Source organism: Impatiens glandulifera, chromosome 3 (assembly GCF_907164915.1).
Source record: "Impatiens glandulifera chromosome 3, dImpGla2.1, whole genome shotgun sequence".
NCBI lineage: Eukaryota > Viridiplantae > Streptophyta > Magnoliopsida > Ericales > Balsaminaceae > Impatiens > Impatiens glandulifera.
Window position 1 is genome coordinate 14,587,803 of NC_061864.1, and position 70,438 is coordinate 14,658,240.

A 70,438-nucleotide genomic window follows, 5' to 3' on the forward strand; every position below is an offset into this window, starting at 1 on the left:
CTACTTCTACTTCGGAATGAAAATATTGTTTCCACTCAAACTCATACCACATTTTTAAATCAACAAGATTCAACCATTAATAGGATTATAATTCCCGACGCCACAAGTAATGCAATTAAAAGTGAGAAGAGGGAGCTAAAAATTGAAGAAAGTGTAAAGGCGGCTAAAATTGTTGCCGATTGTGATGCTTTGTTGCCTATCTGAATGATGGCTAAAATTCGTGAGATTGAAAGATCCAATCCCATATTCGTGAGATTGTTGACGATTGTGATGTTTATGTTGCCTATGTTTTGATATAATTAGAGTAAATTGTGATGCTTATGATGCCTATGTTTTGATATAATTAGAGTAAATCCACCCCCAAATTGATAGAATAATATGTTTTGATATAATTAGAATAAATTCACTCCAAATTAATAGAATAGTAGTTAGATAGTCTAATTAATAGTCTTAGATATTATAAAATCTAATATATATATATAATAAATAATAATAATTATTATTATTATAGATAATTTTGTTTACAATTAATTAATGTTTCTTTTATTTTTAAAAATTAGTTAAAAAAAAGCCAACCCAAATGTTAATGTAATGGAGTTGGTGATTTTTGATATAATATGAATATATTTTAGTTAGATAATTATTAGTATTATAATTGATTAAATGTAATTATTGTTATTATTTTTTATAATTGATTAAATGTGATTATTGTTATTATGAAGTTTAAGTAATAAAGTATTTATTATATAAATATAGAGAAATGATTGGAAGAGAGAATTTGAGGGAGAGAATGATGTGGCGCAAGTTGATTAGCCAAAAAAAATAACAAAAATACACATCATTCACTTTCTCAAATTTCTTCCCTTATCACTCCTCATAAATATAAGATATGTTATCATATAATTAAATATATTTTTTAAAGAATAAATAAATAAAATAAAATTATATTATATTTTAAATAATAGTAAGTAATTAAAATATGAGGTATTGATGTACATTGACATTTTCTGATAAATTATTTTCAATTAAACAATAAGTTTTTTTAATAAAATAAAACAATCTGTTAAAAATGATAATATATATATATATATATATATATGTTAGAAATAAAATAAAACAGTTGAAAATTTTGTTAATACAAAGGAAGGACGTAGTAATTATATATTAAAAAAATATCATTGAAATATAAGAATAAATATATGTTTTATTATTTAGTTGTAAATAATGAATTAATTTCAATTAAATTGCAACTAGAATATAGGCAATTAGGTTTAAGAACAAATTAAAGTTGGATAGGTAAATTTTAATTAAATAATTAATTAAACTATAGCGCTCTCAAAATAAAAATAAAAAATAAAAAATTTTAGCTATCCAAACTAAATACTAATAATTACAGTGAATAAATTATATATATTTAACTAGTTAATTAGTATGATTATTATTATTATTCTTTCCTTTTTTTTAAAAAAAAAAAAGTCTATTATATTTTACATCTAGTTACTGATCATTTATTTGGAGGCATTATTCAGTATGAACTTTGAATCAAATTTTTTTATTATTTTATTTCCTTAATCTTCTTTCTTGTTCTTTTAAATACTTAATTTGGCTGTGTTTTATTTATTTATTTATTAGCTTCATTTAATCTGACCTTGTTTCTTTATTATTATTATTGGTATGATATATTCCACTTCATAAATAAAAGGGTATGTTAAGCAAAAGAAAAACAAGATCGGGCTAGTTTGATTCCAGTTTATTTATGGCTTATTCGTGAATTGGTCTTTTGAAAGAAGAAAACAAAAAAAAGGAGTTATTTATTTTTTTGGCTGGGTTGTTTTATTTATTGATAAGCACTTGTGCCTTTAATATATTTTGGTTATTTGAATAATCTTCAAATAAATCATTATTATTTTATTTATCTATTTATTAATTTTATTAATTAAAATATTAATTAATTTAATAAATATATATTTATAATATTAACTTCTTTTAAATATTTTAACTATATAACTTATTTCTTTTATAAATTGAATTTGAACAAATTATTTAAACAATTCAAAAAAACAAAGCCTTAATAAACGTGGTCCTCGTTTTACTTGGTTTGACTTTGTTCATCTGTGGACCTAATTAAGAGATACCTAAGTAGGAGATGCTTCATTTCTTTTGAGATTGTTCGGGTTATTGGATCAACATAAAAATAGAAAAAATTACGACGATGATGGATGATTTTGAAAAGATAATAATTATTTTTAGTAAAAATATTTAAATGATATAACTATGTATAAATTAAATAAATAATAATAATTTAAAATATATGATATTTTAATATTTTGATTATTAAATTGTGTGAGTTAATAGATGAGAAATAATTAAAATGATGTTTGATTTTTGTTTAAGTTATTAAAATAATCCAAATTGAAAAAAACATTTTTTTAGAACGAAACATAAAATTGAATTGAATGTTATATATAATAATATAGTCTAAAGTTATTATAACATAGACATTACATTATATTTAAAAAAATTAATATAATATTATAATAATGATATTATTTATAATATTAGAATATTAAAATATTGTAATAATATTTTTACAAATATTTTATTTTATATTATAACGTCCCTCCTTAAATTTAAAATGGAGAGTACTTGATCAATTTTAAGTTGAAGACGAGATTGTAAAATGTTAATGTTATGTTCTTTAAGTTTGTTAAACTCGTGAACGTTGTAATTCATCTGATTACATTATGATAATGTGTTCACTGATAAACCATGTAATAATGTAGAATTCTATGAGTATTTAATGTTAGGTGAACCAACAACTAAAAAAGAACTTTGAAGTTATATGTGAGTGATGAGATTCATTCAACAACATGATGATAGTGTTTTAACTAATTAATAAACTAGCGAAAAAGGTATAATCTTATGGATATATAATGTTGGGGTGAAACAACAACTAAAAAAATTCTAATGTTACTCGTGAAATTTGAGATCCATCTAACAATAGGATGAAAGTGTGTTTATTAAATAACAAACAAAAAAATCACGTATGATTGAATTAAGACTAATAAAATATGGGCATAAACTGTTTCGGGTAAAACAATAACAAAAAAAACTCTAAATATATGATTGTTGAAGAAAATAAAAACATCAACATAAATATTTAAAAAGAAAAAATATTATTAAAAGTATAAGAATAAATTATTAGAGCCCTAACCATTAATGGAGACACCCGAATATTGTGATTTTGGATGCTCATAAACGAAAACGTGGTTCTAATATCATGTTAAAATAGAGAGAAATATTATAATGGAGGTTATATAATGTCTAATATAGATTCTCACACAAAGTGAGGAATACGATGCTGGAGTGTCTTTCCTATAGAGCAGGATGGTTTTCTTGTCTTTGTTTATCACTATAATATTATACCCATTGGTTACAAGAGAAGTCATTTAATATAAATATAATCTAAGTAATGTATTTACAATTTTTAAATATGTCAACAAAAGAATTTTTTATTAATTATATTACCTACCTCAAAAATGATTTAATATAATACAAACTAATAGGAAGTAATTGGATTAAAAATATATTATATGAATGAAGTAAGACAATAATGGCATGCTTTAATAATTGAACCTTATGGCCCCCACAAATGACTAACACCAGCACATACCAATCCCTAATGAGATAATATTATTGTGAGTTTTTTTTAAATTAATTTGTTTTTTTTTAAAGTGTCATAAAAATAAAGTAAACACATTATGAAATGAAACACCTTTTACATGGTGTTGTCTCCATCCATTTGCTTTTCATTTGAAATCACTTTTACAAACACTTAAAATTTTAGCTTTTTTTTTCTTTGTAATTTTTAAAATATAAACCTACATTGAAACAAACATGGAAATCAATACATCTTACTAAAACAACAACAACAAAAAAAACTCAAATGATTTCCATCTCTTTGGATCCAAAACAGGGACCTTCTATCAGGCCTTTGAGTTATTTAGAACTTCAAACCCAACCCATAATTATCACAACTAACTAATTATATAATTTTTAAAGTCTTAATTTAAAGTTGAATTTGTTATTTATAATATATATACTTACCTATTATTTATTTATGAGAAATAATAATTTGTTCATTTTGATCCATATATATGTTTCATATAATGACACCTAGTTAACTATGAATAAAATGACTTGATTAGTATGTATTTTTTTATTTAAGGCGTCATAAATCAGAGGTGATTTTCGATTTCTTAAAAACCAATTTTATCACTCAAATTATTTAATGAGTTTTATTTATGTGTGGTCAGGCTGGATCTACATTTTATTAGCTCAACTCAATTTTTATTTTTACCTTAAAAATGTGACATAATTCATTAATATTCTATTTTTTTATAAATAAATTCACTATTTTTCTAATTATCAAAAATAGGTAAAAACATGCACTAATTTACCGTTCAATTTATAAACTTCTAAAAAAAAATATTAAAGTTCACCAATTTTTATTTTTATTTTAAATTTACCTAAACTTTAGTCTTTGTATGGTGGTTATCTGTTGATGGTGAGATGACATTGTCTTTTAAGTCCACCAATCACATATATATATATATATATTTTTTTAATATATGCTGCTATAATTTTGAAATAATATTTGGATGAAATTGTTGTTGTGATATTATTGCCTTATTGGATCCTTATCTGTAATGTAAAAATATTAGATTGCAGTAACATTGTAAATTATGGTTGAAATATTATTTTAGTTGTCAAAATTTGTAGTGCGTTACTAAAACATTATATTTTTGGAAAATTTGAAGAAATAATCCTAAAAATTCCTTTAAATGCGCTAGTGACCGACGTATAAATTTAATTGCGCAGATGATCACTTAAAAATATTCTAACGAAATTACACCATCGCGTAACGCGAAGAGCAGAATCGTCTCGTGACGTGTAAAAAGTCCAGAATATCCGGGCAAAATTGTCTCGCGAAGGGTAAATCGTCTCGCGACGACACCAATGAAGTAATACAATTAAAGACTAACGATAATGTTTTTCTATCGCGATACGATGTTGCTCTTTACGTTATGTGACGAGGTCATTTCGTCATAATATTTTGAAGCGCATTTAAAGACGTTTTCAGTGTCGTTTCATCAAATTTCCCATATTTTTTAAGTCAAATAATCTTAAATGAATTCAGAAAATAACAAAATTTGAAGTGAATTCTATAAAATAAATAAAATAATAATAATTAATGCTCGAAACCTCTAGAAATGAACTAAGTCTTAAACGTTGGCAAGATTCATATATAAAAGGAAAAGGAGGAAGGGTCGATTACTCCCAAAACCCTTTTGATCGTCACTTTCGTTCTTCAACAATGGTATTGGAGGTGTGTGTTAAGGCTGCTGTCGGTGCTCCTGAAGTACTTGGAGACTGTAATTTCCTCCTCCTCTCATAAATTTGAGATTTAAACTTAAAATGGGTTGATGTTGATTGTGTTTTTCCTTGAGATTTCAGGTCCTTTTAGCCAGAGGGTACTTCTCACCTTGGAAGAGAAGAAAGTTCCCTATAAGATTCATCTCATCGATGTCGCAGAGAAACCTCAATGGTAGAAACGACCGATCGAATTCCATTTCATTTTGTTTTTTTTTAAGTATCTGAAATTGGAAAACAAAATGTAGGTTTCTGGAGACTAACCCAGAAGGGAAAGTGCCGGTGATCAAAATTGATGATCAGTGGATTCCTGATTCTGATGTTATCGTTGGAATTGTGGAGGAAAAACACCCTGATCCTCCTCTAGCTCATCATCCAGAGGTTTCCACTGTGTATGTATCTCTCTTTTATCTTTAAAAAACTTGTTTTAGAAAAGATTCAGATGAGGAATGTTGTTTGAGTTACATTCTGACAGCAGAAAAACCCTTGATTTTGGTTTTCATTTGTGTGAGAGCAGAAAACCCTGTCTGGTTTCAACAAGTTACATTCTCTTGCTTATAAAATTCATACCCTTGATTTTGGTTTTCATTTGTGTGAATGTTGAGTGTTGAAGATATCTTGGGCAATCTATGCAAGTCCCTCAAACATTAGGTCATAGTTTTGGGCATGTTTGCTTATCTTCTTTAACATTACCTTTGAAAGCTCGAAACTGCCCATTATCTTTGAGTGGAAACATCTTACTTAATTGGGTGATTGATGATAGATGAGAATTATCTTCTTTAACAATACTGCAGATTATGTTGATTTGTCTTTTTTCTACATATGTAATCAATAGTGGTTCCAAGATATTCCCTGCTTTTGTGAGCTTCTTAAAGAGTAAGGATTCTAATGATGGGACAGAGCAAACTTTGCTAAATGAGCTGAAGACTTTGGATGAACATCTGAAAGCTAAGGTTAATACTTTATATTAGTATGCTCTTCTTCTTTAGTAGCAAATGTTTTGGATTCATATTCGTGATTGTAATCAACAGGGACCATATGTTAATGGAGAAAACATTTGTGCTGTCGATTTGAGTCTGGCGCCCAAACTTTACCATCTCCAGGTTGCTCTCGGTCATTTCAAGGGTTGGAAAATCCCCGAAGAGTTTACTCATCTCAACAATTACATTAAGGTAAAAAACTTTGTTATACATTCTTGTTGGTTAAACTTTTTCCTTAAATTTCATCTTCTTCCATTTTTGCAGTTGCTCTTCTCTAGGGAGTCCTTCGAGAAGACTAAGCCTATTGCTGAAGAACACGTGATTGCTGGATGGGCGCCAAAGGTTAACCCTTCTACATAATTTCCCCGGTTTAAGCAAGTATTTGAATAATGATTTGAACCTTTTAAGGAGCTGTTGCAAATTCAACTCTATTAATTAGTATATGCATGAGACAAATTGCATGAGTTTGAGAAATTATTGGTATTTGCTCATAAGTGAGTTTCCTTGTGTTTCAACAATAAAAGAAAAAAAAAACATTTACACTATAAATGGGCTTGAGCGTGCTCGGGTTTATGAGAATATTCATAATCGAGATGAACGAATGCACGCTCAATTTCAGGGAGGTGTTCTAGCTTCTCCTGCAATGTCTCCCCAATATCATGGGCTTCTTGCAAGGGCATGTCTCCTGGCAAGACAATGTCTACTTCCACAAAGTAGTGAGACCCAAATGTGTAGGCTCGAACCGTGTCTATGTGCCTTATCGCCTTATGGTGGTTCCAGCATAGATATGTTAGTTTCTGAAGGAATTCTGGTGCAGCTGATTTTCCCACCAGTGAATTCACATTCTCCAGTACAGTTAGTGACCATGTCCTGATAGTGTATAAGGCCAGCTGCATATGTATAATGTGTTAAAAATGAGAACCACAACTTTTTTGAATCTAACAAGTTGAAGGCCTTAGTGCGCTTACAATGATAGCCCCAACTGGGTCCATCCAACCACTAATGTAGTTGGCAAGTAGGACAGCAACAAGGCCAATTGTGTTTGTGATTACATCAAAAAAGTGATCCTGTGCATATGCTTTCACAATCTCATCTTTAAAACTACGACAGTAAATAACAAGAACCAGTTTAACCAAAGTCACCGAGAGCATTATACCAACAACCCATTGTTCTTGCTCCTTTGTCAATTTGAAGTTGCTATCCTGATAAACATTCATTCTATTTATATAATAACAGTTATATATGAATATTGGCTAAGCGTAAAGCGCGCACGAATGATCTGATTTTCTTACATTAGACACAAGCGTCCTCAATGATTCCAATATGATCTGTAATCCTAGAGTTGCCATGACAGAAGCAAACACAAGAATACCCTGCAAAATAATTTTCTGATAATAAAACTTGCACATTTCAACACCACCAACAACAAAATAGTAACTAACCAATGGCTGCATACGCTTCTTCCCAATGGGATATTGATAAGGATTCGGCGTTTGCATGGAAAAGGCAGTAAACCAAAGGATAAATCCTGATAAAAGATCTAGAAGTGAGTCCAAAGTCGACGCAACTATGGCTAAAGAACCACTCCGGATGGATGCATAAACTTTAGCAGCAAAAAGAATCATGTTTGCAACATTAGATATTTGAATAGCCAGTGCCTCACTTCTAGCCAATTTTTCCTTCTCTTCCTACAACAAAGTAAAAACCTCCAAATCATATTCAATTCTAACCCAATCAACATTGTGTCTATTTCTCAATTCATTTACAAACCTTCGACATTCCTGGAACGAAACCTCGCTCTGCTAAAGCATCCATCTCGTTAAAGCCCTCGAGCATTTCTACTTGCTGCTGATAATACTCAGCAACATTATCTTCCGGTCCTTATATCCAATTGAGTAGAAAGAAGACTATCAAAATCTAAAGAAGAAGTAATTAAACTGAAAACTGAATCCTTATATCCAACTATTTCTTATCAAAACCATTATCAGTTCAATTAACTATCTTAAGAAACATTAAATTCTTAATAACCTTGCAAACTTATCTCTGCTCTACCACACATCTTCAACAGGATTCGCAAAAATAAACTGTCTATGTTTTCACTGCTTATAGGTTAAAAAGCTTGGAGAGATCGATCATATGATAAATCAGCGTTGTATTCAAGCATAATTATAAACAATAAATGAATTGGACGGAGCTGGTAAATTGGAATCTAAAGAATAGTATATAATAATCATCCACCAAAGACAGAATATGAGGAATAAACAAAATAAGTGATGATCATGTCAGCAGAGAATATTGATTAGCAAATGAAGAAGAGATCATTTGAAGAGCGATGGATAATTAGTGAAATAACCTAAAACTCCGAGACAGTCATGGAGACGGCGCGGAGGCTTCTGTTTGTGTTCAGAGAACTGGAAGCCATCAAAGTTAAGTCTCCATGAAAGATCGCCATTGTTGGAATCCGACAAGAGAAACTGCTCCTCGGAGCTTTCACGATCGCCATCTTTTCCGGCGGCTTCCACCATTGTTGCTTGCTTCTAGTCGTCGGAGAAAAGATGTTAAACAATAAAAGCAGGGGAGGATGGATGAGTAATTTATGAAACCTTGTTTGGTTTGAAGAAATCACTTTTACTTTTTTTTATTGAAGATAATATATTTAAAATTTGATATAAAGAAGAATCATTACATATTGAAATAACAAATATGTAAAATATAAATTGAATTCAAATAGGACTCTAACGGCGGCTGTTTGTTTGTGGTGGCCGGTGGGGGCAAAGTTGGTATTTTAAAACGCCCGAAATAACCGGAATTGAAAGGTGTACGTGTCCGAATCTGACGGTTGGATTTTCATGTCGAGTCACCATCGTTTCTACTCCGACCCTATTTTTATGTGCGTTATTATTTAATATTAATTTATATAAACTATTGTTGTATCAAAATAAATAAAAAGTGCTATTATTTATTAATATTTTTTACTTGGAGTGGAAATTTTACTTATAAGAGTTAAAGATTCATAATGACGTTAAATTTAAGTCAATACCAACTCTAATTTATCTTTTTTTTTGACAGCACACTGAAGATGATCTTGTTATAACAGAATTCAAAAGATGGCATAACTAATAAAAAAATATATATTTAATGTAGTTTACTAAGATAAAACTTGATTATGTTTAGAAGACATAATATTATTAAGTATATAGAGTTATGAGACGAGTTTATATAATATCTGGTCCTCCAAAACACTACAGAAATTAAGATTAGAAACGATATTTTTAAGACAAATACTCCAACTTTCTAAAATGTCCGACTATACATTAAATAGGTCAATATCGTGACATTACGCATGGGTGATCTGGTCAATATATTTGGTTGAATGACATTTATGTTTATTATTTTTCATGATAGATTATGTCTCCAATATCTTAATTACTGTTTCTAATTGATTATTTTTGGGCTATATGATGAAATCAAACTAGCCTCTAATATGTTAGTCAAAAGATCCCCTAGCTATTGATTTTTTCTACCTATAGCCATCACGCATCTTTCTCTTATCAGCAAGCAAGCCCTTTTATAATTTATTTATTCTATTAAACATTATTATTTTGCTTAATGTTTCTTTATTTAATAAAAAATGTCAAGTGAGCAACTCATGTCTCTTTTACTCCTATCTTAAATTGCACATTGCACATTGTATTTAATTGAATTAGAAAAAAAATATATATGTGTGGCTGCTGGGATTCGAGCCCAGGTCTCCACGGCCACAACGTGGAATTCTTACCACTAAACTACAGCCACATTTGATTGAAAACGAAATCATAATTATTATGTTACATATTTAGATATAAGACTGAATTTAATTAGTATTAGAAAACAATTATTCGTTTGCAATTATTAGAATTTCATTTTTTAAATCTTTTTTTTTTATATCAATTCTATGAGATATGCGTTATATTTTTTCTTATATTGTTTGCATTTGATATTGAAATTAATCCTTGTTATATGTATATGACCATACCTTCCTATTTTTTTTTAAAGAAAAAGATTGATAGCTTATAAAATACACAACAATAATCTATAATGACAATTATAGAGAAAAATATATAAAAGTGATCAATAATTAAAATACTCAAAATTTTACTGAGATTCATCAAATAATATCTACTTCCTTATCATTTTATATATATAATGATCATAATGAGATGAGTTTATTCACAACCACAGTCAAAGATGACAAATGAAAACAAAACAATTCCATTGCATTATTAAATGTTTGTAGGGTATAAATAAACTAACTAAATCAATCAATCATGATAACATTAACCGATATTGCTCAAACAAAAAAATATCAAACCGAACCGGTCAAATCAAATTCATTACGATTTTTCTTTTATCAACAATTTCAACGGTTCAGTTTATCAGTTCAACGTCATTGAAAGTGCTCAAACCGACCAAATGATTTATAAGTAATATTTAAATAAAATAGAATAAAAATCGAATATTAAACTGACAATAATAAGTAATGTATAATAATTAAGGGCGTGTTCTCTTTGGGTTTTAAAAAATCTCAATCAAAATCAATTTTCAAATAATCTCTTCTCAACAATCATATCACTCATTTCATTAACTAAAATACAATTTATTTTAAATTATTATTTTTTATTTTATTCATATATATATCAATACCTTTTAAGTCTTTTTACCAAAAATAATCATCACCAATTATTATTTGTTTTTTTTCCTCTAAGTTTTTTATAAACCTGAATCCGAACAAGACCTAAGTTATAATGCACGTATAAACTAATAATATGAGAAAATAAAATGAACTTAAAAATTTGTTAATACATTATACAAAATATAAACTATTACTATTAATAAACTAATTTAATTTTATAATTGTTGATTCAGTATTAGTGTGATATATAGTAAAAAAAAATAATTTAATGTATTTGTATTTTAAAAATTATGTTACCGAATCTTATTAATAATATTTGTATTTGTTCATATATATGAAAATATGTATAGATTGTTATTAATATATATTTAATCTATTTTAATAAATTTGTACCGATTAAACCAATCAACCCAGTTTTCTAATCGTTCAAACTGAACCGATAAAACTGACGGTTTGAAATTTAGTAAAACAACGTCAACGATTTGAACGTGTATTTCGGTCGATAATCATGTTCACTTTGAAATCCATATTTTGGTTGTTAGATTTAGGGTAATACCGTTTATCCAATTCTAAATAAAAATGGTTTAAATAGCTCTTTAATTTTAAATTGTGGTTCAAACTTCAAACCCACCTTGTATGTTATTTCTTTTAAAATTTTCTTCTAAACATAAAAAAAAAAAAATGTTATATATATTTATATCAATCAAGTATCTATTTCAACTTTTCAAATTAAATTTATTATTTTATTTGTAAATATAATATCAAAATTTTTTCTTTTTTAATATTATTTCACGTATAATACTTCGCTCTATTTAATATTTAACTCCTTTTAAAATATTTAAAAGGGACTATAGTGTTAAATTCTTATTAATATATATATAATTCCAATTAAACTTCTCACATGTAACTTTCAAATTTGAACTCGTATATACCACAATCTTTAATATATATATATATATATATAATTTTTAATTGTTAGTAATAATTTTATTTATTTATATTTATATATAAATATATAAAAGAAAATTAAAGTACAAATTAATATTGATTTACTAGTCACCCACCTTTGACAAAGAGATTAGTATGAGAGTGTGCGATTCAGTAACTTCTCATTAAGAATTATATTATATACATATAAGAGATTATTTTAAATATCCCAAAACCTAAATGTATTTTTATCCAAATAATTAGATTTTTCTTTGGAAAGAAGGACGTAGCATGATTCCCACAATCTATAATGAATTATGTTCTTTTGGAATTCTAAGAAAGTATTGTTCACACCAAAGTTTGCTAAGACCTAATTATGTTGAAACAAACCAACTTACTTGTGATGAATTGTTTACGCTAATTTTTTAAGTAAGTTTGTTGGTGAAATTTTAACTTGTGTTATTATTATTATTTCTCAAATAATTTCGAATGTAGTTGATCATTACAATTTAAACACTCTTTTTTATATTATTTTTATTGATATGTTTATGTGATTCTCATTTATATTATATTGTATAATTTAAAAATAAAATAAACCAAGATCATTATATTCAACGTCATCTTAAATATTTATAATAAAATAAAAAATATTCTTTTGAAATAACTCTATTCATAAACAATTAATAAACTTTACTTATACATTATTAATCAAACTAGAAAAATTCTCGTGCGAACCACACGAATAAAAATATAAATAAAAAATAACATGTATTCAATGTTTAAAATTCTTAATAAATCACGAATAATATATTAAAATAAAAAATAAAACACTATCATTCCACATTTTATTCATTTCGGTAAAACAATTTATCTTCTCACATATCTCATCACATATTTTTTCCGAATAAACCTCTCCTTTTACATTTTCACTTTGGTCAATCAAATATTTGATTCATATTCTTAACATTTAGCATCGTGACCTCACACTTTGTTCAATAAAATATTTGATTCATATTTATACTTGTTTTTGTTATGTTGTAAGTTCAAAACATATTTAATAGCATTTTTAATTTTATTTTTAATCATTTTAAGTTTATGGGCGGGTCAATCCACAATCCAACTCAGGTATCCATTTACTCTCGAATATATATCTAAATTAACTACAACTTTCAACTCGGCAATTCTGACACTTTTAAAATTAAGCATCATTATATATATATATATATATATATATATATATATATATATATTAGTTAAAAAGTTAAACTTATATGGTTAAAATGTCTCGCGTTAATTAAAGTTAATGTTGAATTTAAAATACAAACTTGTATTAGTCTAGTTGGTTAAAGAGTTATACTTATTTTCTTATATTACAAATTCAAAACATACCTATAACATTTTTAATTGTTTTAAATTTATGAAACTTTTAAAATTAAGCATTATTATATATAATCAAATATAATTTCATTAATATCAATAATAAATTTATTAATTTATTAATTTAAATATTAAAGTATTTTATATTCTTTTAAAAAAAATATTTTATCATGATTTTTTTTTTAATAAAACAAAAACTTGAAAATTTACATCTAATTAAAAAAACTATCAGCATCCTCCGGTAAAAAACAAGCTGGAGATGGACACAAAGATCGAGTTGAGAGGAGGAAAGTGTCTCTTCTGCAACAAACGAAAGTGGAAGGAAGGAGGGGACTCATTTGTCACTTTCTCCTCAATTACACCTATATATTTATTATCAATGGAAATCCAAGAACAAGAACAAAGAAGAAAAAGAAGAACAGTTAACATAATATATCAATGGCGTTTCCTGAGCTTCGAATGAGACTATTGGTAGACAAGGAGACAGACAAGGTTGTATTTGCCGAAGCAGGAAAGGAAGAAATTGATTTCCTCTTCAGCATTCTCTCCCTCCCTCTCGGAACCGTCACCAGGCTCCTCTCCGAGGAACAGGGTATGGTCGGTTGCCTGGGAAATATCTACACTAGCATTCAAAATCTCGACCAAAGCTACTTACAACCCGACCAGGATAAAGATTGTCTCTTGAACCCCACCTTCGTTCCTCTCGTACCACTTCTCTTGCCTTTGGATCACCATGAAACATCTCATCCAACCCCAACCGCAAAACAGTTGTACAAATGTTCTAACCACACCTACGCCGCCGACACCTCTCAGGCTCACTGCCCTGCTTGCAAGTGCCGCTTGTCTGTTCCTTTGACTTACGTTCAATGGGATGTGACCTCATCATCGGTGATGTCGGCGGCGGGAAGTGACGGAGGAGGTGGCGGTGGAGGAGGGTTTGTGAAAGGGGTGGTTACTTATATGGTTATGGATGATTTGATGGTGAGTCCGATGTCAACCATTTCTAGTATTGTTTTGTTGAACAAGTTCAATATTAAGGATGTTAGCTCACTTGAGGAAAGGCTTGTTCATTTGGGCGTGGACGAGGTAATCAAATTTTGAAATTATGTTATATTTATACTCATTCTTGGATTGATCAATTTATATGGAAATGGGTTGGTGGACTTGTTTGCAGGGTTTGAAGATATTGAAAGCATCAATGGAGTGTAAGAAGGTGCTTACAACTGTGTTTGTTAAAGGCATGATGAGGGATCCACCGGCTGCACCACCATCAGCACCAACACCAGCACCAGCAGCAACTGTTGGTAATTATTAATAGAAACCCTAGCTAGCTAGGAGAAGAGGAAGGAGAAGAAGATGAAGATGGTGTATCTCAACTTTGGTTAAATTATTATCTGTCTTTAGTTTATTAGTTTTTTCACATTTGATTCTTGTATGGGTTATGGCTTACCTAATTTCCCATGTGACAATCTCTCGTATTCAATAATTATGTCTTTAGACACTTTCACTACATTTTAAGGTAATATGTTTTATGCTTCATTTACAATCTCCATTTTATCTTTTTTTACTTGGGTTATCAATATTATTTAGAAAGAACAATCTCAACCATTACATAAACCAATAGAATACTATAACAACTCCACCATGTCAATAATATGTGAATTAAATACTTTATTTAGGACCAAGTAATTTAAGGTCTTATTTACACTTTCTCACTTAAATAAAATAAATTGTATTAAAAAATGTATTGATAAATACACATGCATAGTCTCTTTTAGAGAAAAGAGCTTACAATTTTATTTCTTTGACCAAGACAGATGAAGCATTCTCCTTTCTATTTTTTATTAGAATCATAGGCCGGATGTGACTTAAAGTGTATATTTTTTTAAATACATAATTTTCAAATGTCTTTATTCTTAAATATATATTATTAATTTATTAAGATAATTTAAGTAACTAAGTTAAAGTGACTATTTTTATGTTGGGTTAATGTTCTAAATTATAAAGGTTGGAGATTATTTAAAATAAAGTATTTTGTAAATTCCTTAGATTATCTAAGATTTTAGTCTTTATTTATAGTATCTTTCTCTTAACCTAGTCACACAAGAAGAGGTACCTTAACTTTTATATTGTTAGACATGTTTAAATGGTTAGATGTGTTTGCGGATAATGTGTTTAACCCGCGAAAATTAATCGCTTTTCAAAGAAAAACAGACCGTGCCATACCGGACCGCGTTGGGCAATCAAAAGTATTGAGTTCAGTCAGTCGAGTGATTATGCTTGATGCGTCCCAAAACGACGACCGCGTTGGGCAATCAAACGATCCATAGTTATGAGCGCCATAAATAGTGGGGCCACCTGGTTCTCCTTCCTTCCTTCGTCACTCATTCCAGACTACTACGTACTGACACACACACACAATTGCTTTGCTTTGCTTTGCTTTGATCAGTGATATTTACATGATTTCCCTTTAGGAGGAAGAAGAAGAGGAAGGGGAGGTTTCTTCTATCATCATCATCATCTACAGAGGAAATTGGCATGAGATTTCCCAAATCAACCATAGACGACGACGACGAAGAAAACACATGGTGAAAATAACTCCAAGCCTCCTCTTCCCTGTTCTCTCATTCTCCATCATATCACTATTCTTCTTCCTCATCCCTTCTTCATCGCCCAACTCCCTACGCCGCCGTCGCCATCACTTCTCTCTTCCTTCATCCACGCTACCCGCTAATCTCTACCCTCCTCCTCCACGGATCGCATATTTTATCTACGGCTCCGTTAAGGAAGGTCCTCGAATTTTCCGCCTTCTTCAAGCCTCCTATCACCCCAGAAACTTCTACCTATTGCACCTCGATAATCACGCTTCCAAGGAGGAGAGAGAATGGCTCGCTCGAATGGTGGGTTCTATTGGGGTTTTCGTTGAGGCCGAAAATGTGTTTGTTATGGGGAGAGGAAATCCGGTTAGAGAAGAAGGGTCGACACCTTTGGCTCTCTTGCTTCAGGCCGCTGCGATTTTACTCAAGACTTGCACAGATTGGGATTGGTTTGTCAATCTTCATGCCTCTGATTATCCACTCATTACTCAAGATGGTAACATTGCTTCCCATCTCCCTCAATTGATTACTTTTCACATCTGATCTGCTTATTCAAATGATTGCTGCTATTGATGATCCATTATTATTAGTTAATTTTGTGCTTTAATCTCTCAACAATGCCTTCTTTGTACATTCTTCTGGGTTCTGAAAGCGGAAATGGGTTCTTCACCTCGTGAATAAACTCTTAATTCATAACTAAACTCTATTGACAATGAAACCTGCCTCAATTGGAAGTAGACACTTTATTGAAAATGATCTGGTTTTGGGTGGGACTTTAGTAGTTAGGAGACCTTGTATGTTTTGGTTCTTTTAAGGAACTTTTCAGACAATAGATCTGTAGGCTGCTTAGTTTAGATGAAAGATACTACAGTCATTTTCAATATGATAAAAGTTGGACCATGTTTTGGTTATGGTCCTGCTTCTTCTTGTTTGTGACTCCTAATACAAGTGCTAATTAGGGCTTAGGTAATTAGTGGGTTTAAGTAGTGGTATTTTCAGTATTTTTGAACATAATGTACTCTTATACACAGAGACATCCTAACTTAGGATTACTTGCACATTGGAAACAAGCTCTATGCAACAAAAGTTTGCTAAGTTGAAGAAGAACAAGTTCTATGTTTGGAGGTAAAGGTTTTGAAAGGCTTTTTTGCTTTTCGGACAGTTGTCAGGTCTTACAGGAAGTAGACAGGAATGTTAGTTTTGGGTCTCATCGATTTCATTCGATCGCCTGAGGATGTAGATGATGGATGTTCGTGTTGGGTTTCTTCAGTTTTATTCAACATAAGTTCTTAAGAAAGTAGACGAAGAATGTTCGTCCTGAGTCTCATCGGTTTCAGTAGATTGCTGAATTTGAGGAATTAGACTATGGATGTTCGTGATGGGTATATTGTTTTATTCGACATCTGGCTTAAGGAATGTCTTGGGTTTCCTCGGTTTCAGTCCACAAATGGGGCTCGAGGGTAAATGATATATGTTTGTCTTGAGTCTCCTTGGTTTCAGAAGACACTCGGTTTGCACAACAAAGAAGTGTGAAGTATGCTGTGCTGTGTTATAAACTCTATGATTTAATCTCCTAAAGGAACACAAGTGAGGTGATGATATGACCAAGTTATCTCTAAAGGGCGTAAATGATAGTGTAGGTATGCCCAATTTATCTATCCTAAAGGGCGAAGGTAAATATATGACCAATTTATCTCCTAAACGGCTCTAGCGAAGGTGGTTGTGTGACTTAGTTTATCTTCTAAGGTGCGTGATATTTGCCAACGTAGAGATTGTTTACCGTGGCTCTTAAACACAAGGCTAGTTAGTTTTTATTTAATTAGTGTAACCTAGGGTATTGTTTTTTGTAAATCTATATATCAGAATCTCGGAAGAGATTTTTTTGTCTGAACTTTTTAAATATTTTGTTCATTCCTTCATCAAATTCTTGATTCTATCATATTAGTTTTTATTTTATTTTATTTAAGAAGCTAGAACAACCCCACAATCGTGACTCCCAACTTTAACCTAAGTTGTTCTTAATGAGAATTGAACGTTTCAGATTAAGATTAGTGTTATGTATGTTTGTGATTGCTGGACACTTTGATAAACTATAGTCATGGCTTCTAGCTTATGATTTGTATGTTTTCTGAAATTCTTTTATAGGATTTATCTTGTTGTTATTAACACATTGACTCTTGATCTAAATCAGACTTTCTTCACATAATGTCTTCTGTGCCAAGGAATTTGAATTTCATTGAGCACACAAGCAACATTAGCTCCTCTGAGTGAGTTTTTCCTGAACCACCACTTATCCATGTTAGCCCTTATTCCACCTATTTATTTCTGTGCTTTATTCTGTTTTCAGTCAGCAAAGAATACTCGAAGTTATTGTTGATCCTGACATCTATCTCGCCAAAGGCCGAATGTTTGTGGGCAACAAGAAACGTGACCCACCGACAGCATACAAAATTTTCACTGGTACAATATTCAACCCTTGTTTGATCTTGTCTCACCTGTTTGGTGTGAACATTTAAACAGATCATGGAATTGATGACAATATACTGAGTTAGTTAAGATTAATCTCAAATAACAACTTATCTTTTCATTGTAATATCAGGTTCCCCTCATATGATCCTTAGTCGACAGCTTATAGAGTTCTCGATCCTGGGTTGGGACAACCTACCAAGAAAACTCCTATTGTTCTTCACAAACATTCAACACCCTGGCCGAGATTATTTTCAGACACTATCATGCAACTCCAAGGAATTCTTCAGAACTGTTGTGAACTCTAACCTTCAGTTTGAAGAATTAGGCGAACCTCAGTCAGTATCGCTATCGGATTTGGACAAGATGCTTCTGAGCGGAGCTGCATTCGCTAGGAAATTCAGTGCAAATGAACACGTTCTTGATGCGATAGATTCGCGGGTTCTCAGGAGGAGACATCGATCGGTATCACCAGGAGGGTGGTGTGTGGGGAAGCCAGGTTGGTTGGGTGGAGATCCTTGTGAGGTTTGGGGGGACATGAATATTTTGAGACCGGGGTTGGGATCAAAAGCGTTTGAGAGACTTCTTCTTGGAACTTTAAAGCTAGATAGATGTGTTCATCAATCAGCCTTGTCCTAGTATGCCTAAGGTTTTTTTAGGATTTGTCTGGACTTTTGAGTGGTTTAATTTACCCAATTTATGGTTTCTTTATTGCCAAAGATATATAATATATACATATATGGTAGTTGTTCCTATTTGTATATAAGGTTCTTCAATTTTTCATCACAATTATTTTAAGTGAATATCTAAATTCTGAAGTCAGGATCATTTTTTAATATATTAAGAATAGGTTTTGCTAACAAAATACACTAAATTATTGATTTTTTAAGAAAAAATATTTTATTTTTTGTGACTGATTTTTTTTTTGGAATGGAGTGGTTTTTAAATCAGAATGTCTCAAAACCTAACTAAATATCAAATCCGAATAATGCTTATCTTCACTATATTCAAAGGGACTTGCAATTCACCTTTGTGTACTAAAATGTTACAAATGTTCAAAAGTTGGAACTCATTATAGAGTAAACTTAGGTTTATACAAATTGTTAGCAAAATAATTTTCACCACAACTTAGATAATTAAATTAATTAAATGTAAAACCATATCTAGGTATAGGTATATTTTTAAGACCCTAGTTTCAGCTTCTCCTGCAATTAATTCTCGCGGGTTAAAAATATAGCAGGCAAACAGTGTCGGTCCCGAGAATTGAAAAAACATGAAAAAAAAATTGACTACTCTAATTTTATTTTAAAATTAAGAAAAGCTTAGGTGAGATTTCAACATTTAATCAAATAAAAAGTTTTATTTTTTATTTTAAATTATTATGCTATACATTTTTATGTTATAATAATTAATAATTTAATTAAGTATCTTCAATTTTTTATTAAATGGATAGTTCTAACCCTTGAACTTGTTGGGCTTATCTCAGAGCCGACTTTACATGCAAACACATTTAACCAATTTAAACAAACTGGCGCTTGAAAGACTCAAGCCGCTCAACTCAAGACCTTGTTCAGCAAAAGAAAGACAACAAAAACATAGCCTCAAAACAACTTTTTTTTAGGTGAAAATGTGAAGAAATACTCACCAAATAGTCATTGGATATAATAATAATAAAAAAAAAAAACAAATTGTAATGGAAAAAACACAATATGGGATCATAATATAGCTGTTTAGAGTTTTAAGGAGAAATACTTTTTTTTTTTTTTAGAGATAATTGACTATTAATTATAGTAAAAAAATATATATTAAAGAATAACATATTTGGTCCTTTTGTTTTCTAAATGGAGCGAAATTGCAGATTTTAAGAAGATAGAGGTCCTTTTCACAATTAGCCAAAGTTTATATTCTACCACCATTTCCTTTAAAACCCTAGCCTGCAAACTGGTATCTGATCTCCATCTTCCTTCCTTGAGGTTTTTCAATACGAGGTCAGCTGCCGTTTTCATCCTTCATCGTCTTCTTCACATATCCATAATCGTCTGTTTCTCTCTTTTTAACGATTTCCCTTGAACTGGTTCCATTTCAGGTCGGATTCGTTACCAGAACTCATCAATGGCTCCTAAAGGTAATCTTTAATGCTAAAATGGGTTAAACAGTATTATTTACCATTAACAGTATTTGAATTCCCATTTCCCATTGTATTATCTTACAGGTGACAGTACGAAAAAGTCTGATTCAAAGGCTCAGGCTTTGAAGACTGCTAAGGCTGTGAAATCTGGTTCTTCTACCTTCAAGAAGAAGGCTAAGAAGATCAGAACAACTGTCACCTTCCACAGACCAAGAACATTGAAGAAGGAGAGAAACCCAAAGTATCCTCGTATTAGTGCACCTTCAAGAAACAAGCTAGACCAGTATCAAATTCTGAAATATCCATTAACTACTGAGTCTGCAATGAAGAAGATTGAGGACAATAATACTTTGGTTTTCATTGTCGATATTCGTGCCGACAAGAAGAAGATTAAGGATGCTGTAAAAAAGATGTATGACATCCAGGCAAAGAAAGTCAACACATTGATCAGGTGAAACTCTTTACCATCCTTCTTATAGCTGATGGATGTGTTTTCAATTGAACTGTCAAAGCTGATCTTTTTTATGTTCTATATTTTGCAGGCCTGATGGAACCAAGAAGGCTTATGTCCGCTTGACTCCTGATTATGATGCTTTGGATGTTGCAAACAAGATTGGTGTTATCTAAACCCATCATGCCTTGCTATAGTTTTCTCTCTTCGGAATTTTTTTGTTTTGTTTTATTTTTGGTTTTGACCAGATTGGTGTTATCTAAATTAGTTCACAACAGAAATTTCATTTTTTCATGTTTAATATCAAGTCATTTTTTTCCTGGATGGACAAACCCTTGCTTATTAGACAACTTATACATGAATCAGTCTGTCTTATGTATCATCACAAGGCATTTGAACTTTGCTGTTGCACTGACATTGAAATTCAATGAAATTGAAGGCAAAGATTGGTTTATGTCTAGCTGCATAGAACTGAGAGAAGTTTGGTGAATTCAACTTTCTTTAAGTTCCTATAGATAGATGTTAATTGAAATTGATATCAATTAGACCCTTGAGTCAGGTTTAGGGTTTAGTAGAATTAAGTCAAATTTTGAAATTTGAATTTAGAATGTTCTTAACTAAAGAACTATTTGCTAAAGGTTGAATATTGGATTATACATGAAAAAATAGGATTCTTTGTACATTGAATGATAGAATTCTTGAGTAAAACTGGTATTTTGTCATTCTCAAATGAAAACTGTCAATTTTTTGTTTGGTATAAGATTTTCTAGATAATATGTTAAGTAAAATAAATTAATAGTTTAAGTGAAAAGGGGTCAAGTTAGGCTTGAGATCCATTCATTAAAAAATTAAGGTAAAAATGCAACAGCTCTACAAGTTCTTGCCATTGATGATAAATATATATACAAAACATAACAACTGCTCATTCTCCAGGAAGATGACAATATATCGCACTTTTGATTCTGGACATGTATAATGGAGCTCCAAATAACTTTGTTTTGCGAGTAGAAGATCTAAATGTCGAGCACCTTGAAGGAGTTTGCCACCACTTTGAGTGTGTTCCTTACCTTTTTCCACCGTCTTTCATTCGCTCCAACAATAAGTGTGTAGTATCGTCCTGTTGAAAATTTCACATGTTTCTGAATGATTGAATATCTTAAAACTATTAGTTTAGAATACAATAACATGGTTTTTATATCTCTCACCATTTGCAATGGCTATTGTAGCAAATGCAGCTCGTGAAAAGTTTCGAGACGTGAGAGCATACTCAAAGGTATAGTAGTTTTTACCATCAACCGTTCTCTGCAATATGAAGTTAGTTGAGAAGTTAACTTTGCAAGACACAAATATAATTCCATACAAGTTAAAACACACCTCTTGCATATCAAATATGGTTGGTTTTTGAGTTGGAGCAGAGTATACATGTTTCAGCAAATGCTGGACAACCTTGATTTCATTTCAGACGGGTCAATCAGAGGAAACAAACACAGTTAGACAAGTTTAGATTTGATTACCTCTTGAATTGAACCCATGTCGTGGATGTCGGTTTTGGTGGTGGGGACGAAGCTGAGCCTGACGTTCTGGAGTTGCAAATATCGGTCCTTGAATGCTGAATCATGCCCTCTGAACTCAAAATTCTGCGTGGAGGAGAATTTTCGTCAGGGTTAGTATATCTTCTTTATTTCTTTCTTTCTTTCGTAAAAAGAAACAAAGTGTTTGTGGCCTCACCCTCCAATCTGAAGGGTAAAAATATGAATACCCATCTTCTGCATCAACAAAAACTTCGTAGTTCTTAGGTATTTCTGCATTTCAACATAAATCATTAGACTCAAGATAGGTGATTTTGATGGGAAGGAGAAAGGAGGTTTAATTATTATTAGACTGACTGACTACCTTGGGCGAGCAGGGGATTATTTAAAGGAGGGAAGCTTAAGAAGGTAGGAGCCAATAATCCTCCTAACAGAAGCGACCTTCTGTTACTAGTCTTCCTAACAACAGAGCATGTAATGAAATTTGGGGGTGAAAACAGCCGACGAGTAGTTGTAGTGGAAGTGGTGGTTGAAAGGGGAAGACCCAACTGATATATGATAAACAGAAAAGATAGGAGTTAAGATTGAGACCATTTTCAAAAAATGATATCTTACTTACCCTGTTAGATGATGACTTTGCGGAAAGTAAGGTCATTGGAGGAGGAGGAGGGGATGCCATTGTTATTTCAGAAGAAGAAGAAGAAGCTTTTGTTGAATAATTTGTTTATTAATTAAACCATCCATCTTCTTTAGAGCTTTTGGCTCATGTTGTTTCTATATCTTCTTACAATCGCATAAAATGGATAAGCAAAACAAACTAACAGAGTATCACGTGACCCGCACGCTTAACTTGCATCACTCAAAATTCACTTCTGAACTTTTTATGTTTTCATTTTTTTTCATCAATTACTATTTGTTTGTAATAAAGGTGTGAGCAAATGGCCACTCATAAATTATATATGATCAGCTAAGTTTGATTGAGCTTATTTAATGCTAATGCACTCAAACTTATTTATTTTTTATATTTATAATAAAATTTAATAATTAATATTATATATTTTAATTAGTTTAATTTTAAATATTAATAAATTAAATTATTTAAATTATATGAATATATTAATTTTTATATTTTTCTATTAATATATAATTTTAAATATATATATATATATATATTTAGTATGAATATGATATATAAAAAATATATTTTGTATGAGTATATTCTTTCTTATTTAAGAATTATATATAGCTAGCTACATTTGCTAAGTTTAGTCTCATTTCTGTCCATTTAACTTTTTGATATATATATGAAAACGGATTTATGTAGGGACTTGGGTGTGCGGAAATTCACCCTGAAATAATTTTTTTTTACAGTTAAAATATGACATTACACCTTAATATTTTAAAAAAATTCAATAGAATTTACTATTTCGTTTATTTAATTATTAAAAAAATAATAAAATTACCTTAATTTACTCGTTTTTTATTTTAGCCCACCCTAATTTTTTTTTAAGTCACACCATCATCGAATCATAAGTCCGTCTCTCTATATTTAAATTTATGTTTTATTATTACCATAATAATTTTATATATATAAAAATTAAAAAAAAAAGTTGAAACAAATATGAGAATAAATAAAAAAATATTTAAAATAGATGAAATATATAAGAAAATTTGAATAAAATAATTTTAAAAAATAAAAGAGAAAAACGCTGAGATTATAAGTTTAAATGTTAGAGAGAAAGGTAGAAAAAAATTTGTGTTTAAATGCAAAATGTGTTTAATTATAATTTTTGCACTAACTTATTAGTTATTACGTAAAATTAAGATAGCAAATTATTATGCAAACCCTAAACGCAAAGTTTAAACGCTGCAATAAACTAGCCCTAAAATTTTAAAGGTGTAATGTTTCATATACATTTAACAAAGTTTGAAATATATCTATATATTGTTGAAATTATTTCAAATATTTGGGTACATATATTATTTAGTTAATTGTATATATTAGTTGTTATCATATAAAGATTAAAGCCCAATTAAAGTGATCTATTAAAGTATAAAGATTATGGGCTTATTTAGATATTTATAATAAATATAGGGATATATTTGTGTAGAAGTAGAAATACCATTTATTATTTTGTTGATGTGCCAAATAATAAATGAGTATATTAGGGCTAGGTCCCCAACTCATATAGATAGCCTACCTAATTTGTTTCTCTCGTCAGACAAAAACGTTTATGTTCATCTCTTAAGACACTTAAGAAGGGCTATCGTTATAGGGTTGGAAGACTTAAACCAACATTCTGATCCAAGTCCAGATACATAACAAGAAGATTCAAGATTAAAGAAGATCCAAGATTAATAAGAAGAGAATAACAAAGAACGACTTAAGGAAACGTTCTTCAATCCAGATTCAGGTACGTTTCCGCAATTTAGGTTTATCTCAATTTATCGATATAGAGTATAAAGATTATAGACTTAAGGGGATTAAAGATCTAGATTAAAGATTCTAACATATACATATCTTATTTTAAATGGTTCTTTATACATTTATTTTTGTTTGAAATTGCTTTTTAAACATTTTTTTGTTTGAATTTATACCCTAAAAGGCATAAATATATAAATAATTTTAAATATTATAAAATCGTTAATTTGTGTTGAAAATATGCACAAATTCCTCTTATATATTATATCCATTTTTATTTTTCTAAATTATATTATAAACAAAATTTTCACCTCCATTTTTAATAACTTTAATTACATTCTCAAACGACGACGCATATGATCGATTTGGTGTAAATTAAGGCGACAATGAGATTGTTACTCATTCGTCTTCTCCATATTTAAATATGGTGTATTTTTATTGTGTTACAAAATCATCTCTTAAAAAAGAATATTAACGTTGTGAAATATAAAATATAATATACATAATTATTCCCTAATAAAAATGAATGTAATTTGAAGACAAATGAGTTTATTAGCCAAAATGAGAAATACAAACCTTACAAGACAAGATGATGATTTTAAAAAGAAAATCAAATTTTAATCATAGATTAAGAACTGTTTATACTTGGAGATAAAAAAAAACATATATTTTAAATATAGTTAAATGAATAATATTAAAATTTGGCTAATTAATTTTCATCTTTTTACCATTATTAATGGGTTAACTTATTTAAACATATATTTATTTATTAATATTTATTTTTAATACATTATTTTCTATCTCATTTCAATACTTGATCATATTTTTATTTACTTATGGAGATGAGTATATAATAGTTTTTTCTTATTTTTATAATATAAATAAAATCTTTTTCATTTAAAATTATTCATATTTAAATAAATTTTTACTTTTAAATATTATTTTATTCAATATTATAAATTATTTTAAAAAATAAATTATTTTTTTTTCAATAAAGCAAACATATATATATATATAATTAGACGGTATCGCTATAAAGTATCAATGACAAGGAATCAAAAATAAAATTTAAATTCATATGATCTAAATTTTCTTGACAAACCATTTTTACTATCAAATTTGTTACTTTATTTGCTTCCTGCAATATAAATTGAATGTTGCTTCATACACAACTTTTAAGTAATCGATTAACTTTGACACAATATTGCTTAATAATTCAAAATACTTTTTATTTCCTAATAGACATTACACCACATTTTCACCATCTAATTCAATTATGAAATTATTTCAATTTTGTAATTTTGCCTCTATAACTACCCATTTAATCACAAGTATTTTTAAGAATAGGTATCCCCTTACTCCCATTTGTAAAAAAACAAACAAACTCAAAACTTAAAATTATATATATTTAGAAATTGGTTCAAACTTTTCTATACAACCTTAATATATATATATATATATATATATATATATATATATATATATATATATATATATATATATATATATTTTAAAAAAATTATATAAATAATATATTTTTTAATTATATAATTTCACACCCATAAACATGACTGACCAGGATTCGGAGGTGGTGGACTTGAAAAAAGTTATGGTAAACTTAAATAATTAACGAGAAAATTTTAAATAAAACAAATAAATAAATGTAAATTTATCATTTTTTAATAATTAAATAAATAAAATAATAAATTATATTAAAAAAATTTAAAAATTAGTAAGTAATGTTACATTTTTACCGTAAAAAAATATATTTATTTATGTAAGAAAGCCCCCTCGAATCCTTTATATATCCCTACCCTTATACACTAAATCAATATATTAATATAATAATTGTACTGATTATTAAATTTTGTAAAATTTTATAAATTATATATAATTGAAAAAAAAAACTCATTTAAATAAATATAAATATATATATAACTAACTAAACCTTAATATTTTAAATATATTATTTATTAATAGTTAAACCTTAATATTTTAAATTATTTTGGTTTTTATTTCTAAAGATAATGTGCCATTGATTTATTAATTCAAAATATTTTATTAATTTTATAATGTAAACATGAATCACTTTTTCTTTTTGTTAAAAAATTAAATTTTATTTGTAATTTTTTAATTGACAGGGGTAAAAGAGTCTATTGCGATCATGAGCACGAGTTTGCTGCAAGGGTTAGGGATTTAGAAAGGGAAACGGGTAGTTTCTGATGGAGGTCCTCAACGGCATCGTTTAAGAGTCAGCCGTCTCTGCAAAGGGTTTTGGGGGTTTAACCTGCTTCCGCCGCCGCCGTCGCATATTCACAATCCACCTCTCTCTCTCACTGATATTCAATAGTGGAAGAAGAGCTCCAATGGTGCTATCCAACAAAAAGCAGAAGCAGAAGCTCAGAATCGCAAGGGCCGAATTACTCGCAGCATCGGGTAATGTTCATCCTGCTGCCCAACCATCTACAGAATCTGCAGCAGCTCTAAAGAAGAGTTTTTCCAAGCGAGAGAAGCGCAGAATCACCCGACCTTTGGAAGCTCCCGACGCCGTCAATTCTAAGGCCGCCGTTGATGCCGAAGAAGTGAACTTTAAATTAGATGAGCAGACTGGTTTGAAGGAGAAGGTAAAGAGTAAGAAGAGAAAGAGAGCTGAGGGATCGGAGAATAACAACAACCCAGAAGCGGAGAATAATTCTAAATCGAATAAGAAAAAGAAGAAAAAGAAGAAGAAGAAGAAAAGCAAAAAGAATACGGATTTGAACCAAACGGCTGAAGCTGTGGTGGTGGTGAAGGAAGGAGATGTTAACATGATGGAGGCTAGCATTGAACAACAAACAGAGAAAAGGTATGTTTGTTTATCTCTTGAGGAAGTAATCAATTGCCTTTTAATTCATGAAAATTACAGGAAAATTTGATGTAGGTGTTAATAATCTTTTCATGGCATGATTTCTCAATTCAGCTGCATTTCAATTTTGTTCAAAATATTGCTTCGATGAAATTTATGTTCCTGCCTCTTTCCAACTGTAAATGGAGTTTCAAATTGTGACCAAACCCTTTCCATTTTGAGGGTTGATGATTTTGAATCTTGTTTGTCATCGATTCTGTTGCTCAGTAATGTTGTAACATGATTTCTCTCCATTTGGGTGCCCAGTTATTGTGGAATCTCATTTTGGATTAGCTAATAATAGTGTTCCTGGATGAATAGTGCTTATTTTACCTTTAACAAGATGGTCAGATATGTTAGGTTTTGATGAACTATGATTGGTTTTTGGTATTTAGTAGTTTAGGTTTGTCCTGGAAAATGTTTGATGTGGTTTCAAATGAAGCATTTTTTAAACTAACCAGACACTAAGATGACTGTATGTGTTTTTGATTGGTTTTCAATCTTACAGAGAAGAAATCATTGAGGTTTCTACAAAGGTTTACGCAGGCGGGATTCCATATTACTCGACTGAGGATGATATTCGGAGTTTTTTTGAAAGTTGTGGCACCATAACTGAATTAGACTGCATGGTGTTTCCTGAAAGTGGCAAGTTCAGAGGAATTGCCATTCTCACTTTCAAGGTTAGACTTGCCTTCTGCATCTGGTCTAGTTGGAATTTGTTCATTTCGATTTTGTGTTAGTTTTATATTGAAAAACAATTTGTTTTTGCAGACTGAAGCAGCAGCAAAACGAGCATTAGCCCTAGATGGATCTGACATGTAAGTAAACTCTTTTTTTCTTTTCTTTTTTATTCTAGGTCAAACTAATCTGAAGTTTCATATTTTATTTTATTATTATGTTACAGGGGAGGATTATTTCTGAAGATCTCACCCTTCAAGTCTACTAATAAAGTGAAGAAAACATTTGATTCCGCCCCCAAAGCTGTGGAAGGCTACAATAGGATCTATGCGGGGAACCTTTCATGGGAAATAACTGAGGACGACCTAAAGAAGCACTTCTCAGACTGCAATATAACTTCCATTCGTTTTGGTGAAGACAAAGAAACAAAGGAATTCAAAGGCTATGCCCATATAGATTTTTCCGACAGTCAGTCTCTTAGTAATGCCTTGAAACTCGATCAAACTCTGGTTTGTGGGCGGCCTGTTAAAATAAGCTGTGCTGTTCCTTTGAGGAATCCTCAACAACCCAATTCAACAAAGACTGAAGAACCTTTGGCAGTTGCAAAATCCATTGATAATACAGCATCAGAAACTTATGTTCCAAAAAATACAACAACAGAAGAGGAGACTGTTGTTGCTGTTAGTGGGAAGATAAGGCGAAGAACCTGTTACGAATGTGGCGGAAAAGGTCATCTCTCATCAGCTTGTCCAAACAAACCGGCCGTCGAACCAAACTCCACAAAGTCTGAAGAACCTTTGCCAGCCGCTAAATCAGGTTATACTACAACACAAGCAAAAACAGAGGCTTATGTTCCGAAAACTACATCAAACACTTATGTTCCAAGATATACAACAGACACTTATGTTCCAAAATATACAACAACAGACACTTATGCTCCAAAATATACAACAGCAGACACTTATGCTCCAAAATATACAACAACAGAAGAGGAGAATGTTGTTGCTGTTAGTGGGAAGATAAGGCGAAGAACTTGTTACGAATGTGGTGGAAAAGGTCATCTCTCATCGGCTTGCCCAAACAAACAGGCCATAGAACCAAACTCAACAAAGACTGAAGAACCTTTACCAGCTGCAAAATCAGGTTATAATACAACACCAACAATAACAGAGACTTATGTCCCAAAAACTACAACTGAGACAAATGTTATTACACCAATAGAGACGGCTGCTGTTAGTGGGAAGATAAGGCGGAGAACCTGTTACGAATGCGGCGAAAAGGGTCATCTTTCATCTGCTTGCCCTAAAAAACAAGGCGTCAACCCAATTATTGCTGTTTGAAATTTTACTATTTTATCCATTTAAGGATTTTGCTGCTTATGAGGGAAAGAATTTTGTTGTTTTTATTGGAGAAAGGATTTTTGGAATTGAAAATACTATTTGAGTTATTACATTCAGGTGGATTTGTTTAAGTTTAGAAGTAATTAAAATGACAAAGTGGTTATTTGAATCCTTCCTAAGTTTAAGTTGCCTTGGGGAACATTTTTTTTAGCACTGTTTTGTTCCTCAACAACACACTTAAAACCAGGATGGGAGAATAAGAATATCACTTCTCGAGACTCACTTAACAAAAAATGTTAATCCATGATCATCCCGAAAGCAAACATAATAAAACCGGAATGGGCTCTCATCATGTTAGTTAGATGGGTCGTGCTGCTAACAACCAACCTAAAATTAAAATAAATAAACAGATTGTTAGGGCTTTACCATGTTTTTAACATGTCCATTTTAAGTTCCTTAGCATTTTTATCTAATAAGAAAGACCCTCAATTATGAGTCAATGACATAAATAAAGGAAAAGAAAGTGTAAAAATTGATCAGCTTGACAATGTCCTGTCAACAATTTGAAATGTCATAGGCCCTTTTTCATACATCATTTTTTTTTTTAAATTAAGTAACATTTATTCAGATACCGACATCCACCTTCATTTTCTATTAGAAAGGCTTCCAATGTGCTTTTCATTAATTAAAATTCCTTTGGTGAGATCTAACACAAAACTTATGAAATTTTTAAAATGAATTGTGCTTCGTTATTTTTTTTTTAAAATTAAGAAGTACTAGCATGACACTCACGGTCATTACTCCCGCTTCAACACAAAGTGTTTTCAAATGAAACCAAACTCGTTAAGTTAAAAAATATTGTTAAATGACGAAAAAAAAGATTAAAATGTATTTTAACAATTATTTATTTTCATATTTTTGTGACCCTAATTTATTCTCCAAAAAATGAACCCATTTAAAATTGAACATGACACTTTTAATTTCTTTAAGTAAAATTATCTTATAAAAGATTTGACTTTGGTATATTTAAAAAAAGAGAAAAAATGGTTTCTTAATAATAATAATTATATTATATATCTTTGAAATTAGAATTAATTCTCTCAAATAATCTAGCAAATATTTATATTTTCTATTTTAATTTAGTAAACAACAAATGTATTATATTAAATTAAAGAAATGAGATAAGAAAGAATAATTAACCATGAAAAACGTGAGGCAGGGAAACGTGAAAGAATAAGTTTAAACAAACAGATCATAGTATGCATATATATATATATATATATATATATATTTTTTTTTTATTAATAATATAAATACTTGTAAATTATTTTGTTACTTAAAAGGGACTACTTTACTTGATCATATCATCTAATATAATTTAACCAAGTGCACCGTTGATTTTTATTTATTTTTTAATTAAATAATTATAATATGTTTCTCTTTGTTTTGCCGCAAATATAAATATGCATCTAACTAGTAGGCAAGAAAAAAACACAGACCCCCACGTTAGTTCGAACGTGTTCTTGGGTTCCGCCTGAAACCTCAAGCCTTCCCTAAAAAGGGCATATGATTGCATGTTTTAACCCATTAAAACACCCAACATCCGTTACCCTCTTCTGCAATCTAACATTCTTCACAATCTTTGTTCAGAAACCCAACAAACAAAGATATCATCTTTTCTTTTCTTTTCTTTTCTTTCAGATTGGTGATCTTTCCTTCGTCAGTCATACCTTTTCTTTACTCCTCCTGCTTCGTGGGTTTTGCAAATTTAAGGTAAACTTCAATCAAAGTTTGGGGTTTTTTGCTTGAGTTTTCCAATGAGACCCTTAAGAGGTGGAATCAGTAAGAAGAAGAAGAAGAAGAATAAGGTGGAGACGAAGTTTGACCCAAACGGGTCTCAAGTTTCAGCGCCGTCTCTTCCACATACGTTGGATTGGTGGAACGAATTCTCCAATCGGCTCACCGGTATTTATGATTTTCTCTATTCCCTTTCTCCTTCGATCGCTCTTATTCTGAATTATATGTATCTCTGTCGTTTGAATCTACTGGTTTACGGGTTTCATCCCTTTTCTATCTATGGAGTTTGATATTGATATGGAACTGACATTCATTGATTGACCTATTGACAGTCATAGATCATTTTCCTTTTTAAACTGTAGGAATTCCATATGAACATCATAAGGTTTTGAGTATGTTTTCAAGTGACATATTGAAAGCACCTCTTGTCTCATATCTGTATGTGGCTGTTCTAACTAGATGTGTGTCTTCAAATGGTTAATGAACTTGTCTTATGTTCAATGTCTGCACTTTGTTATGTTATCTTTGAGTGAATTGTGTCTGAAATTTCACTTAAATTTAAGGATATATCTGAAACATTTGGGAGGTTCTGTTGGCATACATGATGACTGTCATGTGTTTGTTCTTGTGCAGGTAGTTTATCTGAAGTTAAGGAGACGGCTACATTCGAATCACTTTTCAAGTTTTCGAGAAAGACATTCAACTACATTTGTTCATTTGTTAAGGATGATTTGATGGCGAAATCTACTTATTTCATAGATATTCATGGGAAGCCATTGTCTCTTAATGATTGTGTAGCCATTGCTCTAAGGAGGTTAAGCTCGGGAGATTCACTCTCAATTGTTGGTGATTCACTCGGAGTTCACCAATCAACTGTTGCCCAAATAACGTGGCGGTTTGTGGAGTCCATGGAGGAAAAAGGCCTCCACCATCTCCGGTGGCCTGTAACTGAATCAGAAAATGAAGATGTAAAGTCCAATTTCTTCGACAAAACAGGACTCCCCAACTGCTGTGGGGCGATCAGCACGACTCACATCTTGATGAGTTTCTCGCTCGACGAATCCAATGGCGTTTGGTGTGATAGTGAAAACAAGCATAGTATGCTCCTCCAAGCAATTGTTGGATCGGATATGAGATTTCTTGACGTCGTTGCAGGTTGGCCGGGGAGCTTGTCTGATTCTGTCGTGTTGAGGAACTCGAGTTTCTATACACTTGTTCAAGAATCAAAGCGGCTAAGTGGAAAGAAAATGAAGATGAAATCGGAAGAAGAAGAGCCAGGGAAAGAGTTGGGAGAATATTTAGTAGGGGGCGAAGGTTTTCCTCTTTTGCCTTGGCTACTTACTCCTTATCGAGGAAAAGAGCTTTCGGATTCCCAAGTTGGGCTCAATAAGCGGATTTCTGTCGCGCAAGTTATAGCCGAAAGAGCGTTTACTCGGTTGAAGGAGAATTGGAGAATTATTCAAGGGGTGATGTGGAGGCCCGATAAGAATCGCCTGCCAAGGATCATCCTCGTTTGCTGCATTTTGCATAACATACTCATCGATTTCGAGGATGAGGTGCAAATGAACATGCCGGTCTCTCATGATTCGTCGTTATACAAGCCACGAGCTTGCAAAGATAATGACAAGTGTGGTCTTAGGGAGATGGTGAGTCTACAATTATCGAGGAAGCTCGACCCTCGTCAATAGCCCAACATGGGACTTTCTTTGTTTTGTTTGTCAAGTGATTCATTCTAAATGGAGTCTAACATTCATTTTATTGGGAGTTTTCTTTGTTAAATTATGCAATATTTGTCACATTTTTTTTAGTTGATAAACAAATGGCTAGTATTGCCTTATAGGTGAAAATATTATATTGGTGTCTATTAAGATATTGTTTTCCAAATTGAGAGCCAATTATTGATAAGGGTTTTATATATTGTGACTAAGCAAAGCATTTTAAGGGTCCTACTAAGTAATCTTCAAACAATTATATATCAAGTAAGCCAAAAGTGATGTTATAGTCCAATAAAAAAATCCAGTATTTATTGCTGATTAATTAATTGTGTAATCCTATGTTTTTTAATTAAGAATTAGTTATCCTTATTTAAATAAAATTTAAAACAAAATAATAAAATATAAATGTTAAATAATATGATAAATAAAATTAAAAAATTCAAATTCAAATGCAGAATATCCAAGTAATCCAACCATTATAGAATAATTGAACAGACCCATCAAAAGAATCTACTAATATAGTATCAATTAAAAAATATCATAATAAGTTTAAATAATAAAATAAAGGAATAAATTTTTAAATAAGATAATAAAAATAATTAGACATATAATATGTTAATATGATTGACATTTAAATAAAGTGGTTTAAATAAAATAAAAAAACTATATATACTAATCTAAAACACATAAAATTTGTCATACAATTATGAGTATTTATTTTAAATATTTTATCACAGACTAATTAATTTATCATTATTTATCTTTAAATTTGCTTATGACAGAATTCAAATATTGGATCTTTATTTTGAAAATTTATTCATAAATATTTTAATTATTAAACTATTTAAGATTGTTAAATTTATATTTATAAATATATATATATATATATATGTAAGAATTAAATAATATTAAAATTTATAAAACGATATATGAAAAGATGATAAATAATTAAATACTATGTATATATAAAAGAAGATAAAACTCTAAAAAATCATATGAATATTATATACACAATTAAATAGATTATAAGTACATCAAAAAAATTATCAGTATCGAATCCTTTAGATAAGATATGTTATACACAATTTCATCTTATATTCTGGACATTACTTCTTTTAATATTAAATTTAATGCATATTTATTCATTTGAATTTAAAATAAAAATAAAATGACGTTGAAACCAACCTCTTTCTGAAATTTGAGTAAAAAAAATTAAAAAGTCAAAGACTTTTATTATTATTATTATTTTTAAGTAGTCAAAAGATGGGCCGGGCTTGAGGAACTATTTTGTTACTATAAGCCTGACACATTTTAACATGGGCCATACCCTAAATAGATAAAATTAAAGGCTATTTGAATTGGGTGAAAATGACAAGAATTACAAGTTTTAAGGGTCTATTATATTAAATTTCCATTGTTGAAGGGTAAAATAGAAGTGTGTATTACTATATTATTCAATTTTATTAAGACCGATTGATCCACCCTTTAAAGCTTTATGAATTATTATGACTTAATCAGGTAATTATGGACATGCTTAAATACGTAACCATGACATCATCTACCTAATTAGCTAGGTAATTAGTAATTTAGTTACATAATATTTTTAATGACTTTTTACCCACAGTAATAAATGATAGGAACTCGTTTATTTATTTATTTATTATTAGTGTGGTTATTAGGTCCGAAAACTAACTACAAAACTTTGTTATGTTAAATTATTATTATTATTATTTAGTTTGAAGTGAAACGAGAGATTTTTTTTTTCATTTCAACCTCAAAATTTACTATCATAAAATCTCATGTCATTTATCGATCTAATATAATTATTTGATAGGTGTGATTTACGAATAAATGTATGAATTTTGTGACAAAATGAGGTGTAATATTGGTATTTTGTAAAACTAAATATTAAACCTCAAAATTTACTATTATTTTATCCTAACAAAATCCCATGTTATTTATGGGTCTAATATAATTATTTGATAGGTGTGATTTACGAATAAATGTATGAATTTTGTGACAAAAAGAGGGTAACGTTGGTATTCTGTAAAACTAAATATTGAATTTCTCTAAAGATATTGAACAACATAACCTTCTCGATTGTTATTCCCTATAATTTTTTCATCCAACCACTTTTCTTAGGAATCGAAATGGTTTTCGTTTAGAATTTAGATATTGGAACTCAATTGTAACCCAATTGAGAAATTTTCTTCTATGTTTACATACTACACTTTAAGTATGATCAAAGCAAAGGAGGTTCAAAGTTATAAGGCATCTGTGAGGTTGAAAGTTAATAATATCTATATTTTAGGTACCAAGAAAGGGTCTTTTATTTTTTTTTTTTGTCTAGGGAGCTGTCATCACTTAATTTGGCAAAGTAACTAATAATGAGGTCATGATCACATCAAGAACATGAATACTAAATAACCGTGGAATAATGTGTCTCAATTTATCAATTACATCTACATAATAATAATAATAAATATATATACAGCTAGTCAACTCTCATTAGTCAAAGTTCCCAATTTGTAGTAATTGTCAATATATAGACTATGGCTCCCTCCATATTAATTATACTCATAATTAGTCATCCTTTGATCATCCCTTCTTCATAATCAAGACTTGGGTATAAAGAGAAAACAGAGACCAAGAATTTGGAACAACAACCATACCCATCATGGCTACAAATTACCACCAATTAGACATGGCCGAGGTCCAGATTGAACCGGAATATCGGATCTTCAAGTGCAAGACCTGCAACCGTCAGTTCTCATCTTTTCAAGCTCTGGGTGGCCACAGAAGTGCCAGCCACAAGAACAAGTTGAGGCTCTCGGTTCATGACTACTCAACCGGGCAGCAGTTAAGTACCAAGCAGAAGACACATGACTGCTATCTGTGCGGGCTGAAGTTCTCTTTAGGGCAGGCCCTTGGCGGCCACATGAGACGCCACAGGGCCTTCACCCTGCCCGAAAACGAACCAACTTTGTCCCTCTCTATATCTCCTTTGATCGGGCCTGTGCTCAACAGGAAATCAAACGGCTGCAGTAGAATATGCATGCTGGATCTGAACTTGACCTTATAGAAGATTATTGTTCCCTGCATATTTCATTATTATTTAAGAAATAACTAGTTCTATACATACATCTATACATAATACTTTTATTTCTATCTTTATATTTTATGATCACTGTATTTATTGTACCCATCAACTTCATATTGAAAAGAACAAAAAAATCATTCAAAACAATGTAGCTCTTTAGGCAAGACTGTTGTCCTGGTCAGTTTATTTGAATTTGACAAAAATATTTTAGATTTTTTTTCCTGGAGGCAAATACAAGAGAAAATGTCCAATGTGGAATTTTCACTACAACAAACAAATAATCTAAAATTAAATACTGGTCATATATTATCTGTAAAACAAAGACAAAATTGTGGGCTAAGAACAAAATGCATACTGGCAAGACATCATTACATCTCAACAGCAGATGGGTTTGTTTGGTGGTCGGTTTCTCTTTTTCTCTTCATCGGTCTAAATTTAACAAAATCTTACTCATCATTATCGCTGCTGCTGCCACTTGGGATTCCTCCCTCTTCTTCTTCTTCGCCATAAAGAACATCTTCATCATCTTCACTTTCATCCAAACTGTCGCCATAAGAGGCGGTTTGATGATTTTTATTCTGAACAGCCTTCTCAATCTAATAATATACCCAAAACAATTTTGAAACAGCATCATCATCAAAATGTCTTTTCAACTACTATAAGATGAACAATCATCAACATAAAGAACTACCTGAGCCCCAATGAGTTGCAATCGACCTGACAACTGGAACAAAGACTGCACTGATGTTGCTCTTGATTGGGTAAGCTGGAAAAAGGTAACAATACAAAAAAAAAAGAATGAGATTAAAAATAAAAGTTTGCAAATTGAATCAAGTATGTGAGCAAAAGATAGCTCCTAGTTGAATAAAGTTTTAAGAAAAACGGATGCAAGATGTGAAAAGAATGAGGATTGGATTCTCATCCACAATGCATGTTGTGAGCAATGTATCTGATTAGGTTTGTTTGACAGATGAAATGTAGGATAAAACTTATAATGTATATCTTTGCTTTTGAAAATGAGAACAGGGATGTTCAGCATCGGAATAAAAATTCTGTATGAATACAAGGTTTAAATTCCTTTTTGCAAAAAAAAAAAGAAGAAAATGATACCAACGGTCAAAATACAACATTAAGCTCTCAAATGACACTTATGAAATAGAAGTTAGTACTGAATCTGAATTCAGTGGGAATCTCTATCAATGAACTGTAATCCTTTTTGAACAATTTGAACAACAAATTTGAAGTTTTTTTAATAGATAACTATTTTCACTTGAGCTAATGTGGATGGGTAAATTTGAGAAATTTAAAGAGATAGAAAGAGAGATGAAACATATCACACTAGTGCATTGGATAAAAAATCATCTTGCAAGCAATAAAGATCTATTGAGCTTCAAAAGATGAAATTCAAATGCCTAAGTTGGTCAGACACTAATGGCTACTTTATATTATACAAACCATTCTTTCTCTTTTTTTTTGAATTTTAGGACACTAGCACAACCTCCCTCTTCAACTTAAAGGCGTTCTCAGTGGGAATCGAACCCGAGACCTTTGGTCTCTTAGGCAAGACTCTTGCTACTAAAACTACCCTAGTGGGAAACCATTTCTCTCATCAAAAAAGTTACATGTCCATTCCCATTTTCGTTGGTTTCCAAAGAAGGCAAGGTATACAAAATGGCCATTATGTTGATACATTTGTACAAATGATGTGTTAAAAGTAGTTAAATACTTAGACATACAAAGAAAAGTAGCATGTACACAAAACTAATTTCTTCCGCTGGCCTTTTTTGTTTATAATGACAAGTTAACCTTCAAAAACATAATACCTTGTGTAATGAATCGAACAGCTCGGAAGATGGCTCCTGAGAAACTACGAAATCACTGTGGTTCACCAATATACAACAAATCCATGGTAAAACATGATTCCCACTGCATACTCTGTTATATGAGAGACAACACAAATTCATATCAAAATGTAATGCATAATATACCAACAAAGTAGTCTTGTAATAAAGCTACAGTTAATCTATGAAACTTTCTGAAGATAATCACAATATATGAAACGTTTGAAAACTAAAGTTGGTCAAGGAACAAATTCAAAAATTCATTAGTTGTTTCTCATTTATATCTGAATCCCAAAAATAATAGATGTTTCCAAATGGGTCCATTGTCCAACAAAGAAGATATCCCAACACTTAAGACTAGGCCAGTTTCACCAGTTTAAAGTAGAATATTACATAAGTAAATGAAAATTATTTATAAAGCATTAAATAAAAATATCAAGAGCTTCTTTGATGTAGTTTCTTTTATTTAAAATAAACCAATTTTTTTTTTTTTTTGGAGGAGTGGGGGAATTAAACTTGTTTGATGAAAAATTGGATTATTTGGGTTAAATGACAAAAATAACCATTCATCAAACCAGGCCCAAGTGACCAATAGTCAATTTTGCATTACTAGTGTCAGAATGAATTTAAGCAAAAAAACAAAAACTACTGCACAAGACATGATGTTTCAAAAGTGGCTTATAGATATCTTCATTAGGCAGTAACAAACAGGGACAATGAATGGAGAAACAGACCTCAACTGCCAAATTGCCACCGATAATTCCAGTAGCTTGAATGCTTCACTAGGTTCCAAAGACAAAACAGCTGTTCTCATCTGGTGGAAAAACATTAGATCATATTGTGATTTAGCAACTGCAAAAATTTGTTACATCCAAAGAACAAATAGATTTCAAAAAATGGAAGCAGACCTTCTTCTGTGACACATTATCTTCAATACTTAAACCCAACAATTTTGTTGAGTCTGTCAATAACTCGGAAGGAATATCCTTTTTGTAGTTAATTATCCCTAGATCCTTTAGCTTGTTCTCCATGCTAATAGCAGGCCTTTCAATTTCCATTTCATCTGTAAGAGGACAAAATGCAAATAATGAATCAATGACCAATTGACCATAATAATATGTCTTTTCAAATCAAAAAGTGATCCAGCCGCACCTTCCAGTATTGGGCACTGGATAGGCAGCAGAGATCAGGGACGGTCCACATGATATTAACTATTAAATACAAGAATATTTTAATCATTTAACTGAAATAACCCCAAATCATGCATTTTTTTTTATCAAATAAGAATTTATTTTTCCAAAAAACAGATTATTTATAATAAAAAACTTATACTGAACCAGCTCTAAAAAATGTAGAACAAATATCTGCATTGGTGACATCAATTAATTCAAAATGAGAAATTGGATACACCAGTTTAAAGAGAAGATAAGAGGTCAAAGCACATGCTTATCATGGACCAATATTCTGGAACAAAACAAAGATTCAACAAAAAAAAAATCAACAAATTGAGTAATCTAAACTAGGGAACATAGAATATGAAAGGATCCATCAACTACCATTTCACATAAGCAGGTAAGGAGATTATATGAAAGAATATCAACTTACCTCCACTTCTGCTATGAATTAACTCATCTTCCAACTTGTCTGAATTCCATTGGCTCCCCTTTTTATCATGCAAACCCAGAATCTTTGGAATAGGAAGCAATGCATCTTCCGCATTTGCACGATCTAGTGCAGTAACTGCTTATATATAAAAAAAAAAATACTAACATAAGACTTTCAAATACAATTCAAGAGCAAAAATTGTACGTAGAAGAGAAAATGACCCATATGACTAGAACACCTATTTGTTAAAATCACATAAGGCTCCTCCGTGAAAAAAGAAAACCTTGGTCTAAAAAAATTAACCACAGAAGAATAGGAAGCTTATGAGTTTTCTCAGGATGACATTTGGACCAAGAAGACCCAAATACAGACTTCATTTTAAAAATGAAATAAAAAAAAATCAATTTGCTCCTAAAAAAATACACAAGCTCAAACATTTTTTTCCTAGCCATAAACTAAAGCATCATATAACTTATTTGACCTATCTGTAACAGCTAAAAGACTAAAATGATAACAATGACGCGAGTATTGATCAGTCTTGACTTGCCTTCATCATTTCTATTTGATCTTTTTTTCTTTTTGTGAGCTTGCTTGTTTGGCAGTAGGATGCCAGTAAGAGAACAACTCAATTTTACATCAGTACCGGCATTGACTAAGATTTTCTCAAATGATGGCTTTACTAGCAAGCCATGGGCCAAAAATATGTGAACAGAAGCAGGTTTTACAACACCCTGCAATTTTGAAGCAAATATTGCTGGAATGGCAGCCTTATCAGTGAAATCAACTGATAGGGAGATTTTTGTAGGTTTGCTACTGCTTAGTTCCTCAATATTTTGACCATACCAAAAGTAACAAATGCCAGTTTCAGATATAGCCAGCACATAAAAAGCAGGAGAATCTGTATCTTCAGTCTCAACAACACAACTATCGAGAAACACAGCTGGATGATCCATTGCAAGAACACAGCAGGCTGACTTTTTCTTTCCACCATCAAGTTTCCAGATTGCAATGTATCTTTCAGAAGAAGCAGAAGAAAGTATGTATTTCCCATCATCAGTGAATGTCATGGAACAGATGGGTCCCTGTTTAACAGTTATAAGACATAATCAACTTAATGAAGGCAAAAATTACATTGTAGTCTTTATAATGATCTGAAAGATTACATGAACATGATCCACAGGGAAAAAAAACTTGTACCAAAAAATTATCAATTTTACTTTTAGCTTTGGCAATTTTCCATTGAGAATTGAGATCATGATCGTGACATAAAATACTAACATCCAAATAGCTCAAAGTAACATTCATAACAATGAAGCAAACTGATACAGAAAAGGCATGCGAAACATAGAATTTTGTTTTTGAAAAAAAAACTCACAGGGTGGCCTGAAAACTTCTGTATCTTTTTATGATCAGAGCAGTTGAAAACCTTCATCTGAGCAGAACCGATTGCTAATACATTTCCATCTGGTATAGTGACATCAACCAAGATGATAACGTTAGTACCAAGTAAGAATCAAAGCTAATCAAGAACCCATCTAGTAAGTTAAATAAGGATGCCCATAAGAATAAGAAACATTACAAGCACCAGAATCTGATATCTTGCTGAGCATCCATTACACTAAAGCTATAATTCCAATTTTATAGTTAAATTACAATTCAATTCTTATGTTTGGAGAAATCATGGAATTGCAATTCTGATGTGAAAATGTTGGAATTGAAACTTAAAAAATTATATACAATTTCAAATATATTTCCTTATTTTAAGTCATGAAACAAACCAAAGGATTTGGAGTTGGACCCACAATTCCAATTCTAATTTCAATTTCGTTTGAATCAAACATAGCCTAAGGCAAGAGCTACCAATAGCTCATTGAGCTCCATCAGTCAAGGTCTCTTTAATGTTAGGTATGGTTTTTGTTTTAAAGAACGAAAAAATGCTTGATATTTGATGTCGAGAAACATTAATATGACAAACCTGAAGAAACAGACAGTGATGATATTGCCTTCGTTGAAGCTTTAAACTTCTCCAACAAATTTCCGGTCATAGAATTTAGCTTGCAAATCATTCCATCAGCTCCTGCAGTGTAAATGCATGAATCATGCTTAGGAGATGAGATAGAACTGACACCCCTGCATAATAATTAAGGAAAGATTTAGGTCAGACTGATGCAGAGAAGGCAACTATTTATCCTATATATTAATTTTTTGAAAAGCTTAAAAAAGAAGGCAATTATTAAATAAAACAGGTTAAAACAATTTCACTGACAACTGAAACATAAAACTTGCTGAAAAAATCTTACCCAGGATGACAGTCACTAACCCTCCACTTCAATTGACCAGCCGATACATCCAAGGCAAGAACATCACCACCGCCAGTTCCCAGTACTAATAATGTGCTTTCAAGTTTCCTCTTTTTCTGATAAATAAAATAGATTCAACACCAAATAGACGAATTCATATTAAAATTGATCTGACCTTTTTATCCAAAGAAATCCACTTCATGCATGTATAATCCATTGAAAGGTGCCCCTTTTGAGGTTTACCAAATAAACCCGGGCCATCATCATTTGAGAAAATATCAGCGAATTCGGTCTGAATCTGCCCCTTTATAGCGTCCCAAACCTAAGGCAAGACATAGAATGAATAAAGCAACAAAATCAAATAATACTCACAACACAAGTCATCTAAAAACCTTAAGTGAAGTCATTGTGTGGATTTATTTTTTTTAGCTATTTCTTCATGACCACTGAATTCAAGTTGGCTTCCATTTGTGTAGCAACAAAGAAAAACGTACTTTTTGCAAATAAAATTGTAAACAAAACTTTACCGACATGAACAGAAAAGAGAAATACAATCCTACAAATACTTAATCTATCAATTACTATTCAAAGGTTTCATCTTTTATTCCAACTTAATAGATTTCTAGTAAAGAACATAGTGTATACCTTAATCCGACCATCCCCAGAACAGATAGCCAAGAAGTTCAATGACGGACTAAACGAAGTTAGTATCCCTCTAACATTTGACGAACCCATTTAGAGACTGCAATCAAGAACAAAATAAGCATGAGAACATATACTATCTTCGATACATGCCTATGCTGCACAAAACAAATGAGATAGAACAAAGATATACATGCCTGTGGTCGAAGAAGAAACCGGGTCGAACAACTTCGGTCGCCGGTTTCCGGTCGCCGGTCGCGAAGAAGAGGAGGGTCGGGAGGGTTCGCGAAGAAGACGTGTCGGAGCAGTTCCGGGAGGAGGAAGAAGGCGCCTTGGGAAGAAGAAGGGGTTTAGGGATTTAGTATTTAGGTTTTTTAATTTTATTTTATTTAATCACTAAAATAAAAATAGGTGGAAAAAAATATAATATATGTTATAATATTTTTTACTATTTCATTTTCAATTAAAATATTTTTAATTAGAATTCAACTCTATAATCATACTTTTATTAAAAATATAAATAAGGCATAATCATGTAATTAAATAGTTTCATTTAAACTATTATAAATTATTTTACATCTTACATTCATCTAATAGTTTTATAATATATATTTAACATTTAACTTATTTATTTACTATAAAATATTTTAAAATTATGTTTTTTATAAACTTTTTTAATAAGATTAATAATATTATTTTATATATATATTATTTATAATTGTTAAAATTAATGTTGATTTCAAATAAAAAAAAAATAATTTAATTTTTTAAATTTTAACAAAATTAAACACTTAATTTTATTTATAATATATTTTATCTTAGAATAACTAATTAAATATTTATTAAATAAATACTCAATCAAATTAAATCATTTATACTAAAATATTTTGAAATAATCATTTTATTTTAAAATCTTTTAATATATATAAGATTGAATATAAAATTTTAATTGAAGTATAATTATGATCGAATTTAAATTTATTCAATAAATCAATGCGCAAGTCATTTTACTCTTTGCTATGAGTTTTAATTAATTGTCTATTTTTTTAATTTATTAAATCATCTTTTAATGAGAAAAAATAATGAAAAGGAATGTCATTACTAAGAAGTCTAATTCAAGTAATTTAATCATGAAATATATTAATTAGATGTTGAAATATTGGATCAAAAGTGATGATTAGATAAAAACTAGCAAGAATTTAAGATTGAAAAATCAAAGAAGCATAATTAAAATTTTAGTTGTTATTCATAATTTTTAAAATTAAGGGAGAAAGTGGTGTAAAATATTTGCATTGGAATAATAAAAGAATAAGTTGCAGATTTCAACAAAAATACAACACAAAAGAAAAAAGAATTTACAATTTTTATAGGAATAGGATATGCAGTTGCAATTGTCTTTGTTCTAATTACAAATGAAAGTTGTAAAACAAAAATTATAAAAAAAAAAAAAATTATAGTTAATTGAATTACACTTGACAAATGTAATAAAAATGTAGCTAATAATAAATCTCCATTGTAAATTCTTCATATTTCTTCTAAAATAAATATTCCATTAAAAGATACAAGAATAGAAAATTACAATTTTTGATGATTTTATAAATTAATATTAAAATTTGTTTAAACCACTTAATTGACATCCAAACATAATAGTTGATTAATTTCAGTTTCTCAATTTAAAAGGTTAAACTTGATCATTATATAATTAAAAACAAATAAAGACATAAATAACTGTACAATCATTTGTATTAAATATTTCATCATTTGCTGATTTTTATATAAATTTTTAAATTTATTTAGTTATGTAAGACGAATTCCGAACAAATATGATTTTTCTTTTAAATTAAAATGTTTTAAATTTACATTTGTTCTATTGAACTTTTGACATTTAAACTATATGGAGTTGATTAATCTTATATGTTATTTCATTTGTGTGAGTTACTAATAATTTTATTTGAAAATATTATTTTAAATATATTTGATATATTAATTCAATAAAGTAACATTTACTAGGATAAAATATGAATTTAATTATCATTTAAAACTTTTTAAATTAAAGTAATTAAGAATAATAAACATGGAAGTTTGTGTTGACTTCTTAAATAAATAAATAAAATTAAGTATTATATATATATATATATATATATATATATATATATGAAATCAAAATGAGTTGCATATTACCCTAATATGATATAAATGTATTGATGATTTATTTGTTATATTAAAATCAATATTTATATACAATAGATTTTCAAATTAGTATGATCATATGTATCATAAAATAATATGTGCTATAAACTTGTTTCTTAATCCTCAATTCCTTCACATATAAAATATTATTAAATTTGAAAGATTTAAAATTATTTTATTAATTTTTTAGAAATTTAAAGAGTTTCGAGTGTGAATTGAGTTTGAGACTTGAATAATTTATATTTCATTGTTACATTATTTAAATTTATAATTATTCATTTTAGAATACATTGAAAATGTTTATCTATTTTTAATTTATATTTTTCTGCAATTTCTAGTGTTGAGTATATTTATCTAAAATGGTGTAAAAATTGTACACAATTCAAATTTGATGGATTTGATTATATATATATCCAATAAAGTTGATTAATTTATTTAAATGAAATGAAATAAAAATTTATAAATTATTCATGTAATTCATTGCATTAATAATCTTAAATAGGATACTATTTATAATCTTTGTCAACAAAAAAAAATGGCCAATAAATATTTGTTTAGTAATAAACTCTTATTATAATATTTGAATATTTAATTACCATATATATAGTCTTATTGAATTAAAATATGATAATTAAAATCATAGGTTTTATTGTTTGGTATTATAAAAAAAAGTGTATAAAATTATTTTTGATAGTTTTTATTTGAATTAAGGTCTTGAATTTAATTCTCATTTAAATACATAATTTAATTTTGATGACCACGAGTTAGCAATGTCCTATACTATACTAGAAGAGTGGTGATTACCAACTAAATTATAAACCTTTGTTTATTTTAATTTTTGGACTAAATAAATGAAATATTAAGATTGAGTATATTCAAAATATTAAGACTTTAAAATATATGGAAGAAATATTAAATTATCATTTAAATTGCAAAAATCAAAATCAAGAAAAAAAAGGTACATTTGAGTTTTGGAATATTATTTTCACTTCAAGCTTATTTGATTTAATAAGCCTATTATAATACATAGATCCTATTTTAATCATAATTAATTTTAATAAATTAAAAATAAGAATTAAAAGTACTTTTTTTTTGTATATAAAATAAAAATATAACTGAAATAAATAAAATATTTTTAGGTGAAATGAAATAGAAAAAGTGTATGAAAAAAAATATATTTTTTGATATTTTTTTCCATTTTAATAAAAACTATATACCAAAATGACTGTAAATCTAAAAAAGAAAGAAAATTAAAAACTAAATTAATTATTCTTAATATGTACACAAATTCTCTTCAAGATTAAGATTATAAAGCAATATATATTTTGTTTACTTATATCTTTATGTAACAAATCTTATTATTTTTATTCAAAATGATTCATTACAATAATATAAAAGTTGTATTTATCTCATTATAATATTTTTATTAATTTTTTTAAGTTTTATGTATTTTGTTTTTAAATATTATATATATATATATTTGAAACAAAAGGTACTATTTTAATAATAATCACTTTTAAATTTATTAAAGTAAAATATATAAATAAATTTATTTATAGATTAATATAAAAAATATATAATTAAAGTAAAGTAGAATATTTTTAGGTGAAAAGTTAACTCAATAAATAAAGTTATTTTTTTTCCAAATATTTACATCTTGCTTGAATAAATCTTTTATATTAACATTTTTTTAATCTTTTATATATCCAAAGTAATTTATTTCATTAATGAAAACATTTTAAATTTTTATTATAATAGAAAATTGGGGGTATTGGGGGCACGATTCACTGTGGCGAGTTCATAATACTTACACCATGATAGTGTTGCCACGTATGAAGTGGATAACTTTTAAAACATCTGATGCTAAAAATGGACGACTCAGATTAACTAATTTGAACACCTCCACTTCGCTACTTAATCTAACCGTTCGATAGTCCGTCAATAACACGTGGACGGTTAAAAGATTCTGTTATTTTGTAGTGGCGAAACACTGGAAAGGGAATAGAGTAGTTTAAAAGTAGAAGCCCCTCTCTCTTTTTCTCTATCAATTTAGCTTTTTCCCGGCCTTCTTCTCCGGCGTCCTTCTTTCAGGTATGATCTCTCTCTCTCTCCTCTCTCTCTCTTTCTCTCTCTAACATTCGATGATTTTAAGAAAGCCTGTTTCATTTGTTCTAATTTGAAAGAAGATTTCTTGATGATTATGATGATGATCTTCTTGATTCCTTACTTATAATATGTATCTATGATTCAGTTTGATCTTTCTTGCCTTGGAAGGAGAAGGGCATTTTCAGATTGTCAAGGAGAAAGAAAATGGTGAGTTTTTCCGATCGATTAATTCATGTTTTCTCTGTTTTTTCTATCTTCATGATTAGCTTTCTTTTCTTTAGAATTTCTTATCCAGATTAACCTTTTGTGAACTGTGTTATGTTTGGGATTTTGTTTTAATCAATTTGTGAAACTCTTAGAAAAGAAAATAGTTCTTACAAAAAAAAACCATACAATCATTAACTCAGTCCAATAGAAATTAAGAGATCATTTAAACCTCACATCACATCAAATATATTAGTTTAATGCTACTAATAGCCCTGTATCCACTAAATCAACGCCACTTGTATGCAGACAAAAAAAAATAAAAAAAAATAACAAAAGAGTTGTAAATAGGTGTCACTTTATGAGTGAGATACATCTAGTTTAGTGTATATACTTGCAGCATCGAAATAACCCTTCAAACATGAACTATAAAAATGGATTATTTGATTAAAAGATTGAAAGAATATTAATATATAAAGATAATATGTGAAATGATGATCAATTATTTCAAATAACCCAAATGGAAGGCCATGTAGTCTCTTATGGATCCCACCTGCTTTTTTGTTCCCTTGATGAATCCAATTGTCTAATTTGATTATGGAAATTCAAAGCTTATATATAATAGTAAAGATTAATTTGTGACTGGTCTCTTATTGGTGTTATAACTTATATGTATACAACTCCATGGCTCCATCATCCATGCATGGTTTATGATTATTGATTTCTCTTCTAATTATGTATTGTGTTTTCTTTTTGGCAAGGATATTGATTTGTTCAACTACATTTGTTCATTGGTGAAGGATGATTGGGTGAAAAAATGTTCTTATTTCATTGATATTCATGGGAAGCCATTGTCACTTGATGATTGTGTAGCCATTGCTCTAAAAAGGCTTAGTTCAGGAGATTCACTCTCAATTGTTGGTGATTCACTTGGAGTTAACAAATCAACAGTTGCCCATATAACTTGGCGGTTTGTGGAGGTCATGGAGGAAAGAGGTCTCCACCATCTCAGTTGGCCGACTAGTGAATCCGAAAATGAAGAGGTAAAGTCCAAATTCTTCGACAAAACAGGGCTGCCCAACTGCTGTGGGGTGATCGACACGACTCGCGTCTTGATGAGTTCCTCGCTCGACAAATCGAATGGAGTTTGGTGTGATAGTGAAAACAATCATAGTATGCTCCTACAAGCAATCGTAGGACCCGATATGAGATTTCTTGACGTGGTTACTGGTTGGCCGGGGAGCTTGTCTGATTCTGTCGTGCTGAGGAACTCGAGTTTCTTTACACTTGTTGAAGAATCAAAGCGGCTAAGTGGAAGGAAAATAAAGATAACATTGGAGGAAGAATTTGGAGAATATTTAGTGGGGGGCGAAGGTTATCCTCTTTTGCCTTGGCTACTTACTCCCTATAGAGGAAAGGAGCTTTCGGATTCCCAAATTGGGCTCAATAAAAGGATTTATGATGCACAAGTTATAGCGAAAAGAGCGTTTACTCGGTTGAAGGAGAATTGGAGGATTATTCAAGGGGTGATGTGGAGGCCCGATAAGAATCGTTTGCCAAGGATCATTCTCGTGTGCTGCATTTTGCATAACATACTCATCGATTTTGAGGATGAGGTGCAAATGAACATGTCGGCTTCTAATGATTCGATATTATACAAGCCTCGAGTTTACAAAGACAATGACAAGTGTGGTCTTAGGGAGATGGTGTGTCTCCACTTATCGAAGAAGGTCCACCCTTCTCAATAGAAGATAAGTACATTGTTTTTCAATTTATTCATTTATATGGAGTCTTAACATTTATTTTATTGAGAGTTTTCTTAGTTGAATTAATTATACAATTGTCACATTTTGTGTGTATTGATAAACATATCTGATAGAAAATGAATAGTTTGACTGACTTTTGAGTAAACGAGAGTTCAATACTGTTTGGGAGGTGAAACTGGAATTGAATAAATAAATGTTATTAAATTTGATAATATATCTAATTAAAAAATAATAATTCACTTAAATAAATACAAAAGCCAATAAGCAAAGCCATTAAGGGTTTTACTAAATAATATTGAAATATTTATAGCATGTAAGATAACAATGAGAGGCGGACTTATTATTTGGGTCCGGTCTACCTTTGAGAAATTGTTTTATTATATTTTATTTGTTAGATTTAGTTTGAGGCGGATCTATAAAGGTTCAAGTGGAACGGAAGTTTATTTTAATTTTTTTTTACAGTATAAATGTGATATTACTCTATAATTTTTTAATATTTTTTTTTAATTTAATATATATATATATATATATATTAAATTAAAAAAAGACAAAACTTATCTTTATCCCTTCTTATTTTATTCATAATTTTTATTTTATCTTCTTAAGTTTGTGAAAGATTTATCAATTTTTAGAAAAGAAATATAAACCACTTGATACAGTTTGTATGAGGTCTTTTTAATATTATTTCAGCTATATCGTTGTGAATTTAGAAGATATATTTCAATTTGGAAATAAGATGTATATGAAATTAGTATGGTATGAATTTATATATTTATTATTTTTTTTTGTTATATTTGGATCCATATTTATGAACAATTTAATATATATATATATATATATATATATTTTGGATAAGACTATTAATAAATCTAAAAGAATTGTATATATAAAAAATTGAGAATTAATAATAACTAGAAAGATTCTCGTAAAATTTACAAAGACAAACATATAAGAAAAATAAGTTACACAAAAATATTTAAAAGTAAATAAATTTATATAAAAAAATATAATCACACTATATAATATATCAATGTTATATTCAATAGTTAAAAATAACTTAATCAAATGCAATAAACATAGTTCACCTTGATTAGATTTTGTTATACTAAAAAGTGACACATTTAAGTTATGTTTTTATATTTACAACCGGATAATAGGGTTGCCGTAGTATCATTTAAATATTTCTTTTCAAAATATTAGTGTCGGTGAAATTTGAACTCATAATCAAATAAATAAAATTATTTTTTATCCAAAATCACTGCCTTACAAACATTTATGTTAAAAAAATATAATTATTTTTATTAAATGGGCTGTCATAATCAGTGGGCTTTCAGAGCTTATACATAGACTGACCATATTTATAACTTCACACATGAATTATAAAAAATAATTTAAATTTTATCACTATATCGACCTTACATATAAATATATAAGTTTGATTTTTTTTTTAATATTGTATGTATTCTATTCTTTTATTTGTTTTATTTTTTTTATATTGTTTGAAATCATTTATTTCACATTTAGCATAAATTTTATTTTATAGATTTTGTTTTAAGATTATGACAACTAAATAAAAAAATCTTTCAAATATGGTTATATTTCTTTCAAAAGTTTAGTTTTTTTATTGATTTTATTTTTATATTTTTAATGTCACATCATCTCAAATTGACAAAAATAACATTTGAACGAAATATATGTTTATGTCTTTTCTTTTTCGTACATAACTGTTTCAGTTTTATTCTCTCAAAATATCCGCAAAAGTTTATTGTTCATCAAATTCAAAATATTAATTAAAATATATGTATAAGTCTTGTAGATGTCATTAACCTAAAATTATTGTTTCAAAATAAATTATACCCATATTTTAATTATTTATTGTATTACAATTTTGTAAAATTTATAACTACATATTCCTATACACAGTGCCGATCCCGAGTTTTGGGCAGCCAAAAAAACCCCATCAATTTTGACCGCTAAAAAAATGATAAAAAAAAGGTTTTTTGATAAGGTTAAAACTTATGACCAGATAAAAAATATTTAGTTTAGATCATAAACTACTAAACTAGATCTATTTATATTTAAATAATACTAAAAATATCTTCTTTATTTTAATAAATGGACTTTCCTGAGAAGTGGGCTAGGAGCCCGGGGACTTGCTAGGCTTACTCAGGACCGGCCCTGCCTATACATCAATGTTATTATATATAATATCGCGGGTTAATCGTGCATATGTTTATAAAACTATTTTGTTGAATAATTTCTTAAAATGTAATTAATGATTCAGAGTAATAATGTAATTGTTGTAATAGTATTCATATTTTTTTTATAATTAATTATTTTAAATATTATTTTTTATTTATTATGAATATATAAATGTTTTAACATCAGGGTTGACCCTAGGGTAAACTCAACAAGCCCTCTAACTAGTGCAGTCCATTTGGAAAGCCCATTTATTAAAAATAGTAAGGTATCTATATATATATATATAATGCTTAATTTTTAAAGTGTCCGGATTGCCGGGTCGAGAGCTGTGGTTAATTTGGATACTTGGGTCGGATTGTGGGTTGACCCGTTTTTAAATTTAAAACGGTTAAAAATAAAATTAAAAATGCTAGAGGTATGTTTCGAACTTGCAACCTAACAAAACAAGTACAACTCTTTAACCAACTAGGCTACAAAGACTTTATATTTTAAATTCAACACCAAATTTGATAAACGCGGGACGTTTTAATATTAATATAAGTTCAACTTTTTAACTAACTAATCTATATATATATAATGATGCTTAATTTTTAAAGTGTCCGAATTGCCGGGTCGAGAGCTGTGGTTAATTTGGATACTTGGGTCGGATTGTGGGTTGACCCGTTTTTAAATTTAAAACGGTTAAAAATAAAATTAAAAATGCTAGAGGTATGTTTCGAACTTGCAATCTAACAAAACAAGTACAACTCTTTAACCAACTAGGCTACAAAGACTTTATATTTTAAATTCAACACCAAATTTGATAAACGCGGGACGTTTTAATATTAATATAAGTTCAACTTTTTAACTAACTAATCTATATATATATAATGATGCTTAATTTTTAAAGTGTCCGGATTGCCGGGTCGAGAGCTGTGGTTAATTTGGATACTTGGGTCGGATTGTGGGTTGACCCATTTTTAAATTTAAAACGGTTAAAAATAAAATTAAAAATGCTAGAGGTATGTTTCGAACTTGCAACCTAACAAAACAAGTACAACTCTTTAACCAACTAGGCTACAAAGACTTTATATTTTAAATTCAACACCAAATTTGATAAACGCGGGACGTTTTAATATTAATATAAGTTCAACTTTTTAACTAACTAATCTATATATATATAATGATGCTTAATTTTTAAAGTGTCCGGATTGCCGGGTCGAGAGCTGTGGTTAATTTGGATACTTGGGTCGGATTGTGGGTTGACCCGTTTTTAAATTTAAAACGGTTAAAAATAAAATTAAAAATGCTAGAGGTATGTTTCGAACTTACAACCTAACAAAACAAGTACAACTCTTTAACCAACTAGGCTACAAAGACTTTATATTTTCAATTCAACACCAAATTTGATAAACGCGAGACGTTTTAATATTAATATAAGTTCAACTTTTTAACTAACTAATATATATATATATAATGATGCTTAATTTTTAAAGTGTCCGGATTGCCGGGTCGAGAGCTGTGGTTAATTTGGATACTTGGGTCGGATTGTGGGTTGACCCGTTTTTAAATTTAAAACGGTTAAAAATAAAATTAAAAATGCTAGAGGTATGTTTCGAACTTGCAACCTAACAAAACAAGTACAACTCTTTAACCAACTAGGCTACAAAGACTTTATACTTTAAATTCAACACCAAATTTGATAAACGCGGGACGTTTTAATATTAATATAAGTTCAACTTTTTAACTAACTAATCTATATATATATAATGATGCTTAATTTTTAAAGTGTCCGGATTGCCGGGTCGAGAGCTGTGGTTAATTTGGATACTTGGGTCGGATTGTGGGTTGACCCGTTTTTAAATTTAAAACGGTTAAAAATAAAATTAAAAATGCTAGAGGTATGTTTCGAACTTGCAATCTAACAAAACAAGTACAACTCTTTAACCAACTAGGCTACAAAGACTTTATATTTTCAATTCAACACCAAATTTGATAAACGCGGGACGTTTTAATATTAATATAAGTTCAACTTTTTAACTAACTAATCTATATATATATATAATGATGCTTAATTTTTAAAGTGTCCGGATTGCCGGGTCGAGAGCTGTGGTTAATTTGGATACTTGGGTCGGATTGTGGGTTGACCCGTTTTTAAATTTAAAACGGTTAAAAATAAAATTAAAAATGCTAGAGGTATGTTTCGAACTTGCAACCTAACAAAACAAGTACAACTCTTTAACCAACTAGGCTACAAAGACTTTATATTTTAAATTCAACACCAAATTTGATAAACGCGGGACGTTTTAATATTAATATAAGTTCAACTTTTTAACTAACTAATCTATATATATATAATGATGCTTAATTTTTAAAGTGTCCGGATTGTCGAGAGCTGTGGTTAATTTGGATACTTGGGTCGGATTGTGGGTTGACCCGTTTTTAAATTTAAAACGGTTAAAAATAAAATTAAAAATGCTAGAGGTATGTTTCGAACTTGCAACCTAACAAAACAAGTACAACTCTTTAACCAACTAGGCTACAAAGACTTTATATTTTAAATTCAACACCAAATTTGATAAACGCGGGATGTTTTAATATTAATATAAGTTCAACTTTTTAACTAACTAATCTATATATATAATGATGCTTAATTTTTAAAGTGTCCGGATTGCCGGGTCGAGAGCTGTGGTTAATTTGGATACTTGGGTCGGATTGTGGGTTGACCCGTTTTTAAATTTAAAACGGTTAAAAATAAAATAAAAAATGCTAGAGGTATGTTTCGAACTTGCAACCTAACAAAACAAGTACAACTTTTTAACCAAATAAGCTATAAAGATTTTATATTTTAAATTCAACACCAAATTTGATAAACGCGAGACGTTTTAATATTAATATAAGTTCAACTTTTTAACTAACTAATATATAATGATGTTGAGTAAATGAATAATTGGTCGGATTGTGGGTTGACTCACCCATAAACTTAAAACGGTTAAAAATAAAATAAAAAATGTTATCCGTAATTTTTTTTCACTGTTTTTATATTATTATTCGTGCAAATGCACGGACTAAATGCTAGTTTAGTTAAATTTATTATAATTTTAAATATAAAATATTTTAACTTATTGGTTCAAGGTAAAACCATAGAATTTTTATTTGGTTATGGATTTCAATCTCACCAAAAATTATTTTTTGTTATCAATTTTTTAAACTAGAATTCGAGCTACAAAAATATATTAATTTTTTTTTTCTACGGGGCTAGTGAAACCCAAAATTCGGGACGAACTTTAACATGATATAGTTTATTATTTGAAAGATAAAAAATATATTAACACTTAAAAAAATCATCAATAAAGAGGTATATATATACATAAAAAAATTAAAAATATAATAATTGATATTTTCTCAATAAAATTAACATCAATTTTAAAATTACTCGTCAAATAAATAGACACCTCTCAAATACATTTTTCAATCGACTTTACCACTTTAAACTTTACCAAATTCAATTAAATATATTTATTTATTTATTTTAGTTTAAATATATTATTTTATTAATTTATCTAAGTTTTTTTTATAAATTTTTTTCTTTTAAGTTATGTGTTATAATATATATTTTTTGAATTAAGGAGAGTTATAGTTATGATATTGTAATATAAATAAACATATTTAAATTTAGTATACTATAGTTTAACACTTAAAAAGGAGTCATCAATAAAGAATAAAGAGATGTATTTGTATATGTGATGAAAGCCATAAAATATTAAAAATTAATATATATATATAAATAAAAAATATGATAATTGATATTTTCTCATGTCAATTCTAAAATTACTTTTTCAAATCAATAATAGATAATTATACTTATTATAGTCTCAAACACATTTTTCAAACACTAATTCCCGCCTAAATATTAACAAATTTAATTAAATATTTTTTTTTTATTTTTTATTTTGTCAGAGTGTTTTTATCTTTTTTTTTTATAAAAATAATATTTTATTTTCTTTTATTTCAGTAATTTTATAATATAATTTAAAAAATATATATAAATGTTATTTTCTTAAACAATAACATTAACTATTATTTTTATTAAAAAATAATAGTAATTAAATTTTATAATATTTTGTATAATAAATATATATTTATAATAAATTATAAATTAAAATAATAAATATTTACCAATTATTTAATACGTGTCAAAATATACTATTAAATACATTTTTTATTATTTGAAACATTAATACTATTATTTAAAATACAAGTTTACCTATTAATTTTATTATAAAATATCTATCATGTTGTTGTGTTATAAAAAAATATATTTAATAATATTTAATCAAAAAAAATTAATTTTTACTTTTAAAAAAAATTAATAAAAGAACTAATATTTCTTTAAAAGTTACTATTGATATTTTTTCTAAAAAAAAATTATTAATTTTAATTGTATGATCTAATTAACCCATCCCCAATTGACCTCTCATATCTTTATATTTTTTCGAGTATTTTGTATTGAACTTTTACCGTCGCTTATTATTAATCTTCGGGTACTTTAAAATATAATTTTACTTATTAAAATTTTATTATAATAATGATTTGTAACCCCGGAAAACTCAGCGGATACGGGTAAAAAGTTCGAGGTTTTAGAAGTTCAACATCGGTTTGCATATCTGATTTTTTTTTAAAAATAAAACATTATTTTAAAAGATGACACTTATTCTTGACAACCTTTTGAAATTAATTAAAAATAATTAATTTCTGGATTCATTTTTAAATAATCTAGGAATTTATAATAATCAAATCATAGTTTGATTATTTTTTAGAAAATCCTTTAGTTTAAATTTATTAAAATAATTGATTTAACAAATTATTTATTTTGAAATAGAGTCGCCCAATTGATTTTTGAAAATCAATAAGAGTTGACATACAATATACAAACGTATTGACTAGAGTTTTTTAGTTCGTAGTCTAGTGATACTCGGGAAAAGGGCTTTCGCGCTTCATCATTTATACCCGTTTTAAAAATAGTCTCCACTTATAAAGTTGACTTTTGAAAATCGATTGTATCACATTTTGAGTTTTAACCGTTTATTATTTCGGTCCTAGTCATGCTTCTAGGTTTAACGTTATTTAAAATATTGAAACATCATTATTTAATTTTCGGTACCTGTTGCGGATGATAACTAAAGAGGAAATACATAAAGAATATCAATCATTTTTTAAAAGCATCAGGGTTTAGAAATAAATACCAAGCAAGCTTTTGTTGAAATATTTTTGTGAAAATATCCCAAAATATTTAAAATGCATTTTCTAATTTGTCGGGATATTTAAAAAATGATTGGAGTCCTTAAATTATAAAAATAATTTTGAATTTTGAAAAGTGGAACCGATTAGGCCTTAGGACCGGAGTCCTAAGCCTGAGGTTCGTTTTCAACGGTCGAGGTCAAAAGACTCTTGGTCCGGGTTCACGGAGCTCTCGATCGAGGCTTGGGATCCTCGGTCTAAGTGCCGAAGTCCTTTGGTTTGGGTGTTCAAGACTCTCGGTCCTTGATTGATCTTACCGGTCCAGGTGTATAAATTTATCGATCCTAGGCTAGCCTAGGGCTAAGTTTCTCAGTCGAGGTGTATAAACATCTCGGTCTTAGGCTATATTTGGGCTAGGTCCCTCAATCATGGATTTGGGAGCTCTTAGTCCCAAGCTTGGGATTCTCAGTCTCAAGGTTAGAACACTCGGTCCTAGGGTTTAGTAGCATCGGTCCCAAGGTTATGACTCTTAGTCCTAGGGTTTGGGAGTCTCGGTCCCAAAGTTAGGACTCTTGGTCCTAGGGTTTGGGAGTTTCGATCCCAATGTTAGGACTCTCGGTCCCAAGCTTGGGATTCTCGGTCGAATTTCACGGTCCTAGCTCAAGAACATTAGTCCTAGGTTTTGATTCGAACCGAGGATTCAGACCGAGGATCCTCAGTCGGATCTGCTAGTCCTAGGCTAACAAGCCTCGATCCTCAAGAACACTTAAGTGTAGGTTTTTAAATTGGTTAGCTCTGATTATTTGATTTAAGAGTTTGTGTAACAACACAAAACTCTTAGGAACATGTTGATCATCATCTCAAGGTAAGGATTGACATGGATGATGATCAATTTAGTAAAAACTGTTTGTGATCAAAATTTAGATTCTTGATTTAAAAGCTATTTTGAAGTGAAAGAAGTTATGCAATAGTCTTCTTATATCACATATAATTGATTAATACCAAAATAAGAACATGGACGGTTCGTTTTAACCGATTCAAGAACTCAAAATTTTAATTTTATTTTCAAAATTTTAATTTTGATCAAAATGATCGGGATGGATCAAACATGATCCAAACAGTTGTCCAACATGCTTACAATCATGTTGGGAAGCTTTTTAGGCTGTGATTCAACAAAATTAACCCAAGAACAACAAATATATTTTTTTGATTTTTGAAATTCAAATTCGAGTTTTTGTTATTTAGATCGATTGACCGGTTCTATCTTATCCAGATAGTTCTTAAATGATCATATGAATGATTTCCATCTATAAAACACTATGAACAACAATCATACAAGTTTTTGTAATTTGAATATAAAAATTCCAAATTCAAACTCTAAATATGAATTAGAGGGTGATTGAAATCATACTAAGGATTGGAGAACACCCCTTAGAAAAGTTGTTGGGATGCCTGGATTGACGGATTTCTGAAATATTCTGATTTGAAGGTGGAAATTGAATTATCTGCCTTCAGAATTACTTAGAGAAACTATTTATAACATTTAGGGCCGGCCCTGGATAAGGCAACCAATGCATTTGCAAAGGGTCCCCCACTTTTATAGGCCCCTATTTTTTTTTTTATATTTAATAATATTATATTATTAATATTATTTTTTCCTCTTTTTTCTCCTTTAATATTAAATATATTATAAAAATAACTTTTTTATCTCCTTTTTAGTCTCGTATTAAAATTAATTTTTTTTACTATTTTAGGGGGCCCAAAATTTAAATTTGCATAGGGCCCCAAAATCTCAAGCCTTCTCAAGACCGGCCCTGATAACATTCTTAAGTCTATTGTTGGTCTCAAGTGGCCTGAATCGGCCAAAAGTCATTAATGAAGTTGGCTGAAGTTGTCGGAATAGGGATGATTCATCCCTATTTTCGTAGGGGAGAATGATCACCATCGTAGGGTGATCATTCCAGACTTTGAATATGTCAAAACCATCGACTAATGACCGAGTTCCAAAAGGCCAAGATCAACACGGATCTTGAAGTTTATCTTCATAGCGTCGCGATGAAGAAGACCGGAGGCCAAAACAACACCGTTTAAAGCGTGTTTAGGCATTTTGTTGTGCGCCTGACGTCCCGTTAGTGTCTAGAGGAACGGAGCTAACGACCCGTTAGCTGTTCCACTACGACCCGAGTACGCGTCTCATTGACTACAACGGGCTACGCAGAGCGTTCCTAAACGTTAGATGAAAATTCAGCGATGATCCAATATTCCTGACGTGCGCTGGAATCATTTTTTCTGGTTTGTATGATCTAATATATATATATATATATTAAATCCATTTATTTGAAATTAATTTTTCATTCACCATTTTGGTTTTAATTTTGATTTTTTAAATAAACAAAATATTAAAATAAATATGACAAATATTTTACCAATTTATTTTATTTTTATTTTTTAATATATTTTTAGGATTTTAATAAATAATTCTTTTAGATAAAATAGATATAACAATTCATCAAAATTATTTATTTTTGTCCTTTAATTTTTTTTAAAATTATTTTAAGATATTATGGGTACAACATCTATCCCAAGTAATTTTTTTTATTTAATTTAATATTAATCCTTAATTAATTTGATTAATTAGTATAATAATTAATCACAATTAATTATTTTAAATAGTTTTTTTTTCTACGGGGTTAATTATCTTGACTTTATTTATTTAAAAATAAATTGAAATAATTATTTTAATATTATAAACTGGGAAGTAGATTTTAGTGTTTATATCATTAAATAAAAAAAATATTTAAAAAAAAACTAATATTCATTCACATATAAAAATGAATTGATCATTTTTTTGCCACCCATATTAAATTATGACTTATTAATTTTGTGATCTTACTTCAAACATTCCTCAATTCACCTCATTACTAATTTCTTTATATCAAACATTTATACTAACCTCGTAGTTCATTACTAATTTTTGGATTATTTAAAATATTATTTTACTTATTAAATTTTATTTATAAATATTTTATTATGTTATGGAAAAATAATATTAATAATGATTAAATAAAAAATAGTTTAACCTTTTATTTTAGAAAGAATTAGTAAAAATACTAGATATTTATTTGCCTTTAGAAAATGATATGGATAATTTTTGTGCGACCCAAAATAAATTAAGATTTATTAATATTGTGACATCACTTTAAACATTTTTAATTAATCTCCCATTACTCGTTATTTCACTTCGAACATTTTGTAATAACACTCTATCCTCGCTCATTACTAATTTCCCAGTTATTCAAGAGGTTAGTTAATTAATAAATTTTATTATAAAATATTTTATCATTTTATAAAAAATATAATAATAATGGTTAAAAAAAATATAGATAAGATTTTAATTTTAAAAAATTAATATTCTACCAATATAAACTGTTAGTCTTTCCCAATCGGTCATAAAATTTACACACACATTTACACAGGGACTCACATATATCATCACACCAATGATGTATTCACTCTGATACGAACCTCCATTCTTCCTCCCTCAAATTTAGACTCACATATACCATCACATCTAGAGTTGTGAAAAAACCGGAAAATCGATCGAAAACCGAACTGAACTGAACTGAACTGATAGTTTACCAATTTTTTATCGGTTAAACGGTTTAATTTTCGGTTAAACTATTTTTCTAGCGGTATAATCGGTAAATCAGTACTAATTTAATTATATATTTATACTTTATAATTTATATTAATTTTTTTAATATTAGATATATTATAAATAATATTTAATAATATATATATATATATATTAATTATTTTAAATTTTTTAATTATAATTTATTTATATTAGTTTTTTAAAATATATAATTTATATACCTATTAGTTTAAAATGGAGGCTCGTATATTATATTTTATTGTTATAATATAATATATTATAACATATTTTAAAATATATCTATGAAATATTATTATAATATATTATAATATAACATGAAAAAGGGGGAAATAGTCTAATAGAATCCCTTAAATAAGAATTTTGAAAAAATTCATTTAAAAAATTTAATACTTGATTTATAAAAATAAACTATTGGTTCCTGGTTAACGATTAAAACCGATACCAATAATGGTCGGTTAACTGGTCAAAACCGATACTAATACTGGTCGGTTAACTAGTTTGTAAAATAAGATGTAAAATCAGATTTAACCGAATCTCGTTTGAACACCCTTAATCTATATATATATATATAATGATGCTTAATTTTTAAAGTGTCCGGATTGCTGGGTCGAGAGCTGTGGTTAATTTGGATACTTGAGTCGGATTATGGGTTGACCCGCCTTTAAATTTAAAACGGTTAAAAATAAAATTAAAAATGCTAGAGGTATGTTTCGAACTTGCAACCTAACAAAACAAGTACAATTCTTTAACCAACTAGGCTACAAAGACTCAATATTTTAAATTTAACACAAAATTTGATAAACGCGGAACATTTTAATATTAATATAAGTTCAACTTTTTAACTAACTAATCTATATATATATAATGGTGCTTAATTTTTAAAGTGTCCGGATTTCCGGGTCGAGAGCTGTTGTTAATTTGGATACTTGGGTCGGATTGTGGGTTGACTCGCCATTAAATTTAAAACGGTTAAAAATAAAATTAAAAATGTTAGATTTATATTATTAATCGTGCAAATGCACGGGCTAAATGCTAGTTACATCAATGATGCATTCACTCTCAATACAAACCATTACTACCATTTTAATATTTATAATTTCGTATAAATTGTAACTCGAATTCTGATCTCAAATATGAAATATGAACACTTAATTATTAGATTACATGTGAGTGTTGAATTTAATTTTAAATTATATATATATTTAATTATTATTAATAAATAATAAATAAAAAAATATATAGTAAATATGTAGATAAGGTATACAAATATTTTTTAATAAATTATTTAGAAAATTTAATTATATATTTTATCATTCTTAATGAAATATAATGAATAAAAAAAATTAATTAATTATATAAATATGAAATATGTAGAGAATGTATAAAGTAGTTTTTTTAATAAATTATATAAAAAATTTAAAGAATAAGATAAAATTATTTTTAAAAATAAATATTAAATTAAGAAAAATTGTTTTAAAAAATGATGCATAAAATAAATATGTATAGAAAATAAAATATATATTTTAATAAAATTAAAATTATTTAAAAATCAATTTAATAAATAATTGAGATTAATAGTATAAAATGACTCCTTATATTCTTTAATTTATATTTTTAGATGACTCCCCATATTATTTCATAACATATTTGTATTTGTATGATTAACAAGTTAACCGATTTTCCTTCTGTCCGTTTTGTCTCATGGGTAGTAGTGCTAAATTTTTTTTTATCTTAAAAGTTATTATATATATATATATATATATATATATATATATATATATATATATATATATTCATTGGATGGGTTTACATCCAGTACAAGACAGACATACATAAATAATATTAAGCTAACTTGTGATGTCATCATGTATGATGAAATTTTATTTAAATTGGAAGTTTATTCATTTAATTTATAATATTTTATTAGTTTGGAATGCAGATGTGAGATATTTATTAATTTAATTTTAATTGATTTCATTTTTGAGTACTTTATTTTTCTTCAAATTCTCATGTTGGATATATTCATTTTGAATTTGTATAAAAACAATACACATTTCAAATGTAATAGTCTTGAATATATATCTATAAGAAAAGCATGATAATTTATTTTAAATTGTTTGTAATTCATTCATTCAATCAAATAATAATCTTAAATAAGACACCATTTTATAATCTTTAGTCACAAAAAAATAATAAATACTTGAAATTTAGTCTTATTGATTTTACAGAGTGATAATTAAAACAAGTCTCTATTTTGTACTTACAATATATGGTAACAGTACAAAGTTCTTATTTGTAGTTTTTTTCCTTGAAATGATTAAGATGTTAATTCGGTTCTTATTGAAAACATTAAATTGAATTAGTTAATGAGGTTAATATTAGTTATCGTGTTATATATATATATATATATATTTATAATAGACAGGGACCTTATCTTATTTTACTATTTGGATTAGAATATATATTATATAAAATATTTTGAAATCTTAAAAATTATGGGAGGATTGTTAAATTTATCATTAAACATGTACAATAAATTGATTTATCATTGAACCAAAAATTAAAATGGGATAAAATTCAAAAATGAAATAAATAAGTTCTTTTGACTCTTAGGAATGTTGCTGTCAGTCTCACTTTTCACTTCAAGCATATGTGATTTCATGGGCCTATTCTTGTAATACAAAATAAAATTATATAAATCTAAAAAAAAAATTAATTACAAAATTAATTACCCATATCATCTACCCTTTAGATTAAGATTATGTAATACAAATATACTTTGTTAACTGATCTCTTATAAAGAATTATAAATCTTTTGACCCATAATAATTCATTACAATCTTACAATTTATCACCCAAGATCTTTTGACCATAAAATAATCACTTTAATCACATCTACTTCATGAATGGGAAATCCATTTATGTGAATTGAAAAAATCTACTCCTAACATTTTCTTACAACAAAGTTAATGAAAGAGTCCATTAACAAATTCACAATTATTTTTTATTTATAAAACGAATAGTGTGTTGTTGTGCTATAACCCGGCTCACCTATATAACATTTTTTTTTGAGAACGATATAAAAAGTCTCTTTTTGTTTACTTCATGATCATCAGGTAAATACGAAGCTGCAACATAGAATTGTCTAAAATCTCCCGAATAAATATAGTTTTTTTTTTATATTAGTTTATGAGTTAATAAAGTGAATAATATTTGTATGGTTCTCTTTAAAGTTTTGTACTTATATTTTATTTATTTATTTTATTGTGTTCAAATATTTTGTATTAAAGTTATAAAAGGCACATTCAACCTTCTACAAAATTCATGTGAGCCTAATACTTGATTGACCAAAATTTCATAATTCAATTATATATAATTAAAGCACTGTAAATTAAATAGAGCTGTATTGGTATTTTTCAACAAATAAAGTTTTATTTAAATTAAATACTCTAATTTGCCAATTATTATTATTATTATATTTCAGATCTATAATATATAGATAATAAGTATTAAAAAAAACAGTTTATAGAAATGATATTTCTTCAAATTGTATTAAGCGTGTATCCGGTAGTGTCAAGCCACAGTCGTGCCCATATTAGGAAAAAAATAGTACATTATATGTAATCAAAAAATTTAAAATTACAAAGTTTAATTTGAAATATATTAAACTTTTTTAGGCCTTAGATATAAATTTGAAATGTATTAAAAAATTATATTAAAAATTAAGAAGAAATCAAAAAATTTCAGAAAAACTAAAAGTAATTTTTTTTATGACGCCGTACCACGTTAAATGAGACGTATTAAAAATTATACAACATGAATGTAAACATAATACAAACATGACACGACTCACCAATATCGTTTGAAATTTTGACCATCATGGTAATTTTAGAAGAAGAAAACTTCTTTGATACTCAATCATTAAAGACGAATCTAGATGGTTTATGATCCTTACCACAAGAACTACAACTTTGGTTGAAGATGTAGACAAAATCAATGCCTATAATCTAGTTAATAATTATGATAAATAAGAAATCGGGTGAAACCAGACTGCACAATCGAGGTAAATCCATTCAATACGTGCAATCCAACACTATCTTAAAAAAACCACCTTATAAATCATGAACAAATTATTCATAAATATGTCTATTTTTGAACAAATCAAAGAAACTCGTAGAAAAAGAATATGCAAAAGAATATTGAACAAAAGAAAAATATATATTTTTAATGTATAATCTTGATTTAAGGAAATAAGATTAACACAAAAGAAAATGTGATATTTTGTTATAGTAATATAATTAGGAAAGTATTGTGATAATATTTTGGAGATTATTTTACAAAATATTAGTGTTGACCTAGTTAAATCTTATTTAAAGGTGCAGTCGAGTGCTTTAAAAAGTTGAAGTCTTTGCATTGAGAGCATCGTTTTCAGTCTCAATTCTGTACCTGTTAGGGTTTCAGGGGACCGAGAGTTATATAAACTCGTGTCATAACCTTATACTATCTTGATGTAATCTCTGTTCTGATCTCATAATAAAATTATTTGTTTCTAGTAGACATAACCAAGTTTTATCATGGTGAACCACGTTAAATCTCCGTCTATTTATTGTTTATGTCATTCTCACACATTCCGTTACAATAAACTGATATTAGAGTAAGGTTAATTAAATTGTTTGCTTCTTCATATGAGACGACAACATTAATCATTTAGGTCAACACGTTCTAAAGAAGAAGATAATGTGAGTGGTAGATCAAGATGCAGGCTCTGCTGAAACAATATGGGAGTCACTAAAATTGTCGGCAGGAACATAAATCACCATTGAGATGATCATTCTCAAGGAGTATTATGACAGATCAAAATGTGAGCTCTACTGAAATAAAAGGGCTTCTGGGTCGCTAAAGTTGTCGGTATGAGCAAAAACATTGAGTTGACAATGTTAGAGGAATAGAATAACATATCAAAATATTGGTCTACTGAAACAACATGGCTTATGGGGTTGCTGAAGTTGTCAGTATGAGCAAATATAACCGTTGAGATGGTATTCTCAAGGAGTAGTATGATAGATAAAGATGTGAACTCTACTGTGATAGGATCGGCGACAACAATAGAGACGGGGTTCTGGCTATTGATGACAGCTTCGAAAAAACGGTTTGATAGAAACCCTGTTAAGGATTTAAATCACTTTCTATTCTACACAAACCCTTGCAAACTCTTGAACGATTCAAGTGCGGAAACGTTTGCTCAGGTTTGAAGCTAAGAACCAAGAATGAGAAGATGACAGAATAAAAATGACACAACAGTTTATTTATGGATGTTCAGAGCAAACTCTCATACGTAACCTTTCTTCCAACTACCGGAAGGATTCACTATAAGTTTATTAGAATCAAATACAGTTGCACGAATAGCTCACTATTGAACAGAACATGCTCTGTTCAACTTAAAATATGATGAAGTATATCACTCAACTAAAACGATACTTTGATTCTAACTCTCTCTTGATAAACACACATTAAAGCAAGAAAACAGTTCTTAAGATTGTAAATTCAGTATTCAGCAGTTGTGTTCAGTAGTAGTTTTCCAGTCGTTCTTCCGTTGTCCTTGAAGATCTTTAAATAGAGAACAAGTACCAACAGTCGAATCTTCCATAATGACACGTGGTGAGCTTCCATTGGAACGCCTCCATAGTACACAACAGACTCTGAGCACCAGGATCGTGGCCGTACCAATCTGGTAGTGCGCCAAATATTCTTCTAGGATATTCCTGCAAAAACAAGTAGTGGGAAGAATATTTTCTTACGTGGCATTAATCAATTGGTTGCAACTGGCTATCGTACTGATCTTCATTGGAAAGTGGAGCAGGAGTAGCGTACAACTAGTTGATCGTGGGTAGACGTGTGCTAGCTTCAAACAATTGCTTTAAGCATGACATTAGACGTATTTCACTTAGAAGACCTCGTCTAATGAAATTAGACGCCCACGTCTAATAGCAGGATCCATTAGACCACCTGGTCTAATGGGATTAGACGACACGTATAATTACGGTTCCCTTCAGACTAATCTGAAAGTGTTAGACTACTCGTCTAACTTTCATACGTTAGATTGCACGTCTAACTACGCACCCCTTCAGACTAATCTGAAGGAGTTAGGCTGCATGTCTAACTTTCATACGTTATACTGCACGTCTAACTACGCATCCGGTAGACTGCACGTCTAACTATGCATCCGTTAGACTGCACGTCTAACTACGCATCCGTTAGACTGCACATCTAACTACACATCCTTTCAGACTAATCTGAAGGAGTTAGACTGCACGTCTAACTACGTATCCGTTAGACTGCACGTCTAACTACGTATCTGTTAGATTGCACGTCTAACTACGTATCTGTTATATTGCACGTCTAACTATGTATCCGTTAGACTGCACGTCTAACTACGTATCCGTTAGACTGCAGCACATCTAACTACGTATCCGTTAGACTGCACGTCTAACTACGTATCAGTTAGACTACACGTCTAACTACGCATCCCTTCAAACTAATCTAAAGGAGTTAGACTGCACGTCTAACTACGTATCCGTTAGACTGCACGTCTAACTACGCATCCCTTCAGACTAATCTGAAGGAGTTAGACTGCACGTCTAACCACGTATCCGTTAGACTGCACGTCTAACTACGCATCCGTTAGACTACACGTCTATCTACGCATCCCTTCAGACTAATCTAAAAAAGTTAGACTGCACGTCTAACTACGTATCTGTTAGACTGCACGTCTAACTACGTATCTAATCGCCAATCAGTCTAATGACCATCATTTAGACTTAGTCCAATATAACCTGTTTTCGATACACCTGCACCAAAAACGATTAGACGACATAAATTAAGTTTTATACACACTCATCATTAAAATTCCAATAGTCAAAATACTTTGACACTTAGTCAAAATAATTTGACCCAACAATTTTCCCTTTTTTGATGATGATGTTAAAACTTTGCATAAATAAAAAAATAAGCATCCATCATATAAGTAATGCAATAAATACCATAATCAGATAAATACAAAATCAGGAATATTTTTCAACAGAAAAGTACAAAAACACCATTCAAAGACAACAAAACGAAATAAGTTCAGAACAACATAAGAGAACCCAAAAAGAATTCCTATCCTCCTTTCTCTCTTCTCTCTTCCCCTTTTTAACATCATCTAGGAAGAGAATCAACAGCTGACTCTAGAGCTAAAGTTAGAGCCGAGTTGAGCGCGTCCCTGTTTCTCTTATTCGATCTAAGCCGGTTCACCCTAAGAACATAAGCGAGAACCGTCTCGCTGTTCAAGATTTTGGAAGAGGAATGGAACCCGTGACCAGGTTCATCAAGATTAAGGCAATGGAAGGAGCAAAGAGGCCGTCATACCCGAAGATCTTCTTCCGGGCGGAAATCATTCTAACTAGGTTGTTGAAGAGAAATTTTGTCTAGTTGATGGCTACACCCCTTGTGATGGCCACCATTATTTCAAAAACCTTCGTACAATAGAAGTAGGAGGAGTCTTTTGCGAGGAGGGATTTCGAGATGATGTCGTTGAGTAGGACATACTCAACTTTCAGGTAGTTACTCTTCCCGTGATACTCTATTGGAAGGGTTTCTCCTTCAATGATTTCATCTGAAAAGACATTCATCATTTCAGATAGGATCTCGTTGGAGGAAGAAGGAAACTCATAGATTCCTTCGGTTGGGAGTCTGAAGAACAAACTGCATGTTTGTTCATCGAAGCAAATCAATCTACCACGAATAGTCGCACAAATGGGGGTTGTTGAAATTGTCGGTATGAGAAAATATAACCATTGAGATGGTATTCTCAAGGACTAGTATGACAGATAAAGATGTGAACTCTACTGAAATAACATGCTTATGGTGTTACTAAAATTATCTGTAGGAGAAGAAACCATCATTGATATGATCATTCTCGAGGAGTAGTATGACAGATTAAGATGTGAGATCTACTAAAATAATAGAACTTATGGGGTCGCTGAACTTATCGACATGAGCAAAAAGAACCGTTGAGATGGTCATTCTCAATGAGTAGTATGATAGATCAAACGGGCTTTGATGAAACAACATGTCTTATAGGGGTTGCTAAAGCTTCTGGTAGGAGCAAGAATAACTACTGAGATAATCATTCTGGAGGAGAAGGTGTATTCAACAGTTATGTTGTATCTTGCAAATAATGTCATCATTGGAGTCTCAAAAGAGGAGACTAGTACATATGTGCATCTTAGAGTATTCAAGTTGAGATGGAGATTTTCTAAGTAAACTTGAATATTTGGGTTAGCCAAGAAGTTATTAAGTTGTCTTTGAGACAACTTTGGATCTAGAAGAGAGAGATGATCGGCCACCACTAGCATTGACTAATGCATCATGGGGGCACTACTAACACTAATTAATGGATTCAGGCCACCTCTGACATTAACTAATGTATATGAGTTACTTTAGCATTGACTAATGTATCTGGGCCACTTCTAGCATTGATTAATGCGTCTATGCCACATTTAGCATTGACTAATGCGTCTAGGCCACATTTGAAATTGACTAACGCATTTGAGCTATCATTGTCATTGACTAATGCATCTAGGCCACCTCTAGCATTGACTAATGCGTATGGGTCACCTATAGCATTGGAAAATACGTCTAGGGCCACATTTGGCATAGTCTAATGCATATGGGTCACATCCTGTATCGACGAGTGCATTTGAGCCATCCGATATCGACAAGTGCATCTAGGTCATCCGACACCGACGAGTGCATCTGGGCCATCCGACACTAGTGAGTGCATCTGGGTCATCCGACACCGACTAGTGCATCTGGGCCATCCGACACTAGCGAGGACATTTGTTCATCCAACATCGGCAAGTGTATTTGGGCCATCCGGCATTGCGAGTGAATCTGGGCCATCCGACACCAATGAGTGCATTTGGGCCATCCGGCACCGACAAGTGCATTTGGGCCATCTAGCACCGGTGAATGCATCTAGGTCATCCAACACCAGTGAGTACATCTGGGTCATATCCAGCACCAGTGAGTACATTTGGGCCATTCAGCACGACAAGTGCATCTGGGTCATCCGGCACAACGAGTGCATATGGACCATCCAACATCGACAAGTGTATCCGAGCCATCTAATATCAACGAGTGCATCTGGGTCATCTGACATTGATAAATGCATCTGTTAAGTTGTCTTATGACAACTCTAGATCAAAAAGAGAGAGAATATATAATATTTGGACATTGATTAATGCTTTTGGGGCATTTGAGAGAATTCAAGTTAAGGTGGAGATTTTTTAATTGTCTTGAATTGATGATGCAAGAAAAAAGAATATTGAACAAAAGAAATAAAATTAACATAAAAGAAAATGTAATCTTTTGTTATGGTAATATAACTATAAAAATACTGTGTTAATATTTTGGAAATTATTTGACAAAATATTTGTGTTAACCTAGTTGAAGCTTATTTAAAGGTGCAGTCGGGTACTTTAGAAAGTTGAAGTCTTTGTCTTGTGAGTATCGTTTCCAGTCTCAATTCTGTATCTGTTAGGGTTTTGGGAGACCGCGTGTTATATAAACTCGTGTCATAACTCTATACTATCTTGATGTAATCTATGTTCTAATCTCCTAATAAGATTCTTTATTTCTGGTGGACGTAACTAAGTTTTATCTCGATGAACAATGTTAAATATGTGTTTTTCTTTATTGTCTACGTCGTTTCTCATATTTCTGTTACAACAATTAATATATACATAATTAAATTATATTTCAAAACATTATTTCATCTAAATCATCCTAAATAAGATATTAAAAAATATAACTGGTAAGCAAATTAAAAAAATCGTCCAAACTCAACCGGTGCTGAACAAACCAAACATAGCAAATAATTATAAGAGAGAATCAAATAAAGTTTTTAGAGCTTGTATTTACCACTATGATAAATCTTATATAGGTTTCAAGACAATATTTTCAATCATTGGTAAACTATTTTCCTCTATTTAAGGTTGTCTTTCTATAGCTCAATTTTCTTTAATTGGTTGTTCTTACTACTCTAGCTATAATGATTATTTATATTAATGAGCCCAATTTAGGTAATTCATTTATATAATATTTTACTTAATTCTATCTTTCATACACTATCATAACTAGAGTTAGAC

At 29.6% G+C, this 70,438-nt stretch overlaps 11 protein-coding genes and 1 non-coding gene across 13 annotated transcripts; 8 read left to right on the forward strand and 4 right to left on the reverse strand.

Moving 5' to 3' along the window:
- Positions 1–5,283: 5,283 nt before the first annotated feature.
- LOC124929502 (glutathione S-transferase DHAR2-like) lies at positions 5,284–6,911 on the forward strand. Its single transcript, XM_047469882.1, has 6 exons — positions 5,284–5,435; positions 5,518–5,608; positions 5,682–5,825; positions 6,269–6,386; positions 6,465–6,605; positions 6,678–6,911. The coding sequence occupies exons 1-6, from the start codon at positions 5,378–5,380 to the stop codon at positions 6,771–6,773; spliced, it is 648 nt and encodes a 215-aa protein (XP_047325838.1). The 5' UTR covers positions 5,284–5,377; the 3' UTR covers positions 6,774–6,911.
- On the reverse strand, positions 6,877–8,988 carry LOC124929501 (metal tolerance protein 11). 2 transcript variants are annotated; one of them, XM_047469880.1, is made up of 6 exons: positions 8,767–8,988; positions 8,184–8,293; positions 7,856–8,101; positions 7,706–7,786; positions 7,382–7,615; positions 6,877–7,303 (listed from the first exon to the last, which is right to left on the reverse strand). In XM_047469880.1, exons 1-6 carry the CDS (start codon positions 8,936–8,938, stop codon positions 6,956–6,958), a joined length of 1,191 nt encoding a protein of 396 aa, XP_047325836.1. In that variant the 5' UTR covers positions 8,939–8,988; the 3' UTR covers positions 6,877–6,955. The 2 variants fall into 2 exon arrangements, with proteins under 2 accessions (XP_047325836.1, XP_047325837.1); XM_047469881.1 differs by lacking the exon at positions 8,767–8,988 and adding an exon at positions 8,442–8,506.
- Positions 8,989–10,136: 1,148 nt separating this feature from the next.
- Positions 10,137–10,208, reverse strand: TRNAH-GUG. The gene has a single exon. It is a non-coding gene; the product is annotated as a tRNA-His (tRNA).
- Positions 10,209–13,797: 3,589 nt separating this feature from the next.
- LOC124932293 lies at positions 13,798–14,928 on the forward strand. The gene is made up of 2 exons (XM_047472910.1): positions 13,798–14,475; positions 14,564–14,928. The coding sequence occupies exons 1-2, from the start codon at positions 13,828–13,830 to the stop codon at positions 14,702–14,704; spliced, it is 789 nt and encodes a 262-aa protein (XP_047328866.1). The 5' UTR covers positions 13,798–13,827; the 3' UTR covers positions 14,705–14,928.
- Positions 14,929–15,696: 768 nt separating this feature from the next.
- Positions 15,697–19,241, forward strand: LOC124932774 (beta-glucuronosyltransferase GlcAT14B-like). The gene is made up of 4 exons (XM_047473453.1): positions 15,697–16,482; positions 18,178–18,253; positions 18,334–18,446; positions 18,586–19,241. Exons 1-4 carry the CDS (start codon positions 15,975–15,977, stop codon positions 19,089–19,091), a joined length of 1,203 nt encoding a protein of 400 aa, XP_047329409.1. The 5' UTR covers positions 15,697–15,974; the 3' UTR covers positions 19,092–19,241.
- Positions 19,242–20,381: 1,140 nt separating this feature from the next.
- Positions 20,382–21,433, forward strand: LOC124931865 (60S ribosomal protein L23A-like). The gene is made up of 4 exons (XM_047472441.1): positions 20,382–20,440; positions 20,539–20,577; positions 20,665–21,031; positions 21,123–21,433. The coding sequence occupies exons 2-4, from the start codon at positions 20,565–20,567 to the stop codon at positions 21,205–21,207; spliced, it is 465 nt and encodes a 154-aa protein (XP_047328397.1). The 5' UTR covers positions 20,382–20,440; positions 20,539–20,564; the 3' UTR covers positions 21,208–21,433.
- A 424-nt stretch (positions 21,434–21,857) lies between these two features.
- LOC124929800 (photosynthetic NDH subunit of lumenal location 1, chloroplastic) lies at positions 21,858–23,239 on the reverse strand. Its single transcript, XM_047470191.1, has 7 exons — positions 23,180–23,239; positions 22,925–23,135; positions 22,760–22,833; positions 22,546–22,668; positions 22,406–22,477; positions 22,237–22,333; positions 21,858–22,148 (listed from the first exon to the last, which is right to left on the reverse strand). Exons 1-7 carry the CDS (start codon positions 23,237–23,239, stop codon positions 22,045–22,047), a joined length of 741 nt encoding a protein of 246 aa, XP_047326147.1. The 3' UTR covers positions 21,858–22,044.
- Positions 23,240–27,188: 3,949 nt separating this feature from the next.
- On the forward strand, positions 27,189–29,996 carry LOC124932510 (phragmoplastin interacting protein 1). Its single transcript, XM_047473155.1, has 4 exons — positions 27,189–27,827; positions 28,375–28,546; positions 28,638–28,684; positions 28,771–29,996. Exons 1-4 carry the CDS (start codon positions 27,349–27,351, stop codon positions 29,882–29,884), a joined length of 1,812 nt encoding a protein of 603 aa, XP_047329111.1. The 5' UTR covers positions 27,189–27,348; the 3' UTR covers positions 29,885–29,996.
- A 1,379-nt stretch (positions 29,997–31,375) lies between these two features.
- LOC124932051 (protein ALP1-like) lies at positions 31,376–33,495 on the forward strand. The gene is made up of 2 exons (XM_047472652.1): positions 31,376–31,849; positions 32,315–33,495. Exons 1-2 carry the CDS (start codon positions 31,702–31,704, stop codon positions 33,367–33,369), a joined length of 1,203 nt encoding a protein of 400 aa, XP_047328608.1. The 5' UTR covers positions 31,376–31,701; the 3' UTR covers positions 33,370–33,495.
- Positions 33,496–35,994: 2,499 nt separating this feature from the next.
- Positions 35,995–36,613, forward strand: LOC124928595 (zinc finger protein ZAT7-like). The gene has a single exon (XM_047468833.1). The coding sequence runs from the start codon at positions 36,074–36,076 to the stop codon at positions 36,476–36,478; it is 405 nt and encodes a 134-aa protein (XP_047324789.1). The 5' UTR covers positions 35,995–36,073; the 3' UTR covers positions 36,479–36,613.
- Positions 36,614–36,745: 132 nt separating this feature from the next.
- On the reverse strand, positions 36,746–43,235 carry LOC124930683 (WD repeat-containing protein 36-like). The gene is made up of 13 exons (XM_047471018.1): positions 43,082–43,235; positions 42,888–42,984; positions 42,418–42,564; positions 42,243–42,358; positions 41,918–42,072; positions 41,318–41,406; positions 40,490–41,024; positions 39,943–40,077; positions 39,246–39,400; positions 39,072–39,151; positions 38,320–38,431; positions 37,188–37,262; positions 36,746–37,092 (listed from the first exon to the last, which is right to left on the reverse strand). Exons 2-13 carry the CDS (start codon positions 42,975–42,977, stop codon positions 36,943–36,945), a joined length of 1,839 nt encoding a protein of 612 aa, XP_047326974.1. The 5' UTR covers positions 42,978–42,984; positions 43,082–43,235; the 3' UTR covers positions 36,746–36,942.
- On the forward strand, positions 43,078–49,168 carry LOC124929801 (protein ALP1-like). Its single transcript, XM_047470192.1, has 2 exons — positions 43,078–43,245; positions 48,146–49,168. Exons 1-2 carry the CDS (start codon positions 43,078–43,080, stop codon positions 49,130–49,132), a joined length of 1,155 nt encoding a protein of 384 aa, XP_047326148.1. The 3' UTR covers positions 49,133–49,168.
- The last annotated feature ends 21,270 nt before the right edge of the window (positions 49,169–70,438 follow it).

What these genes read in the sequence shown, in the direction of transcription:
- LOC124929502 (XM_047469882.1), top strand. Translation starts at nt 5,378, where the DNA reads ATGGTATTGGAGGTGTGTGTTAAGGCTGCTGTCGGTGCTCCTGAAGTA. An exon ending in TCCTGAAGTACTTGGAGACT is followed by an intron (nt 5,436 to 5,517) that starts GTAATTTCCTCC and finishes TTGAGATTTCAG; the next exon opens with GTCCTTTTAGCCAGAGGGTA. An exon ending in ATGAACATCTGAAAGCTAAG is followed by an intron (nt 6,387 to 6,464) that starts GTTAATACTTTA and finishes TGTAATCAACAG; the next exon opens with GGACCATATGTTAATGGAGA.
- LOC124929501 (XM_047469880.1), bottom strand. Translation starts at nt 8,938, where the DNA reads ATGGTGGAAGCCGCCGGAAAAGATGGCGATCGTGAAAGCTCCGAGGAG. An exon ending in AGAAGCGTATGCAGCCATTG is followed by an intron (nt 7,787 to 7,855) that starts GTTAGTTACTAT and finishes ATTATTTTGCAG; the next exon opens with GGTATTCTTGTGTTTGCTTC. An exon ending in ACCCAGTTGGGGCTATCATT is followed by an intron (nt 7,304 to 7,381) that starts GTAAGCGCACTA and finishes ATACATATGCAG; the next exon opens with CTGGCCTTATACACTATCAG.
- LOC124932293 (XM_047472910.1), top strand. Translation starts at nt 13,828, where the DNA reads ATGGCGTTTCCTGAGCTTCGAATGAGACTATTGGTAGACAAGGAGACA. An exon ending in TTCATTTGGGCGTGGACGAG is followed by an intron (nt 14,476 to 14,563) that starts GTAATCAAATTT and finishes ACTTGTTTGCAG; the next exon opens with GGTTTGAAGATATTGAAAGC.
- LOC124932774 (XM_047473453.1), top strand. Translation starts at nt 15,975, where the DNA reads ATGGTGAAAATAACTCCAAGCCTCCTCTTCCCTGTTCTCTCATTCTCC. An exon ending in TCCACTCATTACTCAAGATG is followed by an intron (nt 16,483 to 18,177) that starts GTAACATTGCTT and finishes GATCTAAATCAG; the next exon opens with ACTTTCTTCACATAATGTCT. An exon ending in AGCAACATTAGCTCCTCTGA is followed by an intron (nt 18,254 to 18,333) that starts GTGAGTTTTTCC and finishes TTCTGTTTTCAG; the next exon opens with TCAGCAAAGAATACTCGAAG.
- LOC124931865 (XM_047472441.1), top strand. An exon ending in AAAGTCAACACATTGATCAG is followed by an intron (nt 21,032 to 21,122) that starts GTGAAACTCTTT and finishes TATATTTTGCAG; the next exon opens with GCCTGATGGAACCAAGAAGG.
- LOC124929800 (XM_047470191.1), bottom strand. Translation starts at nt 23,239, where the DNA reads ATGGCATCCCCTCCTCCTCCTCCAATGACCTTACTTTCCGCAAAGTCA. An exon ending in TAATCCCCTGCTCGCCCAAG is followed by an intron (nt 22,834 to 22,924) that starts GTAGTCAGTCAG and finishes GTTGAAATGCAG; the next exon opens with AAATACCTAAGAACTACGAA. An exon ending in CCATATTTGATATGCAAGAG is followed by an intron (nt 22,334 to 22,405) that starts GTGTGTTTTAAC and finishes TTCATATTGCAG; the next exon opens with AGAACGGTTGATGGTAAAAA.
- LOC124932510 (XM_047473155.1), top strand. Translation starts at nt 27,349, where the DNA reads ATGGTGCTATCCAACAAAAAGCAGAAGCAGAAGCTCAGAATCGCAAGG. An exon ending in TTGCCATTCTCACTTTCAAG is followed by an intron (nt 28,547 to 28,637) that starts GTTAGACTTGCC and finishes TTGTTTTTGCAG; the next exon opens with ACTGAAGCAGCAGCAAAACG. An exon ending in GCCCTAGATGGATCTGACAT is followed by an intron (nt 28,685 to 28,770) that starts GTAAGTAAACTC and finishes ATTATGTTACAG; the next exon opens with GGGAGGATTATTTCTGAAGA.
- LOC124932051 (XM_047472652.1), top strand. Translation starts at nt 31,702, where the DNA reads ATGAGACCCTTAAGAGGTGGAATCAGTAAGAAGAAGAAGAAGAAGAAT. An exon ending in ATTCTCCAATCGGCTCACCG is followed by an intron (nt 31,850 to 32,314) that starts GTATTTATGATT and finishes GTTCTTGTGCAG; the next exon opens with GTAGTTTATCTGAAGTTAAG.
- LOC124928595 (XM_047468833.1), top strand. Translation starts at nt 36,074, where the DNA reads ATGGCTACAAATTACCACCAATTAGACATGGCCGAGGTCCAGATTGAA.
- LOC124930683 (XM_047471018.1), bottom strand. Translation starts at nt 42,977, where the DNA reads ATGGGTTCGTCAAATGTTAGAGGGATACTAACTTCGTTTAGTCCGTCA. An exon ending in AGAAGTTTTCAGGCCACCCT is followed by an intron (nt 41,025 to 41,317) that starts GTGAGTTTTTTT and finishes ACTGTTAAACAG; the next exon opens with GGACCCATCTGTTCCATGAC. An exon ending in ATCAAATAGAAATGATGAAG is followed by an intron (nt 40,078 to 40,489) that starts GCAAGTCAAGAC and finishes ATATATAAGCAG; the next exon opens with TTACTGCACTAGATCGTGCA.
- LOC124929801 (XM_047470192.1), top strand. Translation starts at nt 43,078, where the DNA reads ATGCCTGTGGTCGAAGAAGAAACCGGGTCGAACAACTTCGGTCGCCGG. An exon ending in AGAAGGGGTTTAGGGATTTA is followed by an intron (nt 43,246 to 48,145) that starts GTATTTAGGTTT and finishes CTTTTTGGCAAG; the next exon opens with GATATTGATTTGTTCAACTA.